This window comes from Hyperoodon ampullatus (genome assembly GCF_949752795.1).
Source record: "Hyperoodon ampullatus genome assembly, chromosome: 8".
NCBI lineage: Eukaryota > Metazoa > Chordata > Mammalia > Artiodactyla > Ziphiidae > Hyperoodon > Hyperoodon ampullatus.
Window position 1 is genome coordinate 102,496,161 of NC_136921.1, and position 71,577 is coordinate 102,567,737.

Consider the following 71,577-nt stretch of genomic DNA (forward strand, 5'->3'; position numbering starts at 1 on the left):
GAGGTTCCTCATGTGTCTCTGTCTCAGTTTCCTCATCCATAAAGTGGAGAGAAAATAATAACACTTACCTCAAAGGATCGTTGTGAGCATTCAGTGAGTGAATAGGTAATACCTAGTATGTAGGTATTTCTCATAAACTTAGAAATAGTCATCACTAACCCTCAGTGCATTGTGTTGTATCAGACAAGCCTTTATCCCATCTCTCTCGGTCTCCCCACCTGTTCAGTGAGAAGTTGAGCTGTGTGAATTCTCATGCCTCTAGCAGCTGGAACTCCCAGTTGTCTCCCATCTCATCAGTCCACACCCAGGTAGCGTCCAAATATAGGTGGTATGTCTTTCAAGCAATGCCGCTGGGCATAGGACTAGATCACTTTCGCCTGGTCTTGATTATAGTTTGGGTGATACTCATGTACCGTTTCTCTGCTTGGTTCTAAAGACCCCTCTTGAGTAGACAGTCTTCACTGGGGGAATTCACACAGGGATTCATAGGGAGGACTCAGCGGGAGGGGTGGGCTGTAAAATACTCTGCATCTATGAAAATGCCACTTCTTGGATGAAGTTCATTTAATTTATGCTGCTTTTTTTTCTGATTATATATGTTTGGTAGAAGACTTGGAAAGTTTATGTGATAGGAGGGAAATATCCAAAAACAGTGATTCCTACCTACTACTGTTTGTGAAGAATATCCAAAAACAGTGATTTGGAAATATCCAAAAACAGTGATTCCTACCTATTACTCTTTGTGAAGAAGCTCTGCTTCAGAAGCCGAGGTCCTTGCAGAGCTCGGGGATGGAGGGAGATGCCTGGTGTGCAGAATCCCAGGGACCATATGGGCCTTGCAGTACTGCATGTGGCCTCTTTGACAGCAGGTAGACAGCAAAGAGACAAGGGCAAAGAGACAAGAGGTCACAGTGAAGATCCACATTCCAAAGGGAGAGGAGTCTCAGAAGAGCTTCCTTGAGTCCTTTGGAAACTTCTCTCATTGATCTTAACCCTGAGCAGTTACTGTTAATATACAGGTGAGTTTTCCCATCTTTTCTGTGCCTTTTTAGTGTGCTTGTGTTTGCACTGGGTATGTTGTGTATTTTAATGTTTTTCACGTAATGTTACATCACGAACATTTCCACAACTTATTAAACATTCTCTGCAACACCATTTTATTGTTTCAGAATATCTAATTGCAAGTCTGCATCATAATTATCTTAACATTCCCCTAATGATAAACACTTAAACTGTTCTATTTTTTCCTTACTGTAAATAGAGCTATTATGGACCTTTTTAAACTGAAATCTTGGCCTGTATTTCAGGGTATTTTCTCAGAACAGACTTTTAGAGGTAGAGTTTCCGGGACAAAGAATGTGAACGTTTACAAGATTCTTGGTGCACTGCCAAAGGCATTGCCAGAGAAGTGATGGGCAGGTCTGCGCTCACCAGCGTGTGCCCATTGGACGCTTAGTGGCTTTGGGTAAGCTTCTTTTAGATAATCTCTTAATAAGAGATTTATCTCTTTATCTTACTTAATAAGATAAATAAGATAAAATGTGATATATATGCATAGATATGTAAACGTGTGTGTATATTATATATATCTTTGATTAGTAATGCAGCTGCACATTTTTTTCCCTCTTACAATCATTTTTTTAATGGCAGGTGATTAATAGTGGGTAGAATAAACAAGTTAGAGAGCTTACTTCTCCTTCCCTGGGGGGTAGCTGCTGTTAGCTGCCAAAAATTCCAACTCAGCTTGGCTGTTTAAACTCTCCAGCTTGTTTTTTTTTAAATCAAACTTGTCTGTAGGGGGAAAATCCCTCTGTAGAAGCAACCAAAAATAACTTTGTGATGGCACATTTCAACAGGCTGTTGACAGGGGTGAAAAGACCTTCTCTTCATCCTGAGCATCGCCATGTCCCAGGGTACTGGCTCATTCTAACAGTTTCATGAAGAAGGGATGGTAGGACTCTTCATCCCCTTTTAACTAATGAGGAAATCAAGGCTCCAAAAGGGGAACCTCCTGAATCTGCTCCATGTCATCTCCCAGGAACCAGCTCTTCTTCTTCAGTTAGTAACAATCAACTGAAAGACCCAACGGGTCCTTTCCATTTTCAGACCATGGCTGGATGTAGGGTGCGGGGCAGGGTGGGGAAGCCCAGCCTGGCTTCAGTGGGAGAGCGTCGTCCTCAACTGGCAATGCCTGCCAGGGACACAGGTGTGGGAGGACTTTCACAAGTACCCAGTGCCGCCTAGATGCCCAGTACCACCCAGGTGCCCAGTAGCTGCCCAGGTGCCCAGGGCCGTCCAGGTGCTGGTATTTACAACATAGGTGGAGCCTGACCCTCTGGTGTCTCTAGGATCCCGTTTTTTTTTTCTAGCAGAGAAATTAGAAGGTTGGACATAAGTATACCTATTGGTTTCTGTGACCTTATCTGGACCATGTCCGGTCATTTTGCCTGACTTCAAGCACAGCCTCTTTTCTGTATCCTAGTCCTATGTGGCCAGGATGGTGTTCTGAACTGAAAAGGGTGTAAGAGCTGAGCCTTTGCAAATTAATGAAATGAGAGACATCTCCCTTCTGTGCCCTCTTGTCTCCACCGTGCCCTCCACCACACAAATATACCTCATCACCTTGTGTTGCTTTCCTGCCTCCAGGCTCTGGTGCCCTGAGCCCTCCACACAGGGAAGAGGGGATGTGTACAGCCTCACTTTCCCCTGTTTCCCCCATGCCAGCAAGGATATGTGTGACAGAGAGCTTTGCAATGTTTCTTCCTAAAGAATAAAACTTGAATTATGGCATTTCTGACTTCCTTGGGGTTGAAAGTTTGGGTAGAAGGCCTTCTGTGGGCATCTCCAATGCTGTATAGACAGGCTTTAAGAGGTAGCCCTTCTGAATCCTTTGTTTTTATTTCCCCTCTGGGGTTCTAGCCAGGTATCTTTTGTCCCAGCGGAATTGCAGACATGTCTTTAGGAAGCTGAGGACCTTGGTTCTTTCTGTGCAGATTTTAGTGACAAAGGCGGATGAAAAGTCTTCATCCATAAACCCAACACATCTCTTTTGAATTTTTGTTCTGGGGTCCATAGTGTTCTGTACACGTGGCAACCTACAAAACAACGCAGAGACAGGTAGATTCATAGTTGTGTCCAAAGAGGATTTTGCTTCCATCCTGAGGGATCTGTTATACTGTGCTTTTCCTTATTCAAGCCTCAATAATTTCTAGACCACCTTTCTCCTCACAGTACACCTCTAATTCACCTCAACATTGGCCACCAAAGTGTTTTGCAAACCAGACCATATCCACACCCTGTTCCCTCCCGTAAGTACCTCCGAGGGCTTTCCACCACCTTTGGGGCAATAACCAGGCTCCACAGTATGGCAGCCAGGCCCCCTCATTACCTGGTTCTTTGCAGTCTCTGGGTCCAGCCTCATCCCTGGTCACTTCCACACAGGCCTCATGCTCCAAAAATAACAGCTCACTTGAACTTTCTGGAATCACTTCTATTTCTCTGCATCTTTCATCTCTGCATATGGCTGACTCTTTCAGAAGCAGGCTCAGAAGTCCTCCTTCAAGAAACCTTCTCTCAGGGACTTCCCTGGTGGTCCAGTGGTTAGGACTCTGAGCTTCCACTGTAGGGGGCATGGGTTCGATTCCTTTCGGGGAACTAAGATCATGCAAGCTGCATGGTGAGCCAAAAAAAAAAAAGAATCCTTCTCTGACCTCCCGCAGGCATTTTATTTTCTAATTGAAGTATAGTTGATTTACAATGTTTTGTTAGTTTCAGGTGTACAGTGAAGTGATATCTATATCTATATCTATATCTATATCTATATCTATATATATGTATTCTTTTTCAGATATTTTTCTCTTATAGGTTATTACAAGATACTGAATATAGTTCCCTGTGCTATACAGTAGGTCCTTGTTGTTTATCTATTTTATATATAGTAGTGTGTATATGTTAATCCCAAACTCCTAATTTATCCCATCCTCCCTTTCCCCTTTGGTAACCATAAGTTTGTTTTCTAGGTCTGTGGGTCTATTTCTTTTGGTAGCCTTCCACTGTGGGCCCGTCACAACTTGAGCCGATTCAACACGTTTCCTGTGGTGGTGGGCGTCCTCCAGAGCAGTGGAGTCCTGGTAGCCTCTAAATCTCTGGCATTGTGCCCGCAGCGTAGTATAAACTCAGAGAACATTTGTGGAATGAATGAAGCTGTTTCAGTCCCTGAATGGTGGGGTCTGGGTGCTCACCATCATTTTGTCCTAACATCTCCACTTGTCACCCTTAGAAAACAATATCTGATGAACAACAGCTGTGGACTAAATGGTCCTTCCCTGGATGACAGTGTGTTTGCCTCTGAGGCATCGAAGGGGCCCACAGGGTGCATTATCTTGACAGGGTGAATGCAGAACTCTTCCCTAAGTCCTTTTTGACTTGAGAGAAAAAGAAGAATTCCAGCTAGGTGAAAAATAAGAGTTGGCTGAAGTGTTTGGCTCGAAGTTAGAGATGGGGAGGTCTGTATATCTTAAGCATCCTTGGAGTTCTATCATGTTGGCAAGAGAGAGCTCTCCATCACAGGACGACCTCAGAAATAGAAGCTGGCAAATTTCATCCAAGCTCATTGCCAGGGCTCTGGATTTATGAATTCACCCATGAACTAAGACTTCCCACCGTGTCTGCCTCTATTTGTGAGAGCAAAGCAGCAAAAACAATCACACCCGCAGCCATCTCCCTCATACACTAACAAAGAGGGGCAGAAACGTCTTCTACTTTAAACTCCCTCATGTGTCTCAAGAAGCAGAAGATGCTTTCTGGGAATTCCCTGGTGGTCTGGTGGTTGAGACTCCATCATGCTTTCACTGCTGTGGCCCGGGTTTGATCCCTGGTGGGGGAACTAAGATCCCACCAGCCATGCAGCACGGCTTGGGGGGAAAGAAAAAGAAGCGGAAGTTGCTTTCTGATTTGCTGCTGAGAAGGCAGCGGTCCAGCGGTTATTTAGCTCGTGGCTAGGGGGTCATGGATGTGCAAACTTATTCAACAGGTGTTTACTGAGCACCCTCAGTCCCAGGCACGGGGTTAGGCAATGCTTACCATGTTGAGAGACAGTTCTCCATGGGTCTCTCTCATTCCTCACGTCGTGTCAGTGAGACACAGGCTGTCCTTTGTTCTGGACCATCTTTGCAAGGATGTTTGTGCAACAAGTGGCCTTGGAGGATGGAGACAGTGCTTCCCTCCAGAGCGGAGGGTAGGCATGCTTACTTCCCTTTATAATGGACTCAACTTCTCCTAGCCCAGCACTTGCTTCCAGAACTTAACCCACTCATGTGGACATGCAGCCATCTGGGATCATTCACATTGCCATGTGGGGCTTGGGGACAAAGAGAACTGATGAAAAGATGCTGGTATTCATGTCCCGGTTGTGCCACGAGTGATGAAGCCCTCGGTCTCTGAACAAGGACTCCTGTGCCTTGTGCCCACACCTCTGGATGTTACAGAATGACCTGTTAACTCGAAAGCAGGTAAAATCTCAGCGCCTTCACCGTTCCCGACAAGCTTATTGCCTTATTGAATTTTATATTCAAAACACTGTAAAATTAAAATATTTTTACTTCACTTTGTTCTTTCGAACTGAAACAGAGAAGTTAAGTAACTCTTCCTGGGTCGCAGAGCTAGTTTGTGTCACAGGGGAGATTTTTGTTCCACTCTCTCTGATTCCACAACCACTCTCTCTCCATAACATGTGGAGCTGTTACACTGAAAACATTAAAGTGCCTGTAGGTTCATTGTGGCCCTGGGCCAGTTAAAATCCTCTTGGTCCCTTAAAGCATCCCTGTTGCCATGATGATAAAAAATACTCAGCAAGGAACGGCAAACAGCTGAGCAGCCTCTCCTCCAAAGGAACATAAACAAGATAAAATCATCATGAATTCCTTCCACAGGGGAAGAAGTTCTCCTCTAATATTTACATAACAACTGGCTCGAAGCCCTGACCTACTGCCCTTTCTTCTGGTAAGAGGATGAGATCCATTTCCCACCCAGCAGGATGGGTGGAGTCATGTGAAATTCAGACTAAACAACAGCATAGCTGGAGGGAAGGGTGTGCTCAGGGTGAGGGATGTCTTGGCCCCTGGGCCGCGTCCAGACCTTGATGTGCCCTTAGAACCCTTGTACATTTCCACGGTGCATTGCCACATCCTTATGATGGAGACTAACCTGTTTCTTCAGTGGCTCCCTGTTACCCATGGGACCAAGGTCACAGTCCATCTCTGGTCTATTGTGCAACTGATCCAAGCCTTGCTTTCTCTCTGAAGCCTTTCCTAAGTCCATGCCATCCCACAGGTGGAACTGGCCCCTCCCCACATTATCTATATCATTTCTCTTACAGCATCAGTAATACTTTTCCATGTACACTTATGTGCTTATCTCCTCCACAAAGCCACGCACCCTTAGAGTCAGGGCCTGTTATATTCAGCTATGTCACCCTCGCACTTAGATAGGTACCTGTTTGTGGGTTGCAGCTATACACTCTGACACATACAGACATATATGATCCATCTGTTTCTGGGTCTGAAATGTTATTTTTGAATTGAATACTTTTTAAAAGCACACATCACCCAATAAGGGTGGGTATGAATGACATGATGTCATCTAGTTGGTCATTTTCCTCTTGATAAGAGTAACCTGGTGGCAAACGTTGGGGGTGCTTGAGGTGTGGGTGAGGTATGATGGACCTGAAAACACTTACTGTCTCTGTCTTGCTAATCGTCCTGCCCAGGGCCAGCTCCCATGGCTCTGAGCTGCCTCTGTCTCGGCCAGTCCTCAGTGGGAATGGGGATGCTGGCACAGGAGCCCAGGCCGTGGCTGGCCGGGCCTGCTGGACGGCAGAGAGTCGGCCTGGGTGTGCTGGCCCCCTGGCATCCCTGAGTCCTGCTGCCGCCTGCTCTGTTCCCAGGAAGAACTCCCGCCGATTCACCTCAGCCTGTGGAGGGCAGGAGGCTCCCTTCCCCAGTCTACTGGCCAGACAGGCCTGTGTTCAGATGCTCCCTTGGCCTTTAGAAGCTGTGTGACCTCCAGCAAGTCCTTCCATCTTCCTGAGCCTCAGCTTCTACAGGTCTAAAGGAAGGATGAGGCGGCCCTCCTGTGAGGTTATGGTGGGGATGAAGGAGGACCATGTGCAAAGAAGCTGGGGTTCACTTAAGAGTGTCCCCTCTTCGTCCAGCCCTCCCCCCTTCTATCACCCCTCTCTTCCTTTCCCCTCCACTTCCCTCCTTCTTCCTGAACAGCCCTGGAGACTTGGGGTGTGCACACTTGCTCTTATTTTTCCTGATTATCATCTGACGCAGGCCCGCTGCATGGAAGCTCCAGTGCACTGTCGGGGGATGGATCAAAGAGAAAGTAAGCATTCTCCCTGCCCGGTGGGAACATTATTTATCTGCACATCCGTGTGTACTGGTTGCTGCGTGCATGTGTCCGTGTCCATTCTCTCACTAAGTTTCTCTGCTCCTTGGGATGGCAGCCTCACCTATGCAGTCAGCCTGTGACCTCTCCCTCCTGGGTGGCGTCTGCACTGAGCCTCCTTGGCCAACCCAGCCTTGCAGCTTCCATGTCACTGAAACAGGAGGAAAGGGGGCGGGGCACAACCTCTAAAAGAATGACATAGCCCTTGAGGACACGACATAAACTGGTTAGAACCAATTAGGTCCGTCCAAGATGGCAGAAGATTTGACTTCCAGTGGACCTTGAGCCTCACTCTACGCTCATTGTAATACAGTAGCTAAATGACACACCCACAGGAGCCATGACAGTTCTGATGCCGACCATGAAAGGCCAAAAAGTGGGTGGTGGCCCATTTCCCGAAAATCTCCGTCCCTTCTCCAAAATAGTTGGAATAATCCTCCCACTCTTTAGCCTATGAAATTACCAAGCCTATAAAAACTAACCACCCCATATTTTGGGGCCTCTTGCCTTCTGAGACAGACTGCACTCTGTCTGTGGAGTCTGTTTCTTCCAAGGCTGTTCTCGCCTTTTGAGATGAATCACATTCTGTATGCGGAATGTATATCTCTCTAAATAAATCTACTTCTTACCTATCATTTTTTCTCTCACTGAATTCTTTCTAGGATAAGACATAAAGAACCTGAGCTTCATTAAGTCCTGAGACAAGGTGTGTGATTTCAATTAAAACACAGTGGGTGTAAGTCCCAATCTGAGCTGTGCAGTTTCATCACTGCTGCATCTTATTCTGGCTGGGCCTGGGACCTGGTGGGCTGGGGAGCAGGCTGTGCTTCCATACAGTTTTCCAGGACACTGGGTAGGCTAGGGGGATGAGTCTGAGGGGAGGGGAGGGAGGAAGTGAGGTGCCAGGGAGCTCAGCTTCCGTGGGCCAGTTCTCAGACTGCAGTCAGTACAGATGGACCTGGGGCTGTGGAGGGAGGGAGGGAGGGGTGACCAGTATTCCTCTTCCCACACAGGCACTAGCCCACAGGGAGGCCCAGGGGCTCATCCTCTCCCTGGAGCCTTTTTAAAGGAAGGCACTTCTGAAACTGAGCAGGACCCTGTGGGGCTCCTGGGCATGGAAGACTTTCTGTGTCCCCCATTTCTTGTTGGTAAGGAATAGACTCCAGCCTCCATGACCTTCCCTGAGTTCCAAAGGGCAGTTTCAAACAGTTGCTAATCAGGGAAGGGAGGGGATGCAGAGATAAGGGAGGAGCAGCCAAGAAACAACAGTGCAGCCTTGGGGCAGGGTCCTGGTTCTGCCTCATGGGATGCACATAACAATATCTTTGAGCTCTTCTGCAGAACTAAAACCTCCAGCAAATGGAAGATGCTAACGACTTGATGAAGCATTCTTCATTCCAGAGAGAAGGCCACAGTTTGATATCCTTGAGAACCACAGAAGCTCATCAGGAGACCACCTGAGGCCAGATTAAAGGAGTACAGGTTCTGCACACACCCTGATCCTGATCAGCAACCCTGGCCTTGAACCATTGCTGTAAAACTCCTCACCAAATCCTGCCCACCCCCGCCCCAGGTTGGGGCATACAATTTTTGAGGGCATGAGCCCTCTGTGTCCCCCTCTGCCTGGCAAAGCAATAAAGCTATTCTTTTCTACTTCACCCAAAACTCTGTCTCCGAGATTTGATTTGGCACCGGTGTACAGAGGCCGAGTTTCCAGCATCACTTCAGTGTGTGAGCTCTGGGTGCTCCCTCTGTGCCCACTGGACAGTGATCTGTGTTCAAACTCCTTGCAGACGAGGCCATGTGCCCACGCATTCTCAAAAACCTAAAGTGACGTCACAACAGAAAGGAATGTTAGAAGTCATTTAGTGTTTCCTAAATGTGGGGAACTCTTGGCCCACAGCTTGCAACAGGTATTCTGGGAAGAAATGGAGTCTCTGGCCAAATACATTTGGGTAGCACTGCCTGACTCTCCCTGTCCTGCCATACACACACTGGGATACCGGAGATGCTGAGGAGACTTGGCATTAGTTTAACTTCCCTTAATAGGCCATTTTCCAAACTTATCTGCACATGGAGCACCCTTTTGGTTTGGGCTGTTTATCGCCACTTTGCCAAGCATTTTGGGACTTGGATACAGCCAAACCTTTTATTTTATAGATGAGAAAGCAGACGGCCAGCAAGCTTGGTCCTCTCACCCCCACCCCAGGGAAAGGCCTCAGCTTCTGAACACGTCTCTTCCATCTCTGCCTCTTTCCTTCCCTCTGCTTCTCCCCCTGTGACTTCCAGCTCCCTTAGTTGGCAGCCACCCCTGCCTGAGCTTGGATCCCATCAGTCCTCTAAGGAGAGTCATAGGAGACCTTTTTGCTGACTCCTTGTATAGATGGCTCAGCCTCAAGAAACCTGAGCCCTGAGAAGTTCCTGGCCACCTGGGCTGCAGTCTTTAATCTTGGAACTGCTGGTCTCCAGGTGAGGGATTGCTGAGCTGCTGGGAGTCTTAGAAAGACTCTCATGCAAGAGGATGGTTAGTAAGTTCACTTTAACTCATGGTTACTCCTGAGGAGGTGTTTAAATGTGATGCACTGAGGAAATTTCATTGACTGATACATACCCTCTATACATCCAACACCAGTTATTGACATCCGAAGACAATTAGTGCTGAGCACACGACACATTTGTTCCTGCCATCAACCCTGGGAGCTGACCAGGGAGGTCAAGAGAGTTGCCCAAGATTCCAGGACCAGGACAGGGGAAATCAGGGCCCAAACCCAGGGGGCAGGGCCCTGCAGTCTGCACTCCAGCCTCTGGGAGCCATTATCACTAATGTTATCGTGGGAAGGATGGGGTGATGCTGTGATTCATAAGAAATATATATTTGGTCATTCAGATGACCAAAATATATTTCTCGTATATATTTATTTGGTCTTTGTACACTGTTCCTGGCTCACAGCTTCCAAAACGCTTGGAATTTCCTAAGTGCTGAAGAGCGATAAAGGTGTTTTTTGTTATTTAAATGAGGTGATTTTTGGAAGCCCCTAAGGTTGGGGCCTGGTTGTCAGGGGAACCAACCACCTGACTAGAGGTTTGTAACTTTCAGTCTCACCCCCCTTGATTTCCAGGCTGGAGGTTGATAGTCAGTCATCACTGACCAGTGATTTAGTTAATTATGATTATGTAATGAAGCCTCCATAAAAACCCAAAAGGACAACTTTTTGGCTCTTTTTCAGAGAGCTTCTTGTTGGGGGAGCCAGAATGCTTCTGTGCCACTGTGCTGGGGCCCTGTTCAGGACCTCACGCTACGTTATCACTTTACCTGGTTGTAGATTCCTAACCTTTAATAACCTTACATATATATATATATATATATATATATATATATATTTTTTTTTTTTTTTGTGGTACGCGGGCCTCTCACTGTTGTGGCCTCTCCCGTTGCGGAGCACAGGCTCCGGACGCGCAGGGTCAGTGGCCATGGCTCACGGGCCTAGCTGCTCCGTGGCATGTGGGATCTTCCCAGACCGGGGCACGAACCCGTGTCCCCTGCATGGGTAGGTGAACTCTCAACCACTGCACCACCAGGGAAGCCCTATATATATATATATTTTTTTTTTTAAATTGAAGTATAGTTGATTTAAAATGTTGTGTTAATTTCTGTTGTACAGCAAAGTGACTCAGTTACACACATATTCTTTTCCTCAGTTACACACACACATGCTTTGTTGTATGCTTTTACGTTATGGTTTATTGCAGGATACTGAATATAGTTCCTGTGCTATACAGTAGGACCTTATTGTTTACCCATTGTATACATAATAGTTTGAAGTTTGGGGTTCAATAACTTTTGATAATAAATCGAGAATCTGTGAGTAAACTGGTTTTCCTGAGTTCTGCAAGCCCTTCTAGCAAATGAGTTGAACCCTCGGAGGGGGTCGTTGGAACCTCCAGTTTGTAGCTGGTGGGTCTGTCACTGGCGTCTGTGGTGAGGGTGGTCCTGTAGGACTGAGCCCTCTACCTGTGGAATCTGATTCTGTCTCCGGGGAGACAGTGTCAGCATTGAGTTGAACTGCTTGTTGCTGTAGGGAAGCCTCCTCCGCACGTTAGAATTGGGCTTGGGAACCCTCTTCCGATGGGGTTCACTCGTATTTTTAACAGGTCCATTCTTTCTAATACCAGGCATTTGGGAACCAATGCTTCAGCTAGTGCCCTGGGGGCTGGGGCAACCTATTTCTAGAGGGACACTGCACTCGTGCATTTGTTTCCTGAAGCTGTGCCCAGGTGGGGAAGACACATGCAGGTCACTGGGCCCTCCCTCTCTCCCTCCCTGGTGGGGCCCAGGAGCCATCTGTACAGACTGTGTTCTCTGACAACTGCCCCGTGGAGCCTGAAGTGGCCGTCCCAGTATCAGCTGGCGGAGTCGATCAGAGAACACAAAATTGCATGGATAACAAGTAAGCCCTGGGCAGCCTTTATCTTTCCCTAAACAATCACAGTCATGTCATTGGACTCTGGATGCTCCATTACATTTCAGATTTATTTCCAATCATTCAGAGCTGCATCCATGGGAGACAGAGGTGCCTTTGAGCTCCGGCACCTGCTGTTCCCCCCACATGTCAAGGGCTGACGTTTGATGTCTTTATCCGCAGTCGGCGTGATGATGGCTCACTCCTTGCTCCCCACTCCTAGGCCCGCAGCCCCATTCACACCCAGCGAGGACTTCCATGCCCCACACGCAGGTGGCAACGTGAGCGGCCCAGGGGGAGCCGACCTCCTCCCTCTGGCAGAGCCTGCCTGGGTCCCTGGGAGAGGCCTCTGCAGCTGGGTTCCTCCTTCGCTCCCTCCCCCACTGGGCGGCACCCAGTGTCCCAGGCGAGGTGAGTGTCTTGGGGTGCAGGGGGCGCTCGCGGGCTGCCTGGTGCTGAAGGTGGGGGGGTGGTGGGGCTTTCTCTCCTGGACGGGGAGGCGTTGCGGGGAGGTGAGTCCTGGTAAAGTCCTTCAGATGAAGTACTCCTTTCTGCTGTTGTCACCGTTGTCCTGGAGGGACGGGTCGTCCTGCAGGGCCGCGTCGGCGCTCTCGGCAAACTCCGTGCCCTTGGCCTCGTTGGTGTGGTACGTGCCCTTGTGCCGGTACATGTAGTGCAGCATGAGAAAGAGGAGGCAGACCAGCACGAAGGCCACGGCCGCGATCACGCCTGCAGGGGCGGAAGCACAGGGGTGTGTGTCGGGAGGAGAGGCCGGGCCGGGATGGGGGAGGACGCAGGCAGGACCCACAGGGCTGTGCTGGGCCAGACACACTGCCGGCCAGACACCAAGCCCAGACTGGCTGGCTCCTTCCTGCCTCACTCTTGCCCTGCCCAGGGCACTTGCCCCTCACCTGTGCCCATCTAAGCTACCCCTGACCTCCCTTCTCCCTCCGTGCAGCATCCTCAGACCGAGGCTGGAATCTTATCCCAGAACTGACCCTGCTCCGAGGCGCTCCCAGTCCGCTGGGGAAGGCAGACCTAAGTGCACCATCCAGGGAACGCGGCTCGAGGGTTTGCCTAAAACTGATAGGTTCACGGGACTTGGAACTTTCAGGGATTTTTTTTTTTTTTAGAGATAAGTTTAATTCAAAGAATTAGGTATTTTATACATAGCTATTAAAAGGGTGGAAACATTATTTTATAAAGACACAATCATTTTTTAAAACCTGGCAAATACAGAGAAACGTAAATGCACGTTAACATGTCCTTAATCCTTCGGCTCAGAAATCACCGCAGTTAACAATTTGATATCTTTCCCTCCCAAGAAGCATTCATGTTTAATCAAAGTTCTCCTTCCATCTTCAAATGAATGGCCCTCTCTAAACCTTTGTAACACTTTAGTATTTAGCACTTGCAATCATTTTCAAGCTCTTCTTACTGGAGTCCCTCTGGCCGATTTACGATTCCCCAAACACTTTTTATTTGACCAATTTTCCACGTCTTTCTGCACATGCTCTCTCTGCTGAAAATATTTTCCCCTCCCCTTGTCTTCCTGGTAAACTTGGATGCTGCCTCCAGAATCCAGCCTCTGCCACCTCCTCTAAGAAGACTCCTTCGCCGAACTCTCCTGGCCCTGCAGAGCAAATCACTCCATCCCTCAGCATTTCTGCTGTACTTTGTAAATCTGATAACTCTTGAGTTTTAGAAGCAGGACAATCCCAGCTGAGGGGTTTCCTGGGCATGGGATTGAAGTGCGAAAATCAGGAAAGTGCCAGGAGCGGTCGGGGGGGAGGGCTGCCCCTGGAGAAGTGTGGTGAGTGCCCCTTAGCCCACAGCTCCCCTGTGCTCCTGGGAGGTGGGGTCTGCAGGAGGGGTTGGGAGGTGTGGCTAGAGGGCTGGTCAGAAGGAAGAGGTCACTCAGGCCTTTGGAATGATGGGGTGAGAGGGCAGGACCAAAGATTTTGGGTAGGACTAACGGGTGGCATTCTCACGTGGGGAGGTTCAAGTGCAGGTGTTTGCTTTGAAACCCCAGAACAAACCCTCTGCCGTGACTTAGAAGGTGGGTTTACTGGGGGAGGGGCCTTTGGAGACTATGTAGAGGCTACAGACGTTCCCAAGTCCCAGCTTTGTGGGACAATTTCCTCAGTTCCCCGCTGCCTTTAGGGGACACTTCTGTCTGCATGATGTTAATGGTATTGTCTAAGAAAAAGAAGGTCCAGCCGTTCAGTGAGTAGAACATCAGGGTGATTGCCTGCTTTTATTTATTTATGTTGAAACGTGAAGTTCCCTGAGCTAGGAATGAGCTAGGGAGAAGTGTGAAGCTCAGAAGGACACCGCAAGCCATAGCTCACAGACTCTGCCTGTCCTGAAACAGAGTTTGGGGTCACAGCTGTGACCAGTGGGGGCCAGGATGGGCTTCAGAGCAAGGCTAGGGCAGGGTTAGGATGGAGAGACAGGGGCGTGAGACCTACGACAAGGAGCAGTGTGGCTTGAGGGAGCCGGGAGAGAAGTCAGGGAACCCTGGTCAGCCCCCAACCCCACCCCTCCCTCACCAGAGTGGCTCTCCCTCCAGCCCCCTTTCCCTGTGGATCTAGGGTCCTGACAGGCCCTGATGCAGGTGCCTTGGCACCTCACCCACCAGGATGCTGTGTTGGACATTTTCTTACAGAGCCAGAGTCCCCCGGTCCACCTTCAAACCACCTTTGAGGGAAGGAAAGCAGGGCCATGGCAGGTCCTTCCCTGAGTGTTTCCTCTGACCCTCCTGGCTGTTTGAGGGGCCCCCGGACAGCGTACCTGCAATGACGGCGATGTCCATCTCACTCGAGGCCATCCCGGGGTCGGGCTCTGTGGACAGAACAGAAGAGCCTGAGGTGAGAGAGGACGGCTGCCCATGCCTTGCAGTGTCTCCGTCGAGCCTGCACCCTCTGCTCGCAGGTGCACTGGCCCAGGGTGCATGGGAAACCGCGTGGCACGCAGACAGGCCTCTGGCCGGGGGCGCACAGGGCTGGGCCCAGGCTCTCCATGTCTGCTGACCGTTGCTGGGAGAGCATCGTGTCACCCCCAGGGCTATCAGACACCAGTATGGCATCTCCAGGACTGAGCCAGCCATATGTGAGCGACCTCTGCTGCATCCCTGACCCAGAGCCCTGCCTGCACCTGCAGATGCTCACCAGACACCTGCGGGGGTGTGAGGGCAGGCGCGACTGTGTTCAGTGCAGTGTCACCTGCCTCTTCAGGCCTCAGCTTTTCTCATGATGATGGTAAAAACAGACAACCAGTGGGGTGTCTACACATGTCAGGTGTTGGTTTAGTTGCCATCCATCTAGTATACCAGGTACATGGTATTATTAACCCATCTCACAGATGGGACACTGAGGCTCAGAGAGTGATGTGCCCACCGTCACACAGCTGGTCTGGTGGGCGAGCTTGAGGCCGGGACTTAAGGCTGTGCTCCCTGGGGGGCACTTTCTCTCTTCTCACTTGAAGACGCCCCTCCCAGGAGGGCTCCTATCCAGAGATCTCTCCCTAAGACCCTCTGGAGGCCTCTGCATCCTTCTTCTGAGGGTAGGGCCACTCTGTGGTGCTATCCAAGTTACTAAGTGCATTTTGCAGAAGCTCAGTGGTCTAGCCAGAAGGCTACGATGTCCAGGAGAGCAGGAACCTCTCCTCTGGGATATGTGTGAGAGGAAGGATTTGCTAGAGCACGGAAATATCAGTGTTCACATGGAAATCCCATGTTCCCGTTACAAGGGCTCCACGTATTAAAACAGAGAAGGCTGCTTCATAATAGTCATTTCCGCTCAGATAATCACTTTAATTATAGCGTGATGAGGTCATTCTCCCCAGCGCAGCTGCCAGATGCCTCTTTCTGATAAGAAGCTGGCTGGTGGTGGAGGGAAGCGGGGGCTCCAGGCTTGAGGCCCGGAGGAGGAGAGCCAGGCTGGGGGCTCTAAGGCCGGCACAGAGCCTAGAGGTGGGACAGAGGAGAAAACAAGGCCTCAAGTCAGCAAAGAGACAGAGGAGGTATCAGGGCAGCGGGAGGGAAGTGCAGACAGGAGAAGGTCAAATGGATGCTGGACTTTGCAATCCAGGGTGGTCAAGTGCAGCCTGGGACTTAGTATCTAGCACACAGTAGGTACTCTAAACATTTACTGAATGCATGGTCAAGGGGATAAATGCACACAGTAAATGAATGCATGAGAGGCCAGAGTTCTAGAGCTTACTCCATCAAGGAGCACCTCCCATTTCAGCAAGAAAGAATAGCCCCTTCCTTAAGTTGGCATGGATGGTTGTAGAAGCTCAAATACCCAGGATTGCTGTTAGGAATTTTCCAGGTGAAAGCAAGCCTTTCTTAAGTCAGTGTGTCCAAGGCAGCCAGGATTAGAAAGGACAGCTATTTCTTCTTTTAAAAACAATTAGCAATTCCTTACCATGTGCCAGGTACTGTTCTTAGCACTTAATGTGCTTTAATTCAAATAGTCCCTGTGACAATGCCATTCAGTAGCAGTTATTATTGTCCCCTTTTTACAGATTTGGAAGCTGAGTTCCAGAAAAGTGTAATTGATTTCCATGGGTCAGAATCTCTCCTGTTTGAGCCTGAGCAGCCTCAAGATGACATGCCTAACCCTGCAGGGCCCTGCTCAGTGGTGAGCCTGGGTGAGCTGGGTGAGGACTAGAGGTATTCGGCTTGGATCACTTGGGGTGAATTTCTTGGCTTGGGCGTAGGGACCAGAGCTGAATTTGTTCAAGTTGTACCATGTGACTGGACTCCAGGGTAGTGACACTTCAGCCTGGCCAGACCTGCCACCTAGGTGAGAACTGGCACAGAGGAGGAAGCTTGGGCATGTCTGGAATGGTGGGGATGGTATAAGACAGTGGTTGTCAAAATGTGGTCTCTGGAACAGCAGCATTTCCTGGGAGCCTGTTAGAAATGCACATTCCTGGGTTCCACCCCAGTCCTACTGTACTAGAAGCACTGGGGCTGGGGCCCACTAATCTGTGGTAACAGGCCTGCAGGTGATTCTGATGCACGCTCAGAGTTAAGAACTGCTGGTATAAGAGAAGGCTTCCCAGAGAGGGTCTATCAGGATGGGCTCTTGAAGGATGAATAGGAGTTTGTGGCACAAACAAGAGTATAAGCATTTCAGGTAAAGAGCTTAGCCCCTACCACAGCCCCTCACCTCTCTCTAGTTCTCAGTTTTCTCCCCAAATGACTGCTTGCCATCCATGGCACATAGGGTTCTGAAATCTGGGCTTTGACCTCTTGCTTCTGGAGATGCTGCAGTGAGAGTCCTCACTGGCTACACCACCTCATGCTGTTTCAGCCAGCAGCAATGATATGGGATATTTGCAGAAGGCTAGTTGGAGTGAGCTCGAATCTCTCCCAGGAAGTTGATGGGTCACTGTGTGATTGGATTACGAGCCTGGAATGAGAGTCCACCTCTTGCTGAGTTTCAAGGGTAAGTAGGAGCTTGGGATTAAAATCACTTCGAGCTCAGGAACTGGGGTGAGGGCCGATGGGAAGCTTGAGGGGGGTGGATTTTATGGCAAAGAAAGGTGTTATTTATGGCCAAGTGTGCATCTGAGATCAGAACAGACAGCGGTCTACTCCTGAGATTGGACAAGCATGAGTGGCCTCCACCCTTTTTGTAGAGACCCAAAGTGCCCTGCACGTTTCCTTCCTAGCTCTCCTCAAGATTGCAACGCCCCCGCCAGAGAGAAAGCTCTTCGAGTCCCAGGACCGCATCTGTCTTACTCACGTGCGTGCCCGGCATGGAGTAACAGTTGTTGAGAGTGATTTGAAAGCCTAGTCCTATCTGGGGAACAGAGGGTGAAACTGCGCCCTGCACTGTCCACATCACTCTGATGACCCTTGGGTTCAAATCCTGGCTTGACTGACTTAATGGCAGCGTATTCAGTAAAATGCTTAATACCGACTGGCTTTAGTTTCTGTGTGTGTAAACAGGATAACAAACCCACTTTGTGGTAAGGGTTAGAAATGATACACACACACATGATAAATATTGTATATATGTTATATAGACAGTTACTATGTGGTACGTAGCTCAGAATAGGTGTTTTTCAGTTGTAGCCACTGTTTTGATTGTGAGTCTTATTATTACTCTGGTTTGCATGGAATTCAGTGCCATTCACTTAAGGGACAAGTTCCCAGATGCTGTGGGTCCAGGCAGATGCTGGATGCTGGTCGTGAATTCCCAGCATCGTCCGGCTGACAGTCAGACAGCACCGGATGCTCAGTGTCTCTCTTTCCCGTATCACTGCAGGGACCAGGAGAGCTTCCAAGAAACAAAAAGTGAGTCTCTGACCTCAGGATGTTTACAGTTTCCCTGGGTGGTGTGATTGTGATGGATGAATTATTTAGGGCAGTGTCTGTCATACAGGAAGCCCCAAGTCACTGGTGGGTCACAACCAGCTAGAGAGAAAAAGAGGCAAAGAGAGAGAAAGGGAAGGAGAAATAAAGAAAGAAAGCAAAACAGGAAAAGAGAGAGGAGACAGAGAAAAAAACTTAGAAACCACCAGATCCATCATCGGCAGTCGGGATACTGTTTAGGGAGCTCTGATTTCTTCTGTGCACACACACCACAAGCATATGGATCTGAGTCATAGTGTAAAGGGGGTTTCTTACTGAGGGCGGATTTTCCACGATTTTCGGAGACTGTGATTTAGACAACAACATGACAAGAGGGCATACCCGAAACCCTTTGTGTCCTACAGTGTCAGGGTCAAGTGTAGCCCGTCTAAGAGATCAAGCAAGGAGCAGGCAGATGGAGAACAAAGCACGGCCTCATGCCAGTGAAAGCTGATGTAGGTGATGGCGGCCGAAGGGCCAAACAGCCTGATACCTCTGGGCTTCTGAACACCCCCGTGTGGCCACCCAGCTGCAGGCCTTGCCACAAGGCCAGGGCCAAGGGCAGGGACAACAGATGTTTCCCGTAGCTGTGGATCCAGAGGGGGAGAGGAAGGGAAGGGCTGTTCTTGCCCCCAACTCACATGCAGGGAAGTCACCACCTCCCATGGAGCCATGGTGGGGAGCGAGGGCAGGGATCAGGGAGGGAGGCTGATGCTCTCCTACAGGCCTTGGGAAATTTCAGGGGTGGGAAGACTGTTCCAGGACTAGGGAAGTTCTGACACAAGTCCTGGGGGCTCAGCCTCAGCGGGGGAAGCAGGGGGAGGAGGACTGACTAGGCAGAAGGCTCTGGGTGAAGTTGCCACTTACGTTCCTCACAGCAAGCGAGCCAAAGGGAAGTGTTTGTCCCCAGAGAGCTTGAGCAAGTGGTCGACATCTCACAGCCAAAAGAGGCGGAGTCTGTGCTGTAACCTGGGATCCCCGGCTCTAAAATGTGTACCCTCTCCAGAGTGCAAGCTGCCATGGTTGGGAATGGCTTTTCTCCTGTGCCATCTGCAACGTGGCAGCAGCCAGAGCCCTGCTGATTCTCTAGGTCTGCAGGGTGGTCCGCTGCGTGTTTCCTGGTCAAAGGCAGCCCCCCTGGGAGGTAGCAGGGTGCAGAGGGGCTGCCCCTCCATGCAGGCGACATTTTCTGCTCCAGCTGGCAGCTTGGGCACCGCTAACAGGGTGCAGCACAAAGCACTTTAGCAGCAGCTGGATTCTCGGGGCTCCAGTGGTGCTTCGCAGAGGTCAACAGAGAGCAGTGCTCAGGCACTGGCTCCAGGGACACAAGTTGACACTCCTGTTGCCACCAAGAGCCTTGCTTCTCTTGTGTTTTCCGATGAACCTGTGCTGGGAAGTTCTTTTTCCTGCAAGGGTTTGTCTTCAGCACCTCCTGACCCACCTCTAATGTTTTTTCCTATTGCCTCAGGGGTCCTGCAGGAAGCACCCCATTCCTGTTTCCCATCACCCACCTGGTCCAGCCAAGAGGAAGAATTCAGGCACGGCGCAGAAGACTCTGGGAAGAGTAAGATTATTTAAGCCTTAGTAGCACGAAGGGAAACGCTTGTGGACCAGAAGGTTTATCATCAAGTCCTTGAAGAATTCATGGCATGACAACGGTGTCAATGCCAGCAATTAGCAGACGTGGCAACCACATCTGTTGCTTGATGGTTTGCTCTGTGCTACTTACACCGAGAGCCTTCTTTTTCAGGGGGCTTAGGGGGTGATGGCTGTGCGTGAGGCTGACTTGGGTTCAGGGAAAGGACAGGAACGTTTGTGGCCCTAGATAGTTCTCATTGGCTCACACTGGAGTTTCTCCTTCCTTTTCTAGATTCTGGCCTCAAAGGCCTGATGCAAGGGAAGTAGAAATCAGCTGACAATTGACGTTTACTAACTGACTTTCTTTTGTGGTAAGAAAAAGGTCAAAGACATTTACTTTTCTTTGATGGTCTGTTGTTATCTCGCACTGAAAGGCTGTAGCATTCAAGCTACAACAGGGGAAGAACGGGTCTCAGAATATAAGAGCCCCAAGGAAAGAAACGGATAGCTCAGTATCCACTGTCCATCTCTCTTGCAAGACAGCCAAGGTTGGCTGAGCAGTTAGCATTTGCCCAGCCCCAGGCTTCACTGGACGAAGAGAGGATGAGGTCTGTCCCCAGAAGGTTTAAGACTTGGTTGAGGAGACACGACACATTTACATGAAAAGTTAGACTCTGTGTGTTTAAGTGTCAAAATGAGCAATAAAGACGTGCCTGGGAAATAGAGTCACAGATGGAGAAACCAAACTTATGGTTACCAAGGGGGAACCGGAGTAGGGATAAATGGGAGATTGGGATTGACATATACAGACCACTATATGTAAAATAGATAACTAATAAGGACCTACTGTGTAGCACAGGGAACTCTACTCAATACTCTGTAATGGTGTATATGGGAAAAGAATCTAAAAAAGAGTGGATACATGTATATGCATAACAAATTCACTTTGCCATACACATGAAACTGACACAACACTGTAACTCAACTATACTCCAATAAAAACTAACTAAAAATAAACTTTCTTTAGCACCTACTACATCCCAGCAACGTGGTGGATAGTTAAGGCAAGGCCCCTGCCTTCAAGGAGCAGACCGTACAGCAGAGACAAGGACGTCTGTGGGTAACTTTGGAAAGGGTAGGTTTCTGGGTTCTCCCGAAGGCTTCCTGGAGGGGGTGGTCCCCAAGGCTGGCCTGCTGAGATGCTGCGTGGGTGATGCCAGCAGCAGTGGTGAGGGAAGGACGTGGAGGGAAAGCTCATGGTGGGTCATCGGGTGTCGGGGTCTGGGCTCCCGGCAGCTGCAGGTTGTATGCTGGGGAGGGGCGTTACCTGCCTGCAGCCTCCAGCAGGTCACCCTTCCTATCTGTGCAGAGAGCCTGTGTCCCCTTCTCCGGGCTTGCAGACCAAATTCCCTGGACAAAGTACCTGGCCAGGCGAGGCCAATGTGCATTTGACCTGCCTTTTATCAGAATGTACCTACCATTCTCAAGGTCAAAACTATTGCCCTCATGGTCCCTGTGTGTCACCTTATAAACAATCTCCCCAGCCCCAGGGCTGCCAAAGTACTGTGCAATGTTATTACACTGCTCTGAAACCCCATCCAATGATCCAGCCACGCTTTCCTCCTCCTGGCTGTGATGCTGCCTTCTCTGTTGCCCTGGTGCCTGATGCTGCTATATAAAAACAGGCACAGATGTCTGGCGGGTACCGGAGCCTTGCAGGCTGCAACATGCCAGCCACACCAAAACACTGGTGGGTGAAGCACTGGGGCCTGCGAGGGGGCAAGGAGAGGTAGACTCCCTGCTCTGGAGATCAGAGCCATTCCCGGCATCAGTAAACTGGGGAAGATGCAGCCTGGGGGCAGAGGCAGGAGAGGGGCTATCTTCCTGCCTCTGGATCCTTGCTCACGGAGTTTTCATACTCAGGCATTGTCGTTTGGGGGATGTGCTCAGGGGAGGGGAACTGAAAGCTGACGATGCTGTAACTCACAACCCAGAGTGTCCAGGTTTTCCTCCACCTATATTTCCCTGCTATTATCCCTGAGCTTTTTGTTTTTTTTTTAAAATAGAGCCTTATTCCAATACAACGACCAGTCTGCCTCAGTTGAGATACAGGGTCTAAGTAAAAGGAAATGCTGCTTTGTCTCTGTTCCTGGGGCCAGAGTATAAGAAATAGATCCCCTGTCTCCCCAGTCCAGGATGGTGACAGCACTGGGAGTCAGCAAGAAGCCCTAAAAGGCGGGGGAGGGCGCATCTGGGGAGACAAGGGTCTGCTGAACAAGATGAAGTCGCCACTGTCCACATGCGGTTGCTCCTCTGAGAGAGGGAACCTTGTCAGCTTGGGCTGTGTGGGGTTTGGGGTTTGTTCAGGAGGCAGCAAATATCCCCACGGCACAGAGTGAGGAAAGGGAACCACCGTTCCCTCCCCACACCCTGTGCCCACCGCCTCCTGAGGACCTGAGGGTTTCTAAGAAAATGGAATTCAAAAGAGACAGGACGAAGGGGAGGAGAAGATCCAGTCCGGCTGCTGTGCCTGGTCCTGGGGAGGATGCTGGTGCTTGGTCTCCGTCCGCTGCTCAGGCTGGGGGTTGGGGGGTGAGCTGGAGAGGTGTCTGGCTCAGCAGGCGTCAACAGAAGCTCAGACTTGAGACAATGCCAGACCACGGAAATGAGCTCAGCAGGTTTGCTCTTCCCGGGAGGAGAGAAAGCCTGCCCTGAAAAGAGCTGGTGTGGCTTCAGCTCACTGGGAGAGGAGCCCTAACTATTTAACTTCTGATGTGCACCTGTTCCTTTATCAAGCGCACTGATCTTCACGTTGAAAGGAGAACAAGAGGAAAACGGAAGCTGAGGAGGAGAGGAGGTGGATGTCACCCGAGAGTGAGATAGCGTCCCTGCTCTGACCAAGGTCAGGGTCCAGGCTCCGGAGGCCCTCACACCCCACCGGGAGAGGGACGGACTGGAGCCCTCCTATCCGCGTGTGCACAGGACTGCGCTGAGCCTCTGGGGTTTGTGTGACATCCGGGTCAGTGTGTGGAGCTGGTGTCAAGGCCTTTGATGCTGTGGCCGTTCCCAGCTGATGGCCCTCTCCTTCGTCTTACTCTGTCCAGCTAGGTCGAGCGGCACCTCGGAGGTGCGATTTGTCCTCATGGGCAGTTCTGCAGCTCTGTTCCCGATCCCTACCCAGATCCAGCCCATATTCTAAGCCTCAGGCTCCCCAGGCTTGGCTGGGCTCAGAGGTCCCCAGACACAGCCCATTCCCAAGGCCCCATCTTCCTCCATCCTCCCGAGAGGGGCTGTGCCTACTCAGAGCTCACTCCTCGACTCCCCTCTGGACTCTTACATGTGCTTCAGCAGCTCACACAGGGGTGACTCTCTGACCTCTGATCCCTAGAGGAAAAGAATGCCTGATTCCAAGGGCGGCCACACGTGGCAAGCCTGGCACAGAACGAGGGTTCAGTACGGTGGGTCCTCCAGGGAAACAACATCCTTCACGTCTCTGTTTCTCTTTCAGGGCTAAAGGGAGACTGGGAGCCTGGCAGCATTTGGGAGGAATTGGCTGAATTATGGATAAAGAGGGAACAGATAAATTACTTACCGTCCACTGAGTACAAGACGCAAGGCCCTAAGGAGGGAAGGAATGAAACACCCTAGGAGTCTTACTAGTCTTCTCAAATGGCACATTACCCATCCTTCCCATCTCGAGGTAGGGTGACACCTATGGCATAGGGCAGACTTTCACAGGCAAGTTACCCCACGTCTTGGAGCCTCCTCTCCTGTCTCTGTTACACAGAGATAGTAAAACCCCAGCCTAACAGGACTGACAGCTGAGGCCCTGGTTCTCAAACTTGACTGTGCATCAGAAGTGCCTGGGGGATGGGATCTGTTACATCCCAGCTCCCTGGGTCACACTGTCCCCACCGCCCAGATTCTGAGTCAGCAGGTCTGGGTTGCACCTGAGATTCTGCATTTCTCACAGGTTCCCAGGCAGTGCTGCTGGTCCAGGAGCCTCCCTTCGAGAACCGCTGAGCTCAGGACCGTAAGTGCTGCTTACAGAGCACGAGGCTCCATTCAAACACTGTTACACACCTCCCTTTGCAAGGGTGCGATATTAGGCTTCAGCAACTAGAACTGGGGGGGCCTGGTACCCCCTCAGCAACGCAAACAAGCAGCCACCATCACAGCTGTTCTGGTCGCGGTCTGAGTTCAGCACCCTTTCTTTCAGGACCAGATGATATAGCTGGAGACCCGGCACAGTAACACACTCTGAGAATTTGTCACCTCTGCTGGCTCCCCTGCCTGGCTGGGTGAGGGGACAGGGACACTGTGGCAGGGTCTGGTAGCTGCCCGTGCCCTCTGATCAATGACCTGTCAGGAGACTGCAGCCTTGTTCTCTGGAAATTCTGAAAGGGCCCTCAGCTGCCCTGGATGCCCATGTGTGCACTGACTGCGCTGAGACCCAGGGAAGGAGAAAGAGCCACTGCTGATTCAGCGAAGTACACCTGGGCTCCCATGATGCGGCAGGAAACTGCTTCTCCAAAGGAAGGTGTCTGGGGCACCAAAATGGCAAAGGAAGGAAGCGGATTCTTGGAGATATGGGGCTGGCCCAAAAGTTTGTTCGGGGTTCCCCATAAGATGGTACAGAAAAAACCCAAACGAACTTTTGGCCAACCCAATATGTTGAGGCGCCAGAAAAGGCGCTGTGTATCTCAATCAACATTGCTTTTGGCTTCCCAGATCCCAGCTCCACCAGAACCGGCTGAAGCTCAGAGGTTCTGGACATGCTTTTTCCAGCCCCAGCTCCATCTAGGTGTGGGAAGACCGAGAGTATACAGAAAGCTCCCCCTGCCTACTGGTGAGCTGAGCATGGCGGCCAGGCACAGAGTGGACGGGGGGCGGCACAAGGGGCGGTCCTGCAGGGCGACTGAATCCCCCGCCCCACAGCTAGACCACCTCGGGAAGTGCCAACCCCAGTCTCCTCGTGTGTCCAAACGGGATGGCGCTCCTCTGTAGGGTCCTCGTGAGCTAGTACGTGGTGAGCACCTGGGACAGTGCCTGGCGTAGACTGGCCATTTGACTGTCACTATTATCCTTGTCCACAGTGTTGACACAGCTTCGGTCAAAGTGGGATTCTCACAAAAGGGCAACTTTCATTCTCTCATATGCTCTATGGCCAATGTATCACCCTGAGCATCAAACACTCCATTTCTAGTCATGGATCTAGAGAAATCATCTGAAACAGGAACAAAAATTCATTCTTGGCAAAGTGTATTGTCATTGGGTTTAAACTGGAAAATAAAAGAGGACAATCTAAATGCTCCACGTCGAGAAACTTGTTCTGTCAATTACGATACACACACAGGACAGAATCTTCTGCAGTTGCTGAAGGCATGGGTGGGAATTCTGAGCGGCAGGAGGAAATGCTTACAGTTTGATTTAATGGAAAGGAACAGGACTCTAAATATAAACTATGTTAAATATGCAAAAAAAAGTCTTAGTAAAAGGAATGAAAGGAAATATACTTTCCCGAGATGGTGGCTTTTGGGTGGGAGCTAGGTTATGGGGGTATTGTTTTCTTCTGATATATAGTTTTCACACACATATACATTCATGCACACACATGGCCTCCCATGACCCGCAGCCCTGCCAGTGACCCCCCTGGGCTGACGCAAGGGCTCCTCTAAGGCACGGTCCCCAGGCTTCACTGGCGGGCCTGTGAGCATCTCAGGTTGGTGACAGTTATGTCCCAGCCAGGGCCAAGTATGTGGCTGGTGGGTAGGATCCAGGTATGATGGAGAAGACAGTTCTGTAAGGAGAAGCTGTGCCTCCCAGTGAGATTTGGAGGCCCAGGAAATGGGCCAGCAATGCTCTTTTCAGTCCTCATTTCAGGCTGGGGGACCAGCGTGGGGACCAAGAACTTGACCTCTCCAGCTTAGGGAAGAGCAGAGGCCAGGGTTATAAAGCCTCTCCCTGGGGGCACCCTGGACATCTGGCTGCTATGAAGCTTTATCTGAAGAGAATGTCACTTCCTCCACAGCCCTGGGAAAGCAGGACCAGCCCCCTGCTAGATCTGTGTTTGTGCCTTTGTTTGTTCCATTCACACCACAAGGCTCAGCGGCTCCCCTGGCCACCACTTCTCCAGGGACTATATTGCCTGGGGCTCTCTTCCTACTGGAAACCCTCTTTTCTGGATATGGATAATGATGTAATTGCCACCATTTGGGGGCTTGCTTTATAAGTGCATGTATTGGTGCAATTTCTTACAAGAACCTCCGAGGTGGATGCTATAATGCCTATCGCTTTACAGTGGAGGAAACTGGAATTTGCCCAAGGTCACACAATGGTGACAGGAGAGACTGGGATGGGGTCTGTCTGATTCCAAAACTCATTCTAGAATCATCCCTTCAGAGAAGGTTCACTGAGGGTCCATCATGTTCCCTGTTTTATTTTTTATTTTTATTTTTATTTTTTTTGCGGTACGCAGGCCTCTCATTGTTGTGGCCTCTCCCGTTGTGGAGCACAGGCTCTGGACACGCAGGCTCAGCAGCCATGGCTCACGGGCCCAGCCGCTCCGCAGCATGTGGGATCCTCCCGGACCAGGGCACAAACCCGTGTCCCCTGCATCGGCAGGCGGACTCTCAACCACTGCGCCACCAGGGAAGCCCCCTATTTGTTTTTAAAGTACATTTTTTTTATTATATTAATGTTCCCTGTTTTAGATCCTGAGGGTCTAACAGTGAACAATGCAAAGACCCACCCTCAGGGGCCTTCCATTCTAGGGGAGGAAGCAGACAACAGGAAGTTAAAAATATGGATCCATGATATAAGGCCAGGGGGTGATAAGTCCTGAAGGAATAAAGAAGTGAGAATGGGAGAGAGTGTGATCAAAAGGGTGATCAGGGAGGCCACCCAGAGGGGGCAGCTTTGGGGCTGTGCTAGACTGAATGCTTGTGTCCCCCCCAAATTCACACGATGAAAGCTAACCCTCCATGTGATGGAATTAGGAGGCCACTGGGGGTGACTCTGTCATGAGTCCTCATGAATGGGATTAGTGAGTGTCCTTGTAAAAGAGACCCCAGACGGCTCCCTCAGCCCTTCTGCCACGTGGGGACCCAGAGAGGAGACGGCCAGCTATGAACCAGGAGGTGGGCCCCCCACCAGACACCACGTCTGCTGGTGCTTTGATCTTGGACTTCCCAGCCTCCAGAACTGTGAGAAATACACATCTGTTGTTTTAGCCCCCAGTCTGTGGTATTCATTATATCATCCAGAAAGGACTACTACGGGCTGAAATAAGGGAGCCCTGCAGACACTGGAATGAGGAGTGTCCCAAGCAGACACCAGACAGGCGATGTGTTCCTGGGTGACCCAGGGACCATGTGGCTGCTGCAGAGTGAGTCAGGGTCAGAGTGTAGAAGGGGCGGTGATGGCACGACAGGCTGGACCCTACGGGCCTCTGCGAGGGATGGGAGGCCAGGGCGGGGGTCCAGCGGGAGCTGTATGGACTGTGTGTGCTTGAGGCCCATCACTCTGGCTGCTGTGCTGAGTGAGGACAGACCCTGGGTGAGGATGGGAGAGGTTACGGCCATGGTCCAGGCAAGTGCTTGGACCAGAACCCTGGTGGTACAGGTGATGAGGGACAGGGAGATTTTGGATATATCGGGACTGTGGAGCAACTTGGGCTTGCTGACGGATTAGATGTGGAGTGTGCAAATAAAGAAAAAATATATAGAAGAGTCATAGTTTGGGCCTGAGCAGGAAGGATGGAGTTGTGGTTCACTAGGAGGGGGGCCTGGGGGCAAGGTCTGGTGGGGGGCGACATCAGTGCTGGCTGAGGGTGTGTTATGCTCAGGGAGCCTGTTAGATGTGAAATGCACAAAGGATAGTTTCGAAGACTAGTTAATAAATCTATTTTCTTTTTTTTTTTTTGCACAGAAGCTGCTAATCTAGGACCTACGTGTGAACAACTTTATATATGAATATTTTTTGTGCTTGGTTTACTTGGGTTGGTATGATACATTATAGTTAAGTTCCTTGAACACTGTGGATCCCCCTAAAGTGTATGAATGGCTGGGGCTTTGTAGATCAAGGGACGTTTCCTCCCTTGCTTGGGGAGAGCTCGGGGAGAGGTGGGGGCTGAGGGAGGGGCTGGGGGGAGCCAGTCTCCAGCATCTTGATGGTACTCACAGACCCCCGCGAGTGTGAATGAAGGAGAGGACCCAGAGCTGAGCCCTGGAGCTTGGACACGTGGAGCCCAAGACGGAGCAGGCAGCGAGCCAGGAGGAGCCCAGGGGGAGCGGTACCTGGGAAACAGGGCCACCCACCCCTGCAGCGGCTGGGCGGCCCCATCACAGCTTTCCTCCTGCTCTGTCTGCAGCTGCCCAGTGCTCCCCGGGGCCTGTGTATGTACTAGACTCCACCTCCTCACACACTATAAACATATAAACCGCTGAGACCTCCTCCCTCTCTCCTGCGTCATCAAGTCGGCCCCCTAGCAGATCCCCCCTGACAGCACGCTGTTCTCCAAACTGAAGAAGACAAACCTCCCTTCTGCACACCCTGTCTCTCTCCCACTCCTGGCCCCTTTCTCTGCCCCCCTGTACAGCAAACTCCTCAAAAGGATTTCTATACCTTCTTTGTATGTTTCAGGTACTTATTTTTTCAGTGAAATAAGCTGCCTTGATAATGCTGGTGCTTGGAGGGGTGAGTGGGGGAAGCAATTGGACAGAGAATTCAGGTTTGGGATCACACCAACAGGTGTGGACCAGTCAGCGTGAGGATGTGTGAGTGTGTGTGTGTGAGAGAGAGAGAGAGTGGGGTGTGCTCCCAGCCATGGTCAGCTGTTTGAATTCAGGTACACAAGAGGGGGAATAGCTGTATTTATTGATCCAAGCCTGGGCCAGTAGGAGAAAAGGAGAAAAGGAGAAAAGGTTAAGAGTTCATTGGACATTCAACAGAAACCATCTGGGGATACAGCAGTAAACAAAATAGCTGAAAGTTCTTGTTTCTCTGGAGTTTACATTCAAGGAGAAGGATACAGACGAGAAAAAGGAGAAATAAACAAGCTATGGAATATACTAGATAGTGCAAAGACAGAAAACAAAGCAGAAGAGAGGAGGGGGCTGTGAGTGGGAGTCACAAAGTTAAATACTGTGGCCGGGGAAGGTGGCATTTGACTTAGCCCTGAAGGGGGTGAGGGAGGGAATATCTGGAGAAGAGTGTCCCCCATGGCGGGAACAGCAGGTGCAAAGGCCCTGGGGTGGGAGCAGCCCCAGTGTATTTAAGGACCAGCCAGCAGGCCAGTGTGGCTGGAGTGAAGTGAGCCCGGGGTGAGCTGTAGAAGATGCAGTCAGAGACTTAAATGTGGCTGGATCATGGGCCTTGAGAGCACTGGACGAGCTTCAGCTTTTATTCTAAAATAGACGGGGGCCATGGAAGGATTCTGAGCAGAAGAGTGACATGAACTGACCATCATGCTGTCAGGTGCTCTGGTCGTTGTGCAGGGGAAGGGGACCAGCTGGGGGCCATGGTATCATCCAGAGGAGAGAGGATGGTGGCTCGGACTTCAGTGGGAGAGGCGAGAGGTGGTGGGTTTGGAATGGCTTTTCTAGGGACTCTGATGATGGGCTGTGGAGTCTAAGATGCTCAGGGGAAGAAGTGAGGCGATGGAGGGTGGTGGACGGCAGGCAGCGGTCAGGTACTGGATTCGCGGTGCCCACGCGGCTGAGGAATTGCCAGAGTGGAGATGTGAAGTCAGCAGGGGCCCGAGCTAGAAATGTCAGGAGCTGTCAGGGAGCAGGGTGGTGGAAGTAAAGACTTTGGAAGTCTCCGGGCATGTCTCATTCTGCTTACGACTGCAGGAGCAAGAGCTGATGCCAAAAGCGGGGAATTGAGGTAAGTGGTGTGTGTGTGTGGTGGGGGAGGATGCTGGAGGTGGTATCTGAGAGAGATGGCAGATGATTGCCTGGCGGTGGAGAGCATGATATGCACATCAGGGAGAAAGGAATAACAGTTGTCTCCAAGTGGCCCATCTCCACGCTGCACCTGGTGGCAAAGAGCGGGAGGGAAATGGTCACCACCTAAGAGGGCCAGCAGTGTCCTGAGGAGAGGGAAGGTGTGCTCAGTGGGGCTGGGGTGGGAGGCTGGGTGGTGCAGCCTGTGGTCCCCGTGGGCTGAGATGTCGGCAGGTCTGGGGATGGGGGTGACCAAAAGGCCTGGGGGTCCAGACGTCCTTGGCATCTGTGTGCCCTTCTCCCTTCCCTGGAGCTTTTCTCTTCCACATCATTCAGTCCCCAGGACGGACCCTCTGGGGATTCAAGGGCTAATAGCACTGGCGTCACGTCCATGGGGCCTGAGAATCTGGGTTGTCTGTCCTTTCCCATTGCCTCGGTGTTGGGGACCTGCAAGCCACATCGAGTCCACGTCCCACTGCCCAACATTTCAGAATCTCTGGATTCTCCCAGCCCTCATTTCAGGTAAAAATCCTCTAAATTTGTCTTTTATTGTTGTTTCTTGTGTGTAGTGAGCCAGCTGGCCAGAAGGAAGCTCCTGAGGGGTGGAGGTGCTGAACCATGCTATAGATGCTCCTGCTCGGTCATGGCTTTCAGGTCACGTCACCTCCTCTGAGAAGCCTTCCCGGATTTCTGCATGGGGCCTGTGTGCTCCTTCCTCTATTCCTGCAGGGGCAGCAATCTTTCTCATATACGTTTTAGGCTATGAAGCCCACATATGGTCTCTGTTCCACATCCTTCTTTGTTTTATCGGTTCGTTTGTTTGTCTGGGTTTTTTTACAACCCTTTAAAAATGTACAAACCCTTCTTAGCTAGTTGACTCTACTGAAATAGGCCACAGGCTGGGTTTAACCCACAGGCTGTAGTTTGCCAAACAACTCGTTCAAATCCTCATTAAAGTGCTTTGCTGTTGTCTAGCTTTGCACTAATTTTGGAGCTACTAGAGGGTGAGGATTGTATCTGACCCCTCACTGTCTGACACAATGCTAGGTGAGTGAATAAGTGATGTTGCATAAAATATCCTGTGACATTTCCCAACTGGCTCTTTTATCATTATTTTTTCTACACACCTGCCTCTCACATGTTAAATAAATAACCTCCCTAAGAGTCTCCACGTCAGCTATTAAACAGTCACTCCACAGACGTACGCAAAGCTCCCAGTAATATTAATGGCTGTCATTTATTAAGTTCTTTGTTGGCAGCAGACTGTTGCAGAGGTGAAGCCAACATTGTGTGTGTGTGTGTGCACGTACGCGAGCGTGCGTGCCTGTGCATACGCACACGTGCTCACCCATGTGATTCAAATACAGACTACTGGTCCTCTGTGCATCCCACGGTCACGCTGACGTGCCCTCCACAGTCCCAGCTCTCCAGCTGGATCAAGTACGCTAATCCTTACCACTTCTCCAAGGACTTAATTCACTTAAAAAAATCATATAATTGCATTTTCAGCATAATTAGGTACCTAATTACATGACTAAATGTCCTCAGTCAGGCTGCATGTGTAAAGAATGAGGGTGTAGTTAGCCACGTTTTGTTATTAGGTTTCCAGGAGGCTCATCAGTTGGTAAACGGGAGGCACAAAAGGTTTTTCTCTTCCCTTCATGGGGTTTGACAGGCAGGAAAATGAGCAGGACAGTGAGGATGGTGGGAGGTGGTTGGGGACTTGTGCTGCCCTGGGATCTCGGTTAAAGCCTCGGGAGAGCCTGTCAGATGAGGGCATGGAGTACTCGCAGTCTATAGACAGACACTAGCACTCCCCTCCAGGATGTGCTAACAGGAGGCCAGAGTGACCTAGAGACACAGGACCTTCAGTTCATGGTCCCAAAAGGTGAAGATGGAACAAAGGATCCTCAACGGAAGGAAAGCGTGGTCCACCTCCACTCCCTGGAATGCTTCTCCTCCCCTCAAGCCAGGGTAGGGGCTGCACTAAGCGTTGCTGCGTTCTCCCCACTCTGGGTGGAAGGGTCCTGAGCCTCACCATTCCTATGTGTGCAATGGGGCCATGAGTGAGCCTCCCTCTGGGGGCGGTTGTGAGGATGACAAGAGATGATGTGTATGATGGTGTGGGATGAGTCTGTGTGCAATACACATTAGCTGATACTGAGTGATACCACTGTGATTTCTTTTTTCTGCTGAAATAGTGTTTGAAAAGGGTGCTAGGAAAGAGAGGGTGCATTCTGATCTAAATACTGGGAGCGTGTTGCTTGGGGTTGTGGTAAAGAGAAGGGAGAATGTACATCAGCAAACTGCTCTTTACAAAAATTGTCTGAAAGTGCTTCAAGGGGGCATCTTGTTGTGGGTGAAGGGAGCATGGGTTGCAGTGCCAGAGAGATATGGCTGTGAGTCCAGGCTCCTCCACTATGATGTCCAACCCTGTTGCATGTGACCCTCTCCAACCCTCAGCTCATTGATCTGTAGAGTAGGACGCACCTGCCTGGCTCCCAGGGGGGTGGTATCCAACACATGACAGCTCTTCTTATTATCCACATTTATTTGAGAATGGCTCCTTCTCACACACACCCACACAAATACACATACACACACACTTGGCCTCTGGATGCAGGGTCCCTAGCGGGGGAAGCACAGGGGACCAGTTCCTGTGGCTTGGGGGTCAGGGAGTGCTTGTTTATCTCCTGGAAGAGTTGGGTTTCCTGAGGACTTCCTCTGTGCTGTTAGCCCTCTTCTGTCCTCTGGCTCTCAGGGCAGGAAATGGGCTTCAGGAAGTCACCAGTTCACCTCCTCATTTTGCATCAGGCAATGGAGCTAGGAAGTTGCTCAAGCCCCTGTGCTGTCTCAGTGCTCGGGGAGGAAAAGCCATTTCTCTTCACTGCTCCTGCCCTACCACCCCTCTCTCCCATCCTCCCACTGTTTTCCTGGCTGATGAAGATACTCTATAACATGTCTCAATCCATCACCCTGGAACACTCCTGCTCCATTTTCCCAGCATCGCTCTCCCCTAAAGGTCTTGTGATTTATGTTTCGCCTACATTAATCTTTTAAAAGCAAAGAAGCCATAAACTCACACATAACTCTTCCTCCTGTCAGTTGAAATCCCATGACACAAATGCAATGCCGTCTAAATTAAATGTTTCTTTCACAGAAAGTGATAAATGCCCTGGAGACTAATCAAAGAAAGCCAACAAACTTAGAGTTTGTTTCACTTCAGAATTTTGTAGGTGGTTTGTTTAAAGTCCGACAACTGGTTAACATCTAATGACCGATGGGATTGGAGAGTTGCACCCTCCTACTGTTTTAATGCAGCCAATATAAACAGGATGCATTGCCCATCTTGCCCCATCAGGGATCTTGGCACCTCAAAATTGGGCTTGAAATCTAACACGTATTATGGGGAGAAGGGTAAGTACAAACAATTTATTATTCTATTGGACTGGTGTACTAATTTCTTAAACAAACCAAGTAAGAGAGCAGAAACAGTTACCAGAAAAGACATTAGCCAGTTACAGGGTTGGATCTATTTGAGTGATCAGGACTAGGGAGGGACTCCAAGATAAGCCAGATGGTCTAAGACAATATAGATTTCAAATAACTTTATCCTTATTGCTATGGATGATTTTACATTGAAACAAATGTGATTTTTAATTTTACACCTTTCAAGTAACTATTTGGAATAGAAGAAGGAAGGAAAAATATGAATGACTAAATGCAGTACATTATTGAGTTTATTTTCCTCTTCTCCTTTTCCTTGTCTTATTACTTCTTCTACCATCACTATCCCATTCAATATCATTAATAAACTTTATCATTCATCTGCTTGGTGAGTAATGAGCAATGAACAGTCTTAAAGGTCAGGTTAGAGAAGCTGAGTCTTCTCTTGTAGGCAATGAACAGGTGAGAGATTATAAAAAGGAATCTCTAGAAATTTTGTAGCACAGGGATGGAGAGGAGGAGAACTGTCTCTCTTCTAAGTTTAGAAGAGTCATTGGGAGCTATCAAGAAAGGATCAGCATGACACAATGAGCAATCAACAGGGCTGAGAGTAGTGGACATGGAGAAGGCGGTATGGGTGTGAGGTCGGGGCTCCAGGAAGGCACACCTGACAAGGCTGGGAGTCTTGAGGGTTAGAGAGTTTGAGGTTCTGGAAGGAGTGTGGTTAGCAGTTAAAAGGAGACATCAGTGTGTTGGAGCATTATGAATAAGGATTTATTGTTTTGTATTTAAATATATCCAATTATTGAATCATTTCTACAATTACATCATTTAAAGCATTAAAAAATTAAGATGGGTTTCAGATTTTCACATTTACACAAAAAATAAGTTTTTCACTACTGTGGGTGGCATCCATGAGATAGATGGAAAGGATAAATAAAGGGGAAATCTCAAAAGGTTCCCCGAAGATGTTTTTAAGACTGGAAATGCCCCATCTACTAGAAATCTTTATAGTTAGGGACCTGGCCAGGGGCTCGAGATGGTGGGTTGCTCACAGCAGTAGGAACCTCTGACTCACTGTCCTCAGCTCTGGCTGGACATTAGCATCTCATGGGACCCTTTAAAAAACACCCATGTCCAGGCCCTGTCCTCCTGGGGTTGCCAGAAAAAAACAGGATGCCAGTTAAATTTGAGTTTTGGATAAATAACAACGCAATTTTTAGTGTAAGTATGTCCCTAATATTGCATGCCACCTCCACAGACTATTCAGTTCTTTTGTCAACTTAGCAGATGCACTGTGAGTTTCCTAACAGGGATTCATCCAGAGGAGAGCACTGGGAACTCCCAGGCCTGAGCCCAGAGCCATAGCCTCAAGCAGTCGGAATTCCCACCTTGTCATCTCACACGTTTACCATCTGCCTGTCCCTTGTCAGCCCCTTGGAGGTCACACGGACTCCAATTCTATTTTACACCCCCAGGTACTGGCTCATGCTGTGCCTTCTGCCTGGAATGTCCACTCCACCTGGCTTATCTGGTGAATGTCCACACGTCAATCCACTCTGGTCCAACTCCACCCATGGAGGGTGTCTGTTCTGACCTTCCAGGGGGAAGTGACCTCCTGTTTCTATGGACAAGCTCATCAAACACATCAAAATAACTCTGGGGTACCGGGAGGGCTGTGGCATCTTCCTATTGGTGTCTGGCATTTTGCAAGGTGACCGGCACATAGAAGGTGGTCATCAGAAGCTTACTAAGTAAAAGCTCCTCCCAGCGGTCCAGTGAAATGCAGCCGTAAAAATCATCCAGACGAGTAGTTACAAAAGCAGGAGTGTGCAGTGATTGCTAAACCAACCAAACTGAACTGAGCACCTACTAGGTGGCAGGTGCTTGCTTTTATCTCCCCACACTGCAGAGAACATTTACACATGCTGGTCCTCTGGTTCTCATGATTACCCATGGATGCTTTGACTGATTTCGGGAGAGAGATTTGAGGGGCCCCACTGCTTCTTCCCCCGACACCAGCTCACGTGAGCAGCCACCCTGGCTGGCCCTCCTGCCCTGCCATTCAGCCGGCCCTTTCTCTGGCTTTCAGCGTTTGTCAGCCTTGCTGTCTGGGAAGGCTGTTTTTTCGACATTTCAGCTCTAATCTCAGGCCTCTCAGGCCCTGTCCATCTCAGGGCCGACCACCCGCATGGTCCTGCTTTAGGGCCTAAAAAGGCAGGAGCTGCTCTGCCCAGCAATGCCGCCATTCCTTTCCATGACGTTTGCTTTGACAGCACTCCTGCAAATCATCTGAAGGCAGCTGCACCCCTCTGCACCCATCCTGTGGGCCCCCTCGGTGGCTGCACCTCCAGTCACTGGCCCATGGGGCCAGGTGGCCCTGCCTGACCACCCTGCATGGAAGGCTACTGTCTCCACCGGGTCTTGGAGGGACCTTTAGCCCTGTATGCATCCATGTGCGTAACGGCCTGGAGCAGAGGGCAGCCAGGAGACCGGCTGGGTTCCTGCCACTGCTTTTTATGGGTCTGCTCTGTGCTGGGGCTTCGCTCACGTCATCTCACACTCAAGACGCTTCTCACTCAAAACCCGCTCTCATGGGACAGCCACAAATCACAAGTACCTCTCGTGAGCTGAACTCCCCCGAACAACCGGGCATTTCCATCCTTGCTTTAAATATGAAAAGACTGAAGCTCAGTGACTTTAGCCAAGGACAGAGCCAGGATTCAAACCCAGACTAAGGCTCGACTGCTGACCCTGCTGCCAGGCCCTGGCCCTGCCTTCCAATGTAGGGCGGACCCTGGTGGCCAGTCATGGTGAGATGCCCTCCACCTGTGAAATCCTGAGTGCTCCCAGCAGGGCACTGGACACAGGGATGACCAGCCCATTTTATAGATGGGACAACTGAGGTCAGAAAGGCCAAGTCACTTTTCACAAAACAGTCAGCTAGCCCAGTCTGTCCTACTCTAAGGACAAGGAAGTTTAACAGTGACCCAAGCTTAAAGGAAAAGAAGTTAACTTTTGAGGGTAGAATTTCTGTCTTCCAGTGGTGTGTGTGGAGGGTCGGAGGAGGGGTGAGCTCCTTGATCTCCTTCAAATCAGAGTTTCCAGGAGCAGGGTGGGCAGCCTGAGCTTTGGGGGCTGCAATCCTGCTTCAAACCTGATCACACCACATTAGACCAAATGCCTTAACACCCCCCCACCCGCCACCCCTTTCCTAGTCTCAGTGTCTTATTGGGAACAACAGCGCCTCAGAGGGAAGGGCTCAAACCACACACTTGATCCCGATATGCCCCTGGGAGGAGCCGACTCCCACTGCCATGTCCAGAGCCCTAAGGCCTCCTGAGGCCCTTTCCCCCCATCAGCCTCCACGCCAAAACTTTGTCCCTATTTGCTCCCCATCAGGTCCTGTGGCCTGTGGTCACTGGAAGTCAGCTCTCATGTCTAAGAAAGCAAAGAAGCCTCCTGGGTCTCACTGCCCGCACTTCTGACGGGTTGGGCCCTGGGGGCAGGTTGAGAAAGCATCTGGGGGCAGGTTGAGAAAGCATCTGGTGAGCGCTGGGCCCAGGACCATTTTATCAGCACCAGGCCCGCCCAGTGCTGGCACCAGATCCCCTGCTGCTGCCTGATAAGAAGCTCAGCTCTGCTTTCTTGAAACCGCTGGGAGCCTTATCAGAGGCAGACCTTGGGTGAAGGAGCCGTTTCCATCAGCGTGAATAAAGGGAAGGAAAAAAAAGGCCGGAAGAAATACAACGCCTTTGCACGCAGACACAGCCAAGCTATGTGCGCTGCGCTGCTGGTACAGGGCAGCACCCCGGGCGACCCCGCTCAGGAGCGAGGTGGGACCTGAGCTGAAAGCAAAGAGGTGGGCTCCCTGAGGGTGCTGCCGGCCAGGTCTCCCCACCTGTGTGTGTTTGGGGGGGGCAGGCTTAAGCGTGAAGCATTTATCCTCTTAGATTTTATATTTTTATTGAAGCAGAGTTGACTTACAATGTTGTGTTGGTTTCAGGTGTATAGAACAGCGATTCAGTTATTATATGTATATATGTGTGTGTGTGTGTGTGTGTGTGTGTGTGTGTGTGTATATATATATATATATATATATATATATATAAATTCTTTTCCAGATTTTCCCTTATAGGTTATTACAAAATGTTGAGTAGAGTTCCCTGTGCTCTACAGTAGGTCCTTATTGATTATCGATTTTATATATACGAGTGTGTATATGTTAATCTCAGACTCCTAATTTATCCCTCCTCCCTTTCCCATTTGGTAACCATAAGTTTGTTTTCTGTCTGTGGGTCTATTTCTGTTTTGTAAATAAGTTCACTTGCATCTTTTTCTTTTTTTTAGATTCCATATATAAGCAATATCATATGATATTTGTCTTTCTCTGTCTGACTTCGCTTAGTGTGATAATCTCTAGGTCCGTCCGTGTTGCCGCAAATGGCAGTATTTCATTCCTTTTTAGGACTGGGTACAAAAGCCCCTTAGGTTTGTAGCACATAAAGCGCACGGCATCATGGGGCGAGGCTACTGCCTGCCTGTAGGTGAGCCTGTCAGGTGCAGAGTTTGGAATCGAATGACACCTGGATGTGGGCCTGCCTCTGCCAGTTGCTGTTGGTGTGGCCTCGGGACAGTCACTTTATCCCCTTTCCAGGAACACTCAGGATACTGAGTTGTGTGATACCCCGACCCCTCTTTTAAGTAGTGTATAAGAGCACTCCCCTCCCCAGTGGGCACATGGACAGCCCGCGCTGACACCTTGGCTTAGAGAGACTCAGGAGATGCTGACGCCCTCTCCACGCCCTCTCCACGCCCTCCGGCCTGTATCAGGCTGCCGTGAGGACCTGGCGAGATAAGAAATGTGCTCCTGCCTTGGTACGTGTGAGCAGTTCCGAGTACAAATGAGTGCCCGGTGGCCCGACTTCCAGCAGGGCTGTTCGTGGAGGTGAGAAGCCAGTCACTTGAGTAGCACCTGGATTCTCGTGCTGGGATCATGTTATCCGAGGACCAGAGGCGCCCAGGATGAGCTCCTGGGTCGTGTTTACGTGGCCCTGGTCACTTAACTGGATGGCTCCCGGGGCTGCTCGGAAGACTAAACACAACAGTGTGTAAATATAAAGCAGATGAGAATAATCTCTCAACCTCCGTTCCTGCCTTATGAACCTGGCTGCTGCAGGGACCTGCCTCTGCAGAGAGTTGTATTAATTTGTGCCTCTGACATAGGGGCTGCAGAGAGACAGGCAGTAGAGTCCTGGCTTCCAACCTGAGCTGTAGGAGCCTGTGCTGGCCACCTCTCCAATCTCAGGGAGAAAGAGCCTGTGTTTCTAGGCTGTTCTTTCATCCTGCTGGGGATGCAGGCACACGTGTGCACACACGGACAGAGGCCGGCTTTCAGAAGCTTCTCTGGGATTGCCAGTTGTGTCTTCTGTGGGAGGCTGAGGGGTCTGTGGGGACCTCCTTCCCCAGGCAGGTGGCAGCATGGGCCCCAGGAGCCTGGGGCTCTAGACCACCCTTGTCCACACCTTTTCCTGGTTCTCTTCTCCACCCCTGCTGGGCCAGACCCTCCACCCCTGGGAGCTGCTCCATGCCCTCTGCTGGGCTGCGTCCCCGGGGCTTACGTGGGCTCAGAGCTGCAGGGGAGGGACAAACGCACCCCCCCTCTGGCTCTGGGTGGGGCTCTGTGCCATCTCTTCATGCTCCCAGCTGGTCCCCAAGTGTCCGGAGTGCCTGTGACAGCATGTACTGGGGACCCCACATCCACACTCATTCTCTGTAGAGCTCGGCACGGTCCTGCGGAAAAGCTCTACATGAAAGATGCAACTAGCAGTTTCAGAGAGGCTCTGAAAGCCGGCCTCTGTGTGTGTGTATGTGCGTGTGTGCACACGTGTGCCTGCATCTGAGGCGTCTTTCAGGGCAGCTGAGAGCAAATGAGGCACTTGCTGAAGTCCCCCCGTCTCCCCCTGCATCTCAGGCACCCCTTGGGAGTTCTCTGCCTTCCTCTTCCCTCCCTCTCAGCTCCTACCCCATGTCACGGCTCACTCAGGGACTTGCTTGAGTGTTAGCGGAGATGCTGAGGGGCTCCTCTCTCGGGGTTAGAAGCCTTCTGGCAGGGGAGACTCAGGAAGGTGCTACAGCGGGTACTGGGACACAGTCCCATCGTCCCTCTGCTGCCTTATCTGTCTGACTTCATCTCCTAGTTACCACTTTCCACTCTCCTCTCCTCAGGGCACTGGCCTCTGTCCGTTCCTTGATCAGGCCAAGCCTGCTCCTACCGCAGGGCCTTTGCATGTGCTGTGCTCTCTGCCTCTTGTGCCTCCTCTCAGATATTCCTGCGTTTGGCTCCCTGGCTTCCTTCAGGTCTTTCCTGAACATCACCTTACCCAGTGAAGATTCTCTCTAAAATGGCACCCCCTCTCGTCCCTCCACCCTCTCTCGTTTCCTGGCTTGATCATCCTCCCTTCACTTAGCACCATCTCACCTACTGAGCATTCTACCCACTTGTCTTGTGTCCATCTGTCCATCCGCACTAGAGCATAAGCTCCCTTTTGGGATGACTGTTGGTTTGTCCACTGTCACATCCCCAGGGCCTGACACACAGTTGGTGCTCAAAACAGGCTCATGGACTGTGACTTCTGAGCTAAAAGCTTGCTGGTGCCGGTGGCAGAGGCAAAGAGTATGGGTGTAGACTCAGGGAGACTATGGTTGAACTCAGGATCCACTGTTTTATAACCGGTGAGGTGTGGACACACTTTTCCCCCCCGAGACTCCATATACAATCTGAAAAGAGGGATAATAACCTCCTGAGATGTGGAGAGATGTCAATAAGTTTGATCAAGAAGATGTGGTACATATATACAATGGAATATTAGCCATAAAAAAGAATGAAATAACGCCATCTGTAGCAATCCCACTCCTGGGCATATACCCAGAAAAGACAAAATCTCTAATTTGAAAAGATACATGCACCCCAAAGTTCATAGCAGCACTTTGCACAATAGCCAAGACATGGAAACAACCTAAATGCCCATCAACAGAGGAATGAATAAAGAAGATGTGATACACACACATACACACACACACACATTTGAATACTACTCAGCCATAAAAAGAATGAAATAATGCCATTTGCAGCAACGTGGATGGACATGGAGATTATTATACTGAGTGAAGTAAGTCAGAGAAAGACGAATATCATATGATATCACTTATATGAGGAATCTAAAAAAAAGAATGATACAAATGAACTTATTTACAAAGCTGAAACAGACTCACAGACTTAGAGAACAAACTTATGGTTATCAGGGGGTAAGGGTGGGGGGAGGGATAGATTGGGAGTTTGGGGTTGACGTGTACACACTGCTGTATTTAAAATGGATAAACGACAGGGACCTACTGTATAGTACAGGGAACTTTGCTCAATATTATGTAACAACTTAAATGGGAAAAGAATTTGAAAAAGAAGAGATACATGTATAACTGAAGCACTCTGCTGTACACCTAAAACTAACACAACATTGTTAATCAACTATACTCCAATATAAAATAAAAAGTAAAAAAAAAAAAATAAGTTCAGGACAATGCTCCTGGCCCAACACCAGTCTGGGTCCTAGTGAGAAGCCCTGTTTTCTGAATGAAGAGGGGAGAGATGGCTGGTCCAGGGAGAGCCTGTCTGGTGTGTGGCCTTTTTTCCTACACCTGCCTAGTTGGGGTGAGGATTTTCTCCAGGGCAGCAGGAAAGCCCCGGCTGCCTGTGTCTACAGAGGGGGTGACAAGAGGTCAAGAGAAGGTGAAGGCCAGGAGAGGGATCCTCCCTTTGGCAGCCTGGGTGGATCAGGTCAGGGAAATGAGACACTCCATCTGCACCCAGGTGAGAGCTGGGCCTGGTCTGATGGGCCTCCCTGGCTGCTGCCTGGTCCCTGGCCTCAGCTGCAGGTCTTTTTTCCGTGGCTTCTCATCCACCCATGAGGCTATGGTTTCCCCAGAGAGAGGTGCAATGGGGCCAGGTAGGCTCTAGGCCTAGAAGTCGAGCCATTGGAGATGTTCCTGTTGGTTCAAGACAGAGGTCAGAAAACATTTTAAATAAAGGACCACATAGTAAATAGTTTAGGCTTTGTGGGCCATGTGGTCTCTGCTACAACTCTGCCATTGTCCCATGAAAGCAGTCATGGACACGTGCAAACAAATGGGTGTAGCTGTGTTGCAATACAACTTTACTTATAAAAACAGGTGGCAAGTGGATTTGGCCTGTGGGCCTTTGTTTGCAGACCCCTGGCTTCAGTCTCTGTGTCACTGAGTCTCTCTCTTCCCTCTCAGGCTAACATTTGCATTGTGCTTGCCCCCTGCTCGGCCTGGGCCTTTACCTACATCTTCTCATTTAAGGTGCCCACGGGGATGGAGCCATTGAGTGGCCGACCTGCACCTTGAACCCAGGTCTGTCACACTCGCAGCCTATACTTTCAACCTGTGTGATCATTAGCTGTTAGAACGCAGGCCACTGTCCACTACTGTGGCCACTTTATATAGATTCCAGAGTCTGGCCACACCCAGGGCTCACTGCATCTTGAACACCCCATGCGTATGAGAGGATGCAGGCACCAGGGTAGTGGAAGCCAAAGAGGGTGAAGTCACCATCCCAAGTTCACATACACTGATTAGTGGTGGGGTTAAGACAGTGGTTGGAGAGGTGGCATGGGCTTTAAACCTTGCATGGGGTTGAGGCCATCTCTGCTGATGAGAGCTGTGGCCCGGGCCTCTCCGACTGGGCCCTGGGTACCTCCCCTGGCTGACTGCACTGACTGGCAAGGCCCCGTCATAGAGAGTCTCTCCAGGGAATCCTGAGCCCTGAGATGTCAGGTCCCAGAGCAAGACAAATGGCCTATCCAAGTGGTCACAGCCTGGCTAGACCAAGGGCTTGCTCCAGGGAGGCCAGAGGAAGTCTGGGCAGCGTCCTGCTGTGGTACAAGGGTCCCTGAGTGGAGCTAGTTGGCTCAGGAGACGTCAGAAGCCGAGTCAGAGGAGAACTCCCACCCTCTGCTCATTTCTCCTCAGGGAGGGCCCCACTCAAGGGAGCTCAAAGGAGAACCATGGGGCCCCTGGGCAGGAGGCAGGGCAGTGAGAGGTCAGCCTTTTATCTGGGTAGACAGTCAGGCCTCTTTTCCCAGAGCCCCAGGGCAAGGAGGGCAGGAACTCAGATAACTGTGCCTTCAGGGCAGTGTGACCCCATGGCTTTTACCAAAAGCACAGAGGATGGTGAAGATTTGGCCATAGGCCAGAGCCTCAGGAAATAAACAGCCCTGAAGTGCCCTTGTGCGGGAAGCACAGCCTTCCAGGGTGTCTGAACTAGGAAGGGAAATCATGGATTTCATCTGCCTTTGACTGCATTGTCCTCAAAGATGTATTCTGACTTTCTCTAGTATTGTTTGCTTTTTCAGTGAGTGACAAACATCATGTCACTCAATTGAGTTCTTTAAAAATAGCATGTTCCAGAAGATCTTTTCAGAAGCTCCAAGATTCTTAATAGGAAATGACCTAGGGGTGGTGACCAAAGCCTGATATAAGTAAGTGTAGTTTAAAAGTGCATTGGAACCAACTTTCTTTCACTCCTGTGAAAGAGAATTTTTTTCCCCTTTGAAACTCCCCATTTCCTACACATACAAATGGTGGCGGTGAGCAGGGCTTAAAAGACAGCCTCAGGGTTGGAGCATCTGGGTTCAAATAACAGCCCTGCCACTCCCAGCCTGTCCTGCATCTGGAAGATGGAGGCTCCATCCACAGACCCAACTCACAGTGGGGGATAAGGGTGACGAGGAACAAACACTTTGAACCAACATTTGCTCAGCGTGTATGACACACCAGACCATCCATGCTCACAGCAGGTACCCCGTATACTTGCAGTACTTTTTGTATTTTTACATCCTTGCAACTTGTCTTGACTTAAGTCATTTCCCAGAGTTAGAACATTCTCAACAATCAGCATTGGTCTGTGAACTAAATATTGCCTGTCTTATCAGTAAACAGAGGATGCTGCAGCCATCAAGCCATCACATTACAGACGGTGAGCCCTGAGAGAACTCAGGATGGAACAGGATGCCCGACATCCAGCATTCAGCTACTGCAGCCACCCGCAGCGATGCGCCCTGAGGAGACTCAGGATGAGAAAGCACAGGATACTGGCCCCAGAGAGCTGAGGTGCGTATCAAAGGAATGATTTCAGTGAGCCCTGACTCTTGCATCTTCCCATACATAGAAAAGCACTAAGTTCATTAACATGAGATATCTGCTTTTCTCTTATTAACAGTAACCTTTTGATGTTCTGACTACCTGGTCTTTTGTTGCAAAAACTCCTATATATCCTGGCTCCCCACCTTGTCTCTTTGGAAAAGTTTCTCAGAATTATCTGAACACTGTGTCCTGGGCTTAAGTCCTCAGATTTGTCCACTGAATAAAACATAACTCTCAAATTTTAGGTTGCGCATTTTTTTAAATTTTATTTTTTAATAAATTTATTTATTTTATTTAATCTATTTTTTTGGCTGCATTGGGCCTTTGTTGCTATGCATGGGCTTTCTCTAGTTATGGCGAGCAGGGGTTACTCTTTGTTGTGGTGCATGGGCTTCTCATCGTGGTGGCCTCTCTTGTTGCTGAGCACAGGCTCTAGGTGTGTGAGCTTCAGTAGTTGTGGTACATGAGCTCAGTAGTTGTGGCTCACAGGCTCTAGAGCACAGGCTCAGTAGTTGTGGTGCACGGGCTTAGTTGCTCCACGGCATGTGGGATCTTCCCGGACCAGGGCTCGAACCCATGTCCCCTGCATTAGCAGGCGGATTCTTAACCACTGTGCCGCCAGGGAAGTCCCGGTTGTGCATTTTTTTCAGTTGACAGGTCACTGACAACTTCTTCAAGTACAAAGTCTTAATTCAACAAGATAAACCTATATCTGGTTAAGGAGAAATTCACCATAATTTAATATCAGCTGTCAATATTAGCTAGTTTTAGATAGCAATTTATATTTGAGAAGTTATCTTACTTTAAGTTATTCTTTTTTTTTTTTTTTTTTTTTTTTTTTTCGGTACACGGTCCTCTCACTGTTGTGGCCTTTCCCGTTGTGAAGCACAGGCTCCGGACGCGCAGGCTCAGCGGCCATGGCTCACGGGCCCAGCCGCTCCGCGGCATGTGGGATCTTCCCGGACTGGAGCACGAACCCGTGTCCCCTGCATCGGCAGGCGGACTCTCAACCACTGTGCCACCAGGGAAGCCCCTAAGTTATTCTTTAAATATCTAGATATCTTCTTTAAATATCAAAAAGACACAGGCAATTTGATCTGAAACCTGAATTCCTATGATAAGTAATTTCTCACTAGGATGATGGGATGCTTTTTATTCCTGTCACGATGTGTGTCTTGCTGCCCCAAGAAGCCCAACGATGCTTTGAGGGCAGGGATCTTGTCTTAGACTTTCTTTGTCTCCTCCTGCATCCATAGGGCAGATGACAAGACGGACACATCGTAAGCCTATGAATTTCTGTTGATGAACCACGGATGTACCTGGTGGTTAGTAAACATTTGTGGATAAATCGTTTCCCTAATGGAATTATCCATCTAGTTTCTAACTTTTCAGATTTTCTTCATGGACTCTTAAAGTTTGATAAGAACCTCTCTCAGGGAATTAATTGGTAAAGTGATTGACAGCTGGATGTACACTGCAGTCTGGCTGTAGGCAAATAATTGAACCACAGTGAAGGCATTTTACGGCTTCATGTGATGGAAATGTCTAATACGGAAGGACCCTCTGAGATGCAAGCCCCAAAGCATCATCACTGACGACGAATAGTAACCGGACATCAGTTGACCGTCCTGGGAGGCACCAGCTAGGAGCCTGCAAATTGGGTTACGTGAAGCCCTCAGTGTCCAGCGATGACTTGAGAGTGACCATCACAAGGGGGCCGTGGAGTGGGGTCACCAGGCCTCTTCTCCCCCACTCCACTATAACAGATGGGTATTTATTGCTTTCATATTTCCAGACTTCATCTAAGAATTTATTTTGTAGAAATGTCATTTCTTCTGAAAAGAACTGCAGTGGAGATTTGTAGCTGTGACATCGTTTTTTAACGTGCGTGTTTTTCGGGGTGGGGACCCCAGGTGGGAAGCCACTGATTTGGGAGATTGAGGGATGGGTGGCTTTCAATCCTATTGGTGACTCTGCAGTCCCAGCATTAGCTCCTTCGCACCACCCCATCCTGTCCCCACTTAAGAACCTGCTGAGTGAGTTTCCATGGCAGAAACAGTGCACCCCCAAGGGAAGCAGAGACCCGCACTCCATGCACTACAGCTGGCTGTGTAAACTCTCCTAAATTCTCTGAGCTTTGCTTTATTCACCTATCAGAGAAGGCGAGTGGTGCCTCTTTCTTTTTCATTTTATTTTTTATTGAAGTATAGTTGATTTACAAGGTTGTGTTAATTACTGTTGTATAGCAAAGTGAATTAGTTATACATATATATATATATATTCCTTTTCTAATATTCTTTTCCATTATGGTTTACCATAGGATACTGAATATAGTTCTCTGTGGTATACAGTGGGAGAACAGACTGGTGGTTGCCAAGGGGGAGGGGGTTGGGGGAGGGATGGACTGGGAGGTTGGGGTGAGCCAATGTAAGCTTGTATATAGAGAATGGATAAACAGCCAGTAGTGACTCTTGAATGAAGAAAGGAACTAGATCTGAAAGTGCCTAGCAGAGGAGAACACACAGTGCAGGAATGGTCCCGTGACTGGTGATACTTCAACAAAAGACAATGCTGCCAGCCCAGGGGTGGGTCTGTGGTGGAGGCATTCCAGAAGTTGGCCAGGAATTGGTGGAGGCGTTATTCTCTCCTGGTGCCCTGGCAGTGACCCTGAGAGGCAGCTGCCCGCTGCCTCCCCGGGGAAGAGTGGGAACTGTGTGTGGGTTGGCCTCAGCTGGCTGCACTTGCCCGGTCACAGCCCAGCCCTTGTGGGCCTTTCATCAGCAGCTGCTGGGCTGCCAGGTGGGGGCCAGCAGAGGAGAGAGGAGCCGGCCCAAGTGGCCCGGGGTGGGGTGGATAAAGAATAGCCTTTTCTTCTGAGGCAGAAGAGTGACCTGAGGGCCACGTGGAGCTGCGCAGAGGGGCAGGGGGTCGTGGGCAAACCCCTCCCAGCACGGGGGCTGCCTCATCCCAGAGGCAGAAGGAACACCTGGCTCGAGGCTGGACAGTGACAGTGATGCCCAGTGAGGCCCTGGGGGAATAACCCCTTTGAAACCCAGTTTTCATATCTCCATGGAGCTAATAATACCTATTTCTGGAGTAATAATAGCTACATCCAGGTAACATCTTCCGGTTGAACAAGGTACCATGTGTATCCTCCCCGGGTGTGGCCAAGAGCACCCCCCACACCGCCTCTGCACCTGTGCTGAGATCCACCATCCAGAGAGATCAGTGCGACCTCAGCAGGCTCTTCGTGGCTCCCCCCGGGCCCCTCGCTGTGTGGCCTCTGTACACTGAGGTCCTCCGTCTTTATCTCTGTCTGGGTCTCTTTCTGAACTGCCTTCCAGCTGTCACCTGGCTATCCCACGGGTACCTGAAAGTCACCTCTGCTCTAGAGAGAATCTTCCTATATCCCTCTTCTTGGTCTTGTATATATAATTGTACAGTGAACAGGAATTGCTTCTTTCATAATGAAACAGGGCAAAGGAAACTTACTTTTAAACTTTGAAGTGAAGAATAGCCTAACTTCCTCGCTTAAAAACGCAAGAGGATAAGAGAAATACAGAGATAGACATAGAGATAGAGACAGAGATAGATAGAGATAGAGATAGAGATAGGAGTTCCCTGGCGGTCCAGTGGTTAAGACTCTGCCCTTCCACTGCAGGGGGCACAGGTTCGATCCCTGGTTGGGGAACTAAGATCCTGCATGCTGCGTGGCCAAGAAAAAAAGAGAGAGAGAGAGAGAGAGAGAGAGAGAGTCCTGGGTATCCTCACGCATTTCCTTTGGATTCTCGCAATCTCCTGAGGGTAAAGGCAAAGAGCAGGCACAGGGCAGACACTGCAGCTGCCCAGCCCAGGGGTCCTGCCGTGGTTGGGCTGGGCAGCACTGCTGGGGCTGGGGGAGTGTGTGGATTCGAGATGGAAGCCACGCAGAGGAGGGCCAGGGCTCTGGGCGCTGGGCAGGGAGAGCGGTCGGGCCGTGCAGAGACCAGTGGGTACCCAGCCCCGGGGCCTGGATGGGCTGAGCCAGGGCCACAGGATGGCCTTCGTGGGCCTGGGTGCTCCTCCTTCCTGGTCCCTTCTCCCCCCAGATATTAACAATTGTATTTTAGAGCGGCATTGATATAAAGACAAATGCAAGGTTTAGTCTTAAAAGTTCATTTTTTCCCGTTTGATTTTTAAAGAACCAAAGCTTTTTTGTGGTTCTCTAAAAGCTCTAAGAGTTGTGCCTGATGTGTGAGGTGGCCCCGGCTAAGCCCCTCCTAGAAACACCTGCTGTGCACGAGTGAGGGGTCTCGGCTGTCGGCAATGCACGCTGCCTCTTGAGTTTCTGAATCATCACGTGCAAAATGGAGATAAAAATACTTGCCGTAGGGCTGCTAGAGGGTGAAATGAGATAACTTAAGTAGAGCGCAGCCGACTTTCTACGCTTTGAGTCAGGGAGACAGTCGGTCAGGATACTTTACAGAATTTGTAGAAAAGGAAAAAAAAAGACTGTAAAATTAAAAAAAAAATGACAGCTTGGGATTTTCAGCCAAAGCTGAAATGAATTCATTAAAATGAGAACTTTGGCAGAAGCTGAAGGAGGGCCATTCAAATGACAAGTCAGTCCCACGGCACGATGGAAGGAGAGAAGGCCCGGCTTCCTCGCAGGAGTTCGAGCACGGGGAAGAGGCTGGAAAGGGAGAGAAGGGGCCCCTCCAAGGAGAGAGGGGAGGCCCAGCTCTGCACCCATCCAATGGCAGCATCAAGGGAAAGAGAAAAACGCTGGTGAGAGAGGACACTGAAAGATGGAGCGTCTGCGGGCCAGATGGGAGGGAAGGGGCCCCGTGTGCACACAGGTTGGGGTGCACAAGGCATGCCAGGTGGGGAAAGGTCAGTGGGCTGAGCCAGAGGCCACTGTGGGCCACCGAGGGGGCAGGGCTTACATAGGATTGGGAGAGGATGCAGGTGAATATGGGACCGACAGCACTCTCTGTGTAGACCAGGCTTGTCTACACTGGTTGGACCTTCACATCCCTCCATCCCTCCCTCCCTCCATCCCTCCCTCCCTCCATCCATCCATCCATCTATTCCTCCATCTATCCATCCATTCATTCATTTTTTTTTTTAACATCTTTATTGGCGTATAATTGCTTTACAATGGTGTGTTAGTTTCTGCTGTATAACAAAATGAATCAGCTATACATATACATATATCTCCATATCCCCTCCCTCTTGCATCTCCCTCCCACCCTCCCTATCCCACCCCTCTAGGTGGTCACAAAGCACCGAGCTGATCCATGAGTGTTTTTAAGGAGGCTATTCTTCCCCAAGACAGCTGAGACCCTTATTGTTAAGGGGCTCGTGCTCAGGTGAGGCTGGGGGAGCAAGTGTGGTCCTCCTCGGGGACTAGGTAAGGAGACTGAACTGCAGAGGGTAAAAGGTTTGCTCAAAATCACATAGCTGGTGGGAGAGGACACATGCTCTCCGCTGCTCTCCGACCACCTTGCCCACTCTGATAAATGCAGGAAGGAACAGATGCCTCGGAGGCAGCCGTCCTAGCTCAGAAGGGAACAGCATCCCAGGGCTATTGCAAAGGCAGCTCCCCTGCTGGGTCTGAGGGCCTTGCCCACGTGGAACCCAAGGACCAGGGCGGACTGTGCCTCCTGTCCTTGGTATTATTTTCAGTGGCAAATGAGCAAACAGGGACAGGAGGAGGGCATGCAGAGGGAGCTGGGCGGTGGGGAGTGAGCCCAAACTCACTGAGGACACCCTCAAGCCCTCAGGCAGGGGCAGTGGTGAACTCGGACCAGGCACTATACTAGGAGTTTTATCTATGAGCTGAGGCGCCAAGGGGCTGGCGCCATGTTCAAGGCCACGGCCAGGTCAGAGCTGGTCCACATTTGAGACCAAATCCTGAGCTCTAAAGCTGGTATTCTAACCTCCTCAACACTAGCCAATTGAGGCCAAGTGTATTTGTACTAAATGTCTTCAAAAAGTACAGCAGGGGGAACTGAGCTTGAAGCCCCTGCTTGCTAAAGGCTGTGTGTATTGTGTACGGTTCCAGTGAGAGTGCTTGGGGAGCATCTCAAGCGAAAGGGCCTTTCATAGCCAGTGGACTTTGCTGCCTGGTGAACACAGAGGTCACAGACCGGAATCCAACACAGAAGGCAGGCAGGCAGGATTGTTTACCCGGTTTTGATCTGGCAAACCACAATTCCCTTCACTTTAAGACACTGCTGAGAATACATGTGCCCATAGCTATGGGTAAAATAGGACGACTCTCCATTCCAGGGTCCAAGGGGGGAGTGCTGGGGCCCAGGGTCAGCTGGCAGCCACATACGTGAACCCTCATAAAAGTGGGCGTTGTATGAAGGAGAAGGAGGGTAGGAGGTCCCAGCTGTGCTCCCTGCAAGTGGCATGCCAGTCTGTGCATCACATGGAGCTAAAATGCCTCCTTCAGGTGTGGCGGGTGCAGTGAGATGATGGGGCAACCTTGCCGAGAGCTTGTCCCTCCCAAGGGCCCCCAGATGCGAGCCTCCTTCCCTCAGAGACCTGGCAGGGGTCACAGGTGTGTCCGTTGAGCCCCAGAGAGTATGCCGACCGCAATGTTTTGGCAATAAGAGAAGGGATATGTGGCAGATACAAGACAGGGACTATAATAAAAGCATCATAAAGAGTTACTCATCCCAGTTGCTGTAAATTCCCAGTCTGATAATTCCCACATCTCTGCCATGTCTGGTTCTGGTTCTGACAATGTCTCTTCAAACTGTGTGTTTTGCCTTCTAGTATGTCTTGTAATTTTTCTTGGCAGCCAGGTGTCCTATACTGGATAAAAGGACCTATTGTAATGGGGTGGCGAGGTGTGGGGGAGGGGAAGCACCCTATGGTCCTAGGATGAGGTCTGTAGCCCATCCCTCTGGAGTGTGGACTTCACAAGTGTTCCTCCATGTTTTTCTCTCCTTGCAGGTGGGCCCAGATGGCTACAGTGAGCTGGAGTTGGGTATTTTCCTTCCCCCAGGTCAGTTATGCTCTGATAGTATCCCATCGGGTTCGGCTCTGGTTAACTAGCTTCCCTGAGGCCAGGCTTTGGTAAGAACAGGTGCACTGGTCCCTTCCTTCCTGCCAGAAACTCAAGAAGACTTTACTCCGATATTTACCGTGGGCACCTGCTCAAACTCCAGGAGGTGGATCTCACAGTATTGTGGGGGGCTCCCAAGGACTAGGCTCCCCCTGGAGTTTTTAACTCTCAGAGGAGTCCACGCTGAGTCTCCAGCAATTTGTCCGTCCTAAAGAGTCATGAATGAGAGCTGCAGAAGATGTTGGGCCAGGAGCAAGGGCAGGGCTGCAGAGTCGGGCAGGGCTACAGAGTCAGGCAGGTGGGCAGCCAATGATGCTCTGACACCCATCCCCGGGCGAGGCAGGTGGGTGGCCGTCTGTGAGCGCAGAGAACCAGAACACAGGCTCTCCGGTGGCTGGAGGGAGGGTTGGGGGAAGCTGTGTGAGGCTGAGTCTGTGAAGGGACCTAGCATCTTGGGCTCAGGCTCTTGCTGGGGTGAGAGAGAACCGGCCCTTGACAGTATCTGCCATTGGCTAAGATGCTGCATACTAACGTTCTTTCTGAAAGGATGTACCCAAAATAAAATTTATAATGACTAAGGGCAGGAAGTGGTGTTCCTGCAGAGTTTCAGATTACATAATGATCTGAAGGAAGCCCTAAGCAAGGATGGGGGAGGGCGGGAGGGGGAGGGGAGGGAGGGAAGGAGGAAGAAGATGAAATACCCAGTCAGTGCTGAGCGGGAAGGAGAGCCAGGCGGTGACGGCTGGGGCCTATCAGCATGTTCTGAGAATCTGGTTTGGTTTGACTCTTTGTCCATTTCAATTTATTTTATACTGCCCTCCAAGTTTTGGAATAGGAGCTATTGAGCAGATGATTTTTAAAAGGGGCCTTTGGCCTTTGGAGCGGACGTGGGCCTGGAAGTGTTGGCCTTTGGGTTGTCTGTGCAGCCACCTGTTTGTGTCCAAGTTGCTGGCTGAGCACCTCTCTGAGCTAGGCCCCAGTGGCGGGGGGACAGGTGGGGTCACAGAGCTTCTTGGAAGTCAGAATTCCTGGAAGGCGACAGACTCAGAAATCTGTCGGGGCTGCAAAGTGTCCCCAGGGCCAGGGTGGGTGGTTTTCTAGTGTCAGGAGGGCCCAGGGAGGTCTTAACTGACCAGTAGGTGTATGTGTGCAGGGGGTGGTACCCAGAGAGCCCAGGGGCCTGAAGCGGGCAGGCGTGAGGGTGAAGCTGGAGGGACAGGGCGATCCAGGCACAGAGAGGGGCCCTAGGGGATGCCAAACGGAGCGAGCTGTGGAAGGCAGGGTGGAGGGCACCAGGTGGCCCAGTGTGGGTCAGGCCCGACCCCAGAGATGAGGGTGATGGTGGGCAGCCACGGGCCAAGGTTAGACCACAGGCCTGGCTGGAACACTGTGGAGTCGTTAGCGGGCTCTGAGTGTCTGTGCAAAGCCATAGCCATGCTTTCCTGGGCACAGTTCTCACGGTGTGTGGGCAGCAGAGGGCCCCACCTGGCACACAGGGCCAGCAGGCCCACATGCACCCTAACGCCCCCCCTTAGTTTGGCCTCTGTTGCTCTGGGGTCTCACAGCCTGTGTCTACAGCCTGGCTGTGCCCTCGGGACCTGGGAGCTCTGGGGAAGGTCATCATCCTCCAGCCTCCAGGGCTTCATCTGCAAAACAGGGGAGAATATGCCTGTGAGACCAGGCTGTAGAGGAGTGACCCATGCAAGGCTGGACCACAGGCCTTGGCATAGAGGTACTGACGTTGTTCTTACATCATCCAAAGCAAACCCAGCTGCCGTCTGCTAGGGAGACTCTGGAGATGACTAGCACCTGCAGGCCAGGTTTGCTTTGATGAGTTCTCTTAACAACAGCCGCAAATAACACTATCGCTGGGCGCAGTGCCAGGTCCTTAGTCTCTCGTTCATCACGTGACTCCTGCCAAGTCGCTGTTACCCTTCCCACTTACAGATGAGAAAATTGAGGCTCCGAGGTGCTGTGCACCTCCCCAAAGCCAGTAAGTTTTGGGGATGAGATCACATCTGGTCGGACTCCACAGCACAGCCCAGTGTGGGGGTCTGGTCCACCCTCTTACTCATCATGAGAGAAAGGCCACATCATTTAACTTCTGGGTCGTGTTTCCTCACTGGTTAGGGACCTGGTAGGAAGTGGGCAAAGGCCATACAAGGTATTTCCCAGCAAAACAAATACATCTTACAGAGGTACAAAAACACGTGTAATTACAGGGGCACACTCAAAGGTGACAACATGGTTTACTCATCAGATTGGCCAAGGTAAAAACCACACAATGTGAATGAGGATGTGGGGAAATAACAGTTTTCACTGGCTACCGGTAAGTGTTAGAAATTCATGTGACCTTTTGGAGGGTAATTTTTCAGCATCTACTAACATTGTAAATGTACATACTCTTGGTCCCAGAAATTAAATTCTGGGGGAATTTATCCTAAAGGTATACAAACACATGCATGCAAAACCCTACTTACAAGGGTTGTCATGGCACTGTGGTTAAAAAAAGAAATCAAAGACTGTACACAACCCAAATGTCCATTTGTGGAGGAATTGGTTAAATAAAATAACCAATTCATTTATAATATTCATGCTGTGTAGCCCCAGAAGGATGAGTCTATATATGGTGATAAGGTATAATCTGTAGGATATAGTCTTATGAACAAAAAAGATGAAGTCGAATATGTGTTTCATTTTGCCAATGAAAAATTAATTGTATTACATATAATACTTCTAGAAGGAGTCTCATAAATGAATAAAGTTACTGCCCTGGAGGAGGGAAGAAAGTTATTCTTTTCTATTATGAACTCTTCACGCATTGTTTAACTTTGTTTGGTTTGTACCTTGTGCTGACTGGGCCTGTTGTGTTTGCTCACTCTTTGATGGACTGTATATCTGCCACCCAAAGAGGCAAACTGACTTTACTTGCCAGCCTCTCTGCGCTAGTGAAGGGCCTCTCTCTCTCTCCCCATAGTGGATGGGCGGATGCGTTCTCACCAAACACAGAACACCTCTTACCCCTCACTCCTGTTTCCCAGAGGGCACTGCAAGTCCCCAGAAATAACTGCGCAACTCTGGGCACCCTTGGAAGGTCCGGCTGCTGGCTGTGCCGAGGCCATGTGACTCCCAAAGCCACGGATATCTGGAGGGGTTGCGCAATGGCTGTGATGGAATGTCATCTGGCACTGAACGAAACCCTCCCTGCTTTTCCCAGAGGTGGCACATTCTATATAAAGCTGCCAGACCTGGCCATCTCCTTGCTGAGGCTGACCGCTTCCCTCCAAGGGCAAGGCAATGGATTTCCGCACAGGACTCCTCCGCAATACCTGTGGCCTTTGGGCTTATGGGAGTTGGCTGAACCCATAAGCCCAAAGGCTAGGCTAGGGGAGGCCTGGCCGGGAGGGAACAGAGGGTCCTCTCTGTTCTAACGTCTGGTTCTGAGGGGCAGTGATGTAAACTGAGACAGGATATAGACACATCCTGCCTGAGTCAGCAGCACGAAATAGGGCCCCGTGGTTCTCCCATGGCAGAGATCCTGCCAGAAAGTAAATCCTAAGGGTAATCTGGAATGGTATGCAAGTAAGGGCTGCATCCCCATCAGTTCCGCAAGGGAAGTATTTGCAGTCATTGGTCAAGGTCTGAAACTTGAATCCTGGAGAATTGCTGTAGGGGGAGGAGGGGGCACGGGGGGTGCGGTCGGGGGCAGGGCAAGGCTCCCTGAGCAAGCCTGTCCTCTCCAGACAGGAATGGCTGTGGGCCTGCATTTCCTCGGTGCCTGAACTGGAATAATTACAGTGCCTTGTCGCCTTAACCCTGGTCCCGACACACACACACACACTCACTCACTAGCGTCTGACTCACCCTCACACACACATACACACACATAAACACTAACTCACACAAGCTCATGGATCCACAGTATGATGTAAAATGAAAATAAGGATGCCCGACATTTATCAAGCACTTAACGTGTGTTCACATCTGCACTGAACCACTGACATGCACTTAATTCTCACAACCCAAAGAGGCACACTATCCTGCTATTCCCACTTTGCGGATGATGAAACTGTAGCTAAGAGAGGTGGGCTTGCCTCCTTGTAACAAGAGGTCCCGATGCAGGCAGCAAGGCCCTGACTCCACAAGGAGCTCTGTGCACACCCAGATGGCACCGAGCACCTCAGCCACCCGTCCACACGTGGCCATGTCCACACAGAGGCGCAGAGCATGCAGATACAGACCCAGTCCCGCTCACCCAGGCTCAAGTTTGCCGCCTAAGGCCACACAACCTTGTTTTCTTTTAAAGACGTATAAACCCATATCATGATCATATTATTTACGTAACGTGATTACATTATAGACTCAGAATATCTCCTCTCTGACAGTTTCATACGATCAGACCTAACCAGGGTGGGAACAGGAGGGAATCATCCTTCTTTTTTTTTTTTTTTTTTTTTTAAATAAAATTTTACTTCTTTATTGCAAAAGCCCAGTGGCGGGGAGGCCCAGCAGTGTTTCGGAACGTTGCTTTTGAGATTCACAGAGAATCTCGCGGCGATTTCCTTTCCGCAAGAAAGCATGTGCTGGTTTTAGAAAGAAAGAAAACAGCCTCTGAAGAATTGCAACCGCTCAAACGGTCAAGGCGAGCGGATCCCTGCAACATGGGCGTGGGCGTGTGGCTGGTTCCCGCTCGGCCCGGGGAGAGAGTCGGGAAGTTGGCGGAGTTAACTCAGAGTTTCTGCGGACGCGCCTCCACCGTCCTGCCCGGGCAGCTCCGGCAAACAACTTGCGCTTTCTCTCTGCGCTGCTTACCGATCTGCCTCTCCCCCTTTATCCTCTTAGGGGAAAAGTCCTGGCCACAGGCACATCCCCAACAGCACACAAAGAAACAGAAAGCCAGCGGATGGCCGCGGGGGCGGTGGTGGCCTCTCCAGGCCCAGGGCGCGCGGAGCCCGCGCAGCAGGCTCGGGGCTCCGGACCGGGACCCCGCGATTCCCGGGGCGCTGTGATGCCCGGGACCCCGCGATGCCCGGGGACGCGGCCGGGCGGGACCCTAGTCACCCAGGAGGCCGGGCGCGGCCGGAACCCCGGGGCTCCTTGGCGCCCCCCTCCCCGGCTCGGCGCCCGCGGACCCGTCCCCCGGCGAGTACTCACCTTGGCGGGTCAGGGGCGGCGGTGTGACCTGGGGGCTGCTCATCGCCGACCAGTGCGGGGCGCGGCCCAGGGGACGGTGGTTGACCCTCAGCAGCCGGGAGGACGCGGCACCTGTGTCACACTCCTCGGCGCGGCCCGAGGGGAGGGGCTCCGGCCCCGAGATAGGCAGACTTCATTTAGTTTTTTCTGCAGACTTGGCTGGTGGGGTTTCCACCCCCTTTTTTTTTTTTTTTTTTTTAACACAGACACCCGCCCACTTCTGAACTCTTCTGTGCTCCGACTTCCCTGCGCAAGAATCACATTTTTCTAACTAGTTTCTGTTTCCATCTGAAGCTACCACATACAGAGGTTGTGGTTGAGATTTAACCCACGTGTGGGCTGAAAAACTCCCAGATGTGACATGATGGCCTGCCCCGCCACCATCCGGGACGGTGACCAAATACAGCCAGACCTGAGTTTCAGTCTTGGCTGGTCCTTATGAGGCCTCTCAGGTCCGCGGAGCTTTTGTGGCCTGGGAAGAGTTCCTGGCTTGCTGGCCCCTTCCGGCGCACTGTCCCAATCCATGGGCTAATGTCTGAAAAAGAGTCTTAGGAAAAAAATGACTGCTGGACAAAGGCCTGTGACTTATTTGGATCACCTTTGTTTGAGGCTTCCAGACAGAGTAGAGTTTGTGGAGAATTCACTTTATTAGGCAATTAAAAACTCGACATGGATTTTGACACTCTGGTTAGTTAAATACAGTCTACCCATCTCAACCAAAAAGAATGGTATGTGATATGCAGCATTAAGTTCTCCTCGCCTTGCAGAGAGAAAGGCAGGGAGCTTGAGAACATGTCACCCTTGTTTTAAATCCCAGCCCCAGGAAACACCCTGTCCTTCTCCTGTCTCATATCTGATCTTTCCCGTGGTGCTTTTCATTGCTGTTTATCTGACAGTCCTCGTCTCTGCTGCAATCCCAGGGCACCATTCCAGCTGTCTGTAAATGTGTGTGCTGTTGTGAGTACCCTCCGGATTGAACACAACTCAAGGCTGCCCCCTGGAGGTGTGCGATGCAGGTGCTCTCCCCAGTGCCTCCCAGGCTGGACCACTCCAGGCATCTTTATTAGAGCTGCCTGTTTGTCACAGTGGGAAACTGTTCCTAATTCTCTTAAATTAGATATTGCTTATAGATCTTTAATCAGACTTCCATGCTCAACATGTCCATGTTGATGTGAAGTGAACTATTCACAGAATGTCTTTGGCCAGGTGTGGAAATTTTGAGTCTCAGTTTCCTCATCTGTAAAATAGAGACAAGAACACCTACATTCCAGAGTTTTAGAGAGACAATGTCTATAAAATAACAGTGGGGCAGAAAAGGCATTTAGTAGAAGCTGGCAGTGATTACTGTAACCGTGTAACATTTTGTTTTGTAATAGATATAGGTCCATGTTGGATAATAGTATCCGCTGTATTCAGAGTTCATAAATAAAACAACTTCAATTATCTGAAATGCACCTGGGGAGCTGAAAGGAAGACAAAGACCCGCCAGGTAACTGAAGAATGAGTCCCTAGGTCATCCCACCTCACTTATGGGAGAACTTCTCAGAGGCTCACTTACAGTTAACTGGCCTTTAGACATAAGCATAAGAGGTTTGTTTAATTAATTTCTTGGGGGTAGGACAGGTTAAAAGCACCAAAAAGTAACAAGAATTCCTTATAGACAGGAAGCCAAAAACTAAGTAACTAACTAAACGACTGAACAGCAAAGGTAGAAATCCAGACAAACTATAGAGTTCAGATACAAGAACAAAGTAGCATTTGTTATACAACTAAAACATCTTCGCTCCATCCTGAAGTGAAGGATGTGACTTCACCGTGGGGTACCAAGGAGCTAAGGCTTTGGGACTCCATCTGGGTTTGATTCTTTCCTGCTTTCTAACTGAGTAGCCATCAGTATTTTACTTAAATTCTCTGAGCCTCACTTTTCTCGTCTATGAAACTGAAGCAATCTGCAAAGTTGTTGTGGGTGATACACTAGACAATTAATCATTAATGGGATAGTACGATGTCTTACTCAGCACATAGAAGTTAAAGGTATCGGTCCCCGTTCCCTTCACAGGAACACTTGGTTTACGTTAAGGACCCCAGACCATTCTGAAAAGAAGGTAAGTAGTATTTAATAGTGAGTAGTTCAGCTAACAGAGACACACTTAGTATATTTTAGAAGATTTAACCATGGAAGTGTCTAATTTTAAAGAAATGAGGGCTATTTTTAAAACGTAAAATAATTATATGAAACATTAGATTATATGGCAAGAGTCTGACATTGAATCGCAGAAACACATTACTAGTGTGTCTTCATGTGTAGGATGTTTATTAATGGAGTAAAGAACTCAGCTATATCTTGTAACAATAAAACAGTTCTTATCTCACTTAATTCCCATAAATAACTTCAAAGAGGATATTGCCACGAGCCCATTTTTAAGGTGAGAAAACTGAGATTGCGAGCAGTGACAAGAACTTGTCCAAGGCAGTGGAGCTAGGATTTAGACAGTATAGTACCTTGAAAAGTACAGTAGTACAGCACAACAGCTGGCACCCAGGGGCTGGCATCACGTGAACAGGCAGGAAGAGTTACTGACTGGAGGAGGGAGAGGAGGTGGGAGATGGTAGAGCTGAAGGACTGCCAGCAATAGGAGACAGAGGACAAGCTGCAATGTCACTCATGCCTGACGCGGATGGCACAGGTTCTCGTCCTTGCTGGATTCAATTCTATCTACCCTCTTGAAAAAATGATCCACTGATGTCTGGGTAGTAGCTCTTTTCTTCTCATCATAGATGACACAGTAGCACTGGATTGCCTTTTGAACAGCTGCTGCAAGCTTTGTGTACCATTCTAGGTTCGGGTCCTGTGCCTGAAAAACTAACAGTGCCTCCTCAAGTAAAGAAAATCCCTTTGCCATTTCCTGTGTCGTGAGTCTCTTTGATTCTTCACTTACTTCTTCCTCTGTCTCGCTTCATCCTTTCTCTGGGCACGTTCTCATCTTTGAAAGTTCGCAACTTGAAGGTTCCTACGTAGGGGACTTACTGTATTGCAAATACAGTAAGTATTTTTTTGCTTTGGGTCTTTTTCTGGTTCTTTCTCACTGGCACAGAAATAGTTTGACTTATCTGGTTGGCAAGTTGGCAGCTTTAAGAAAACTAGACTACGGCTCTGTATATTTTAAGAGGAGTGGAGAGAAGAAACAGGAGTTTGGTTCGGTCACAAACTGTGAGTAATGTGTATGGGGAGTGGAGTGGAGAAGGTGGGGTGCAGAGAAGCACAGAGAGACCTAGGGTGGCAGGATCTGCAGCCCCCCAGGAAACTCTCCCCTTTCCCAGCAGCACACAGGTCTTTCTGAGGAGAATCCGTCAGTGAGGCAGTGTGAAGGCTGAGAGGGAGGACACCTAATGTTGGTCGCTAACACTGAGCTGCTAGCCCCCTTTGGTCTAGACTTTGCTAAAGGCTGGCTCTCAGTTTGCCCGGCAGAGAGGAGTGTGCCCCATGTTCAAAGTCGATGAGGCTGCAAGACCCTGAGCTACAGCCCATGCCCCTAACTTACAGGGCGCCTCATCCAAAGGCAGATCTTTACGCATCCATAATGGCCAGTCTCTGGAAGTTTCCAAACCATACCTAGAGAAGAGGGGCAGCATAGAAACCCAGCAGGAATACCAGGTGGTCTAGGATAGTTTGAAGTGACCCTAGGCAAAATCTCATCCATCAGGGACATATCTAAAGGCAACCTGTTATGGGCTAGGATTGAGATGCTAGGAAGCTTCAGGCTGGGAACAAAAGCAAACAAACAAACAAACAAAACGACAGAAAGAAAGAGCACAGAGAAATGTGGGAGTGAGGGGCTGGCTTGAATCTTAGAAGAGTCCATGAAAAGGGCGCAGCCTGGAGGTCACCTGTGTAATTCCCACACTGTAGGGAATGTGTGAATTTCCAGGGAAACATATCCCAGCAGGCATAGGGACAGATAGGGACAATTTCCTGAGCACCTAGAAAGTGACAGTCCTGATGCTACGTGAGGACCTCTCACATGTGATTATCGCTAATGCCACAGCGTCCTTACAGGGCAGGTGGTGCTTTGTTTTTGTTTGTTTTTCCTTTTCCATCTTCTTCATTTCACAGGAGAGGAAACTGGAGACCAGAGAGGTGAAGAAACTGCTCATGCTCACACAGCTACTCAGGGACGGCTCTGCTGTGGTGGAAGGGCTTCCAGGTCACCCTCCTCAGCACCCTTCCTGCTCAACCCTGTGTCCTGGTGACTCCCTGGTTTCCTGCTCAGCTTGATGGGGCTCTTCGTATCGGAGGCCCCAAGACACAAGTAAAGAGGAAGAGAGTTGCTGGACAAGTTTCCAGTGGGTCTCATCAGAACATAGGGAAATAGAATCTTCCAGCACTTAGTGAATTACAAACTTCCAGGGAGCCCTGTTTGGGTCACAGCCCTTTCCCTCCGGATATAAGTTGTTGGTATGAAACTGAACTAAAAAATGGCTTCTCCAGTTGCTCCCAGTTGAGCTCTTGGACCCAATAAGGGAAGAGACAGCTTCCTCCTTTGACTTTTTGTTGTGGCTTTTATTGTCTTGGGCCAAGAGGAGGGAGGGATTCTGGGCATGGAGCTTTGTGACTGGGAAGAGGGAACTGGAGTGGTGACGCTACTTGGCAAACATTTGCTGTGAGCTCTGTGTAGTTTACCTCATTTAATCCCCAGAGTAATCTCACGAGTGAGGAAGGACCAGGACTGGGAATGTGGCGACATGACTTCTCATTTGTGGCTCACCACTTGCCACTTTGCTAAGTGTCTGTACCTCCAAATTTTCTCATGTGCAAAATGGGGCTAGTGATGCTTACATCTGGTGTGCTTCTAGGGAGTTGGTGCAGGTCCCCTTTGGAAGCTCACACATTCATTAAGATAATAAAGACAAAGGACTGTAGACAAAAATTTTAAATATCATGTGAAGTAAACACACACATAGACATAAATGTGCCATGATCACCGCTAGATATAACTGGTCCACCTCCAGATGGGAATGGTCATGGCAAGGCCCTGCAAACATGGGTAACTATTTATCTATTTCTCCCCTTTATAAGTTTCTTCAGGTGGATGGCTCAAGACAACAAATTTACTATATTTTATACTCTCTCACTTTTGATAGCCCATTACAATTACGTGAAAGGAATAATAAAAGAAATTAGCTTCCTTGCAAACTATTCTATATAGAATGGATAAACAACAAGGCCCTACTGTATAGCACAGGGAACTATATGCAGTATCCTGTAATAAACTATAATGTAAAAAGAATATGAAAAAGAATATATATATATAGGCATAACTGAATCACTTTGCTGCACAGCAGAAACTAACACAACATTGTAAACCAACTATACTCCAAAAAAAAAAAAAAAAAAGAAGTTAGCTTCCAAAGTGAAGAGGCTTTAAGGGGGTCCTTCAGCATGTATGAGATTTCAAGAAGCCCAGGAAGTTGGATGGGGTGTGAAGCGTGTTGAGGGGAGGAAATAGGGAGACAGAAGCTCCAGCCCAGAGAAGCTCAGGGGTAGGCTGGGGGGTGGCCATGGTGGGGTGGGTAGGATGGAGAGGGTGTGTCTAGGTCTTCCAGAGACACAGAGGTTTAGGCTCAGAGTCAGCAGGCTAGAGGGTGGGAGTTAGAAGTGGGGGTGGAGACACGGAGATTTGTGGAAGTTCTATTTGGGGTAGGGGCAGCTCCTCCCCCCTCCCGATCTCAGTCCCCCTACAGAACTTTGGCCCAGGGACAAAAAACATGTGGCTGTATTTAGGAATATTAAGAAACCATGTAAGTGAACCAAGGCTGCTAGTGTGGGAAGGAGTTTTTTTTCAGTAAAACCCTCCTCTTTCTGGGATTTGGGGGCCCATAGTCTGTCAGGAAGCTCCTTTTCCACACACCCTAAAACAGAGACCACATAATTCAGAATCACAGATCTCACAGCCAGATGTTTCCTCCCCAAAGAAAAGCTGATCAGGAAGCAGATAGATTCAGCAATAGAAGAGGAAGTTCTTAACAACCCTTTGGAATAATCAGCCTGGTCTTTCATTTTTAAATGTTGATAGACAACTGTATATGACAAACAAGTCACATACAAGAGCCAGAACGTGGAAGAAAAAGGCCAAGTTGAAAAAAAGAAAAAACTAAGCTCAGCTAAAGAAACAGAAATAAATAAGAAAATAATTTTAAACAAAGGAACAAGGCAGAATCTTAATATGTTCAGAGATTTGAGAAAATATTAAAACCATAAGATAAGAGTAGTGTGCTATGAAAAGGAAAAACAAATAATAAGCAAGAATTCTCAAAAATTAACAGTATAATGGCCAAAGTGAAAATTCAGTTAAAGAATTGAAAGTTAAAGCTAAAGAAATTCTCCTAGACTCAGGGCAAAACAAGAGAGAAAAGATGAGCCATGACTTAGGAGGTCCAACTAGTATGAATTTCTCAAAGAGAGAACAGGGAAGATGGAAGGGAGAAAATTACACATAAATTACATGAAGGAGACAAAGAAGGAGGAAATAGTCCAGAGCTAAAAAAAAGCAATATAGGCCTTCAGACTGGAAGGGCTGAATTACAAAAATGCATATATCTCTATTTTATATAATTTCAGAGCAACAATGATGAAGAGAACATTTTTAAAAGCTTTCGGGGACCAGTGGGTGTGAGGTGAGCCACAGGGGCACCTTCTACAGAAGAGTAAAATCAGACTGGCATCAGAACTCACATCATGTTGTCTTTTGCTAAAAGACAACAAAGCAGTGCTTTCAAAGTTCAGGGGGTGGAGATGCCCTTGAACCTTTAATCTTACTCCTGGCTGAAAGAGCAATTGACTATGAGAGAAGAATAAAGACATCTCTGGATATGTACAGACTCAAAACATTGAGTTCTTAAAAACAGAAGAAAGTTCTTGGAAGATAAAATTTGCCAGAAAAAGGAGAACGCCACGACAGAGGAGCCCTAGGATCCAGGTGACGGTGGGTGTGGCTGGAGGGCAGGGAGGTTCCAGGCTTTCCTCTTCTTCTGGGGGTTCATGAACTTCAGGAGGAGTAACACAGTAGGAGAAAAGACACCTGAATAGCTGGATACACCTGAAAATGTCATGAAAATGCATATATAGCTTCTCCACAAGGAAAAAAAAAATGTTGGCTGTAACCCCAGGGAAACAAATAAAAATCTGTACAAATAAGTCATGGTCCAAATATGAAGCCAACTAAAATATGGCATCATTTGGGGCCATTTATGGAAGATGAGAAAAGATCATTCATTTTGCCACAAGTCTGGGGACATTCTCTTTTGAAAAATGCTGGGACCAAGATGTTGGACCCCAAGAACAGGAGGCATAGCCCATCCACACCATAGGGCTCTGCAGTGGAAATGATTCTGTGGCTACCACACGAAGGCACTGTTAATTGGTATTCAGGTTCAGAATAAGCCTATAGGAAAAAAAAAACATAGAAAACAATTGGGGTCAGGGCACAGACTGCAGTTTTTGATAACATTTTGCAAGTGCATGTCAATCGTGATGGAGGTAGAGGGGAAGGATGCTGGTATTTTTGATTGACACAGAGGGCATGAGGGTGTGGATGGCATTTGATGACACAGGAGTGCACCCTACACATTTCCTTAAAAGTTGCAAAGACAATCAACCAAGAGAAAACCAAACATAATGATACAACGATTCGATATTTGGAGAGAAAGAGGGGAAAGGAAATGGGGGTGGTGCCACAGTGCTCACCTACCATTGTTCTCAGGACCCTGGAGTGACAATGATGAAAGGCATGGGCTCACAGAGAATTGTGAGCATGGACCGGGTTAAGGGCCTCACTCCACCTGCCTCATGTGGGTGCCTTCTTTGGCTGAACCTAAATGTACACTCTGCTGATAAGCCCTTACAAGCAGTGCCCTTCCTCTGGGCATGAGTAAGGGGAGGATGGATCTGGGGAGGACATAAATGAAGAGTAAGTGGCATGAAAAGTCAATATGCATTGTCTGAAGTTGGCGAGTTAAAAACTGAGATAATTAGTATTTTATCTAGGAAAATGAACTAACCCACTGGAGACCTCCTATTAGTGATGGTGAAAGAGCCTTTTGAGAGCAGCCCTGTGGGTGGGGGAGTATGTGGTAGGAGAGGGCTGCTTTTCAAACAAAAGCCCTCTGTAGTAGTATTTGAATTATTATTATTACACTTGGGAAAACCTAAAATATCAAAAAAACTTCAGCTGGCTGAGAAAATGGGCTTGACTTAGCAAGATGAAATTTAGCAGCAATTAATCTGAGTCTCTGAACTTGTTTCAATAAAATGCACAAGGAGGCATAACTTAGCTCAGTCTCCCAGCTTCTCCTCTGTAAGATTTAAGGGGAGGGGTCACCGGGGGGCATCACTGTGGAAGGGGAGTGCCATGGGGGTAAGTCTCAATCTCTGTGATCTCCTTGAAGGACTGGTCCTGAGCCTCCCCACCCCCCCAAGCAATTCCAGGTGAGGTTCTAAGTAGAAATGGTAACCCACCCTCTCCGAATGGACCATCCAGATGAATACCATTGTGCATTCCTGCTTTACTTGAGTCATCACCCAAAGTTCAAGCTTCCCAGTGTCTTCATCCCACCGAGCTCTTAATGCTTAATGTGAATCTGTTGCCCATTCCTTGTGATTCTCCAAAGCCTTCCACCAGTTCTCCAAAACTCACAGTCCTACCAGCCAATTTCCCTGTATTCTGTAAAATTTTTGTTAAATGTTATCTTTATGTTCTTGCTCCTTCAGGATCCAGCCTTTCTTTAAGGACATTTCTCCCTCTTTAGTCCTCTCAAGTCAAGATTTTTTTTTTTAATATTGTTTGCTTATATATCTACATGTATGTCTATGCCTATATCTGTATCTATATCATCTACATCTATATCTCTATTGATCACATCTATACTTGGGAAGATTGCTTTCCAAAGTGCCCATTTCCATTGTCACTAGCAGTGTATGGAGTTCTTGACACTCTACATTTTTAACACTTGGTATTTTGAATCTTTTAAATTTAGTTTTCCAGTTTGGTGTGTAGGACTATTTCATTGTGGTCGTCATTGACATCAGTCAATCAATCAATCAGATAAGATGATCAATAAAACTGAGCACCCTAAGAAGCTGGAAAGTACTTGTGGGCAATTAGATGGTCTGCTGGAACTGGGCTTACCATCTATCTCTGGCATGGACTTAGTGACATTGGATTAGATACTTCCTCTCTTTGATCTGTAGCTTTCTCATATATAATGTGGGCATAACAACTCTTATCTGACATATCTGTAGTGAGAATGAAAAACAATACATATATATAAAGTGACAGGGACATACTAAGTACTCAATAAATAAGGATGCTTTTTCTTATTATCTTTACTCATTGGGTGGTAAAAGCCACCCAAACATAAAAAGTCAGGAAGAGCTCCAGGGGACTGTGAGAAGGCAACAGCGGCCTTGGGAGTTAAGTTTTGAATGACCCCCTGTGATAGCTTGTACTATTATCCAACAAATATTTACTTTTCCCTTCCCCAGCATGAACCCAGTGTACTGCCCTGCCTATGGGTATTGGGCTGGCTGTGAGGTTTGTTTTGGTCAATGGAATGTAAGTGGACATGACCTCAGCCACATCCCAGCAGAGGCTTGGAATGTGTCCGCATAGTTTGACTTGGCCTCTGGGCCTCCAGCCCTCCACCATGGATGAGCATGCCCCAGGCAGCTGCTGCTTCTTTAGTCTGAACCATGCTTCTGGAAGCCTCACTGGCTCTTCCTATGCAGTTTTGATGCCTTGATTCAGCTGTGTACGATTGTTGAGAATTCCTGGAAGTGATGACAGTCTGAAATGTATCAGGATTTCATTGTCTATGGCAATAATAAAAAATAATAAACAGAATAGATTTTTTTTACAGATAGAAATTAATATGACAGTGGACAGATAATGCTCCTTGATAAGTATATTTATCCTTGAAGCTGTTAGTGCTTGTTTTCTCAGAAACACAAAACAATAGATAAAAAAGATCCGTCTGTTTTGAAAAGAGAAAAAGCAGCTAAAGTAAATGGCACCGTTTTAGCTGTAGTTTTCTCTGTACTGGTGAAGCTTAAAGAGTAGAAATAAATTCAACAAAACTGGAATTTTAAAGGGTGGAAATAAGCAAGATGAGAATATAAAAATATTTGTAGAACAGTAAACTTTAGACATCATCTAGTGCCACCTTCTCATACACATATAATAAGGAAAGGGTTAATCTTAGACCCTGCCATCCACCCATCTACTCGCCTATTCATCTATCCATCCATGGGTCCAACAATTCATGTATTCAACAGCCATTCACTGACTGTCCATTGTGTGCCAGACACTGATAGGTGTGGAGGATATAGAGATGAATCAGATAAAGAGGGGCCTCGAAGAAAAATAGAGACAAACAGTGGAGAGAAACACTTGACTGGAAATTCCCACGTGGTGCTCTAGATTCTGCCTAGATATCTGGGCAGGGCTCTTTCTTTGGGAGGCTGGAGCAGAGTGGACAGTGTTTCTACATGATGTCCAGACTCTTTGAGACTAAGTTTTGTGGTTCTTCCCCAAGCCCCACAGCAGTTGGCACTGTGGAGCCCACAGAGATGAAAGGTGATTGAAGATACTTGGTGTGAATGTAGTGGAATCTTCTCCCATAGGTAGCAAGTTTTAGGTGACTAGCACAGCCCTGTCGCTTTAGCCACCTGGCTCCATGTTATGACCCTTGACCCACCTGGGCAACACATTCTGATTTATACCTCATCTCCTTCATTCAGTCATTCTTTTTTTTAAAAAAAATTGCCTCTTCTATGTAGCATGTAAAGCAAAACAAGCACTATATTCCTTTTTTTTTTTAAGCTTTAATTTCCTACTTCAACTATCATTCAGACTCGGATATATCTATTGCCTCTATGTCATTTGGAGAATTATATGAGTTAATACACATAAAGCACTAAGAACAGAAACTTAGCTAATATATCTTTGTGTGCTTTTATGAAAATTTCTGAATGATAGAGTCTTAACCATGGGATTGCTGAATCAAAGAATAAATAAATCTGAAACACAGGGAGAGACCTGCCAATTAACAATTTTCATTCCCAAGTCTTTAGGATATGAAAGTCCCATTTTTGCCATCACAGAACAATGATGTATTAATTTGTAACTTAATGCAATGTATAAAAAATAGCATTTTATTGCTATTTTAATTTTGCATTTTCTTGACTAAAAACAAGCCTGCACATCTCCAGATATATTCTCGTATTTGTGTTCTCTTTGTGAATTGTCTTTTAGATCCTTTGTCCAGTTTTCCTTGGTGGTGATTCTCTCTATTCTTATTGATTTGTTAGAACTCTTTATATATTGTTAATAATGATTATATCTTGATATGATGGGGATTACATGAGGATATACACATGTAAACACCCATAGGGATGTACTCTTAAGGTTTGTGCACTTTACTGTATGTTAGCTATAATCCAGTTAAACACTTTAAAGATAGAAAATCAGACAATAGAAACAGACACACAGAAAATTCAAGTATTGGGCTTATTAGACATGAACTCTATAATTATATGTTCAAGGAATCAGCTAAAGTGGAGATTTTTATGAGGAAACTATAAAGAAGATTATATGAATATTACAGAAATAAAAATACAACAACCTATATTAAAGAACTCAACAGATGAGTTTCATAGCAAACTGGACAAACAACAGAATTAGTAACCTGGAAATCAGGTAAGTAGAAAATGAAGAGACTGAAGCATGGAGAGAAAACAAAGATGCAAAATACAGAAAAAGAATATGAGCCATGTGGAGCATGGTGAAAATAGGGAGCACAGAATTATAATTGGAGTCCCAGAGGAAGAAGAGAATTAAATGGTAAAGAAGATAAGCTTGAAAAGTCATGACTGATAATTTTCCCCAAATGACAAAAGACATCAAGTCACAATTTCAAAAAGTGCTATAAAACTTAAGTAAAGTAAGTGAATAAATAAACCTATGTCTAAATCTATCGCAGAAAGACTGGTAAGAACAAAAGACAGAGAATCCTAAAGGCAGCTAGAGGAAAAGGACACATTACCTTCAAAGGAGCAACAATTAGACTGAAAACTGACATTTTTTTTTTCTTTTGGCAGTAGGATTAAACTGGATTTTCTTTTTGTCTGTGTACATTTTAAATATCAGCAGAAAATAATATAAAGCTACTATTTAGGGGAAAATCCAGGTATAGAGGCTAGAACTATATTTCAGTGATATGGCTCTTCATGGAAATGATTTTCTACATCATCTCAACTTCGCAAATTGTCTGTAGATTAATTTATATGTCACATAAGAAAAACCATTAAGAAGTCTACAAATAGCAAATGCTGGAGAGGGTGTAGAGAAAAGGGAGCCTTCCTATACTGTTGGTGGGGATGTAAGTTGGTGCAGCCACTATGGAAACAGTATGGAGTTTCCTTAAAAAACTAAAAATAGAACTACCACATGACTCAGTAATCCCACTACTGGGCAATATCCAAAGGAAACCACACATTGAAAAGATGCATGTACCCCTGTGTTCATAGCAGCATTATTCACAATAACCAAGACATGGAATCAATCTAAATGTCCATCAACAGATGAATGGATAAAGAAGATGTGGTACCTATATACAATGGAATACTGCTCTGCCATAAAAAAGAATGAAATAATGCCATTTGCAGTAACATGGATGGATTTAGAGGTTGTCATACTAAGTGAAGTAAGGCAGAAAGAGAAAGACAAATACCCTATGATATCACTTATATGTGGAATCTAAAATATGACACAGGAAGACCTTCAAGATGGTAGAGAAGTAAGATGTGGAAATCACTTTCCTCCCCACAAATACATCAAAAATACATCTACATGTGGAAAAACTTCTACAGAACACCTACTGAACGCTGGCAGAAGACCTCAGACTTCCCAAAAGACAAGAAAATCCCCATGTACCTGGGTAGGGCAAAGGAAAAAAGGAAAAACAGAGACAGAAGAATAGGGATGGGACCTGCACCTCTGGGAGGGAGCTGTGAAGGAGGAAAAGTTTCCACATACTAGGGAACCCCTTCACTAGCAGAGAAGGGGGCTGGGTTGGGGGGAAGCTTCAGAGCCACAGAGGAGAGCGCAGCAACAAGGGTGCAGAGGGCAAAGTGGAGAGATTCCTGCACAGAGGATCGGGGCTGACAGGCACTCACCAGACTGAGAGGCTTGTCTGCTCACCTGCCGGGGCGGGTGGGGATGGGAGCCGAGGCTTGGGCTTTAGAGGTCAGATCCCAGGCAGAGGACTGGGGTTGGCTACGTGAACACAGCCTGAAGGGGGCCAGTGCAACACAGGTAGCTGGGACGGAGTCTGGGAAACAGTTTTGACCTGCCTAAGAGGCAAGAGACCATTGTTTTGGGGTGCACGAGGGGAGGGATTCAGAGTAGCACCTAAATGAGCTCCAGAGATGGGCGTGAGCTGCAGCTATCAGCTTGGATCCCAGAGACAAGCATGAAATGCTAACGCTGCTGCTGCAGCCACCAAGAATCCTGTGTGCAAGCACAGGTCACTATCCACACCCTGCGGGAGCCTGTGCAGCCCTCCACTGCCAGGGTCCCATGATCCAGGGACAAGTTCCCTGGGAGAACACATAGAATGCCTCAGGATGTTGCAATGTCACGCTGGCCTCTGCCACCGCATGCTTGCCCAGCATTCCAATTATAACTGCGGTACCCATCCCCCTGCCATGAATGAGCCAGAGCCTGCTAATCAGCTGATGATTTAACCCTGTACTGCCTGGGTAGGAACAGATGCTTGAGGGTGACCTACAAGCAGAGATGGGGCCAAAACCAAAGCTGAACACCAGGAGCTGCGTGAACAAAGAAGAGAAAGGGAAATTTCTCCATGCAGCCTAAGGAGCAGCAGATTAAATCCCCACAATCAACTTGATGTACCCTGCATCTGTGGAATACCTGAACATAAAATTAATCATCCTCAAATCGACACGGTGGACTTTAGGAGCAACTGTAGACATGGGGTTTGCTGTCTGCGACTGATTTTTTTCTGATATTTATGTTTAACTTAGTATAGTTTTTAGCACTTGTTATCATTTGTTGATTTGTTTACTGGTTTGGTTGCTCTCTTCTTTTTAAGTTATTATTATTATTTTCTATTTTTTATCTTAATAACTTTTAAAATTTATTATTGTTCTTTTTTTGCTTTCTGTTTTTCTCCCTCTTCTTCTGAGCCATGTGGCTGACAGGTTGGACAGGCCTGGTGTCAGGCCTGAGTCTCTGAGGTGGGAGAGCTGAGTTCAGGACACTGGACCACCAGAGACCTCCCAGCCCCACATAATATCAATTGCTCAGAGATCTCCCAGAGATCTCCATCTCAATGCTAAGACCCAGCTCCACCCAACAGCCAGCAAACTTCAGTGCTGGACACCCCACATCAATCAACTAACAAGACAGGAACATAACCCCACTCATTAGCAAAGAGGCTGCCTAAAATCATACTAAGTTCACAGACATCCCAAAACACACCTCCAGATGTGGCCTTTCCCACCAGAAAGACAACATCCAGCCCAACCCACCAGAACACAGGCACCAGAACCCTCCACCAGGAAACCTACACAAGCCACTGAACAAACCTCACCCACTAGGGGCAGACATGAAAAACAACAAAAATTATGAACCTGCAGCCTGTGAAAAGGAGACTCGAAACAAAGTCAGGTAAACAAAATGAGAAGACAGAGAAATATGCGGCAGATGAAGAAGCAAAGTAAAAACCCACCAGACCAAACAAATGAAGAAGAAATAGGCAATCTACCTGAAAAAGAATTCAGAATAATGATAGTAAACATGATCCAAACTCTTGGAAATACAAGGAAGAAAATACAAGAAATGTTTAACAAGGACCTAGAAAAACTAAAGAGCAAACAAACAAAAATGAATGACACAATAAATGAAATTAAAATTTTTATAGAAGGAACAAATAGCAGAATAACTGAGGCAGAAGAACGGATAAGTGATCTGGAAAATAAAATAGTGGAAATAACTACCACAGAGCAGAATAAAGAAAAAAGAATCAAAAGAATTGAGGACAGTCTCAGAGACGTGTGGGAGAACATTAAATGCACCAACATTCGAATTATACGGGTTCCAGAAGAAGAAGAGAAAAAGAAAGGGTCTGAGAAAATATTTGAAGAGTTGATAGGTGAAATTTCCCTAACAAGGAAAAGGAAATAGTCAATCAATTCCAGGAAGCACAGAGAGTCCCATACAGGATAAATCCAGGAGAAATATGCCAGGACACATATTATCCAAACTATCAAAAATTAAATACAAAAAAAAAATTAAAAGCAGCAAGGGAAAAGCAAGAAATAACATCCAAGGAAATCCACATAAAGTTAACAGCTGATCTTTCAGCAGAAGCTCTGCAAGCCAGAAGGGATTGGCAGGACATATTTAAAGTGATAAAAGGGAAAAAACCTACAATCAAGATTACTCTACCCAGGAGGTTCTCATTCAGATTCAAGAGAGAAATTAAAACTTTTACAGATAAGAAAAAGCTATGAGAATTCAGCACCACCAAACGAGCTCTACAATAAATGCTAAAGGAACTTCTCTAGGCAGGAGATACAAGAGAAGGAAAAGGCTTACAATAACAAACCCAAAACAATTAAGAAAATGGTAATAGGAACATACATATTGTTAACTACCTTAAATGTAAATGGATTATGTGCTCCAACCAAAAGACATAGACTGGCTGAATGGATACAAAAAAAAGACCTGTACACATGTTATCTACAAGAGACCCACTTCAGACATAGGC

General features: G+C 48.6%; 1 protein-coding gene across 1 annotated transcript; it reads right to left on the reverse strand.

Annotated features, from left to right (window-relative positions):
- Window positions 1-11,887: 11,887 nt before the first annotated feature.
- GYPC (glycophorin C (Gerbich blood group)) lies at window positions 11,888-56,151 on the reverse strand. The gene is made up of 3 exons (XM_079710635.1): window positions 55,690-56,151; window positions 14,703-14,753; window positions 11,888-12,638 (listed from the first exon to the last, which is right to left on the reverse strand). Exons 1-3 carry the CDS (start codon window positions 55,730-55,732, stop codon window positions 12,442-12,444), a joined length of 291 nt encoding a protein of 96 aa, XP_079566761.1. The 5' UTR covers window positions 55,733-56,151; the 3' UTR covers window positions 11,888-12,441.
- Between the last annotated feature and the right edge of the window lie 15,426 nt (window positions 56,152-71,577).

What these genes read in the sequence shown, in the direction of transcription:
- GYPC (XM_079710635.1), bottom strand. Translation starts at nt 55,732, where the DNA reads ATGAGCAGCCCCCAGGTCACACCGCCGCCCCTGACCCGCCAAG. An exon ending in GCCGCCCCTGACCCGCCAAG is followed by an intron (nt 14,754 to 55,689) that starts GTGAGTACTCGC and finishes TTCTGTCCACAG; the next exon opens with AGCCCGACCCCGGGATGGCC. An exon ending in GGACATCGCCGTCATTGCAG is followed by an intron (nt 12,639 to 14,702) that starts GTACGCTGTCCG and finishes CCGCCCCTGCAG; the next exon opens with GCGTGATCGCGGCCGTGGCC.